The 72,089-nt window shown below is 36.0% G+C and overlaps 5 protein-coding genes and 1 pseudogene across 5 annotated transcripts; 4 read left to right on the forward strand and 2 right to left on the reverse strand.

Moving 5' to 3' along the window:
• The first annotated feature begins 712 nt into the window (after positions 1 to 712).
• On the forward strand, positions 713 to 13,906 carry LOC134265016 (lazarillo protein-like). The gene is made up of 4 exons (XM_062747254.1): positions 713 to 839; positions 1,284 to 1,378; positions 12,887 to 13,108; positions 13,772 to 13,906. Exons 1-4 carry the CDS (start codon positions 733 to 735, stop codon positions 13,867 to 13,869), a joined length of 522 nt encoding a protein of 173 aa, XP_062603238.1. The 5' UTR covers positions 713 to 732; the 3' UTR covers positions 13,870 to 13,906.
• Positions 13,907 to 19,767: 5,861 nt separating this feature from the next.
• LOC134265012 (uncharacterized) lies at positions 19,768 to 21,512 on the forward strand. The gene is given in 3 exon segments (XM_062747252.1): positions 19,768 to 20,449; positions 20,452 to 20,662; positions 20,777 to 21,512. Coding segments are annotated over 3 exon segments (1,350 nt in total). The 5' UTR covers positions 19,768 to 20,046.
• An 814-nt stretch (positions 21,513 to 22,326) lies between these two features.
• On the forward strand, positions 22,327 to 22,946 carry LOC134265032 (uncharacterized). The gene is made up of 3 exons (XM_062747281.1): positions 22,327 to 22,343; positions 22,457 to 22,556; positions 22,647 to 22,946. Exons 1-3 carry the CDS (start codon positions 22,327 to 22,329, stop codon positions 22,944 to 22,946), a joined length of 417 nt encoding a protein of 138 aa, XP_062603265.1.
• Positions 22,947 to 22,997: 51 nt separating this feature from the next.
• Positions 22,998 to 23,612, reverse strand: LOC134265014 (uncharacterized; annotated as a pseudogene).
• Positions 23,613 to 36,571: 12,959 nt separating this feature from the next.
• Positions 36,572 to 43,012, forward strand: LOC134265015 (retinol-binding protein 4-like). Its single transcript, XM_062747253.1, has 5 exons — positions 36,572 to 36,704; positions 37,152 to 37,282; positions 39,785 to 39,879; positions 40,602 to 40,823; positions 42,844 to 43,012. The coding sequence occupies exons 1-5, from the start codon at positions 36,579 to 36,581 to the stop codon at positions 42,939 to 42,941; spliced, it is 672 nt and encodes a 223-aa protein (XP_062603237.1). The 5' UTR covers positions 36,572 to 36,578; the 3' UTR covers positions 42,942 to 43,012.
• A 557-nt stretch (positions 43,013 to 43,569) lies between these two features.
• On the reverse strand, positions 43,570 to 49,195 carry LOC134265018 (calmodulin-beta-like). Its single transcript, XM_062747257.1, has 5 exons — positions 48,899 to 49,195; positions 48,638 to 48,668; positions 48,289 to 48,432; positions 46,207 to 46,449; positions 43,570 to 43,601 (listed from the first exon to the last, which is right to left on the reverse strand). The coding sequence occupies exons 1-5, from the start codon at positions 48,914 to 48,916 to the stop codon at positions 43,570 to 43,572; spliced, it is 468 nt and encodes a 155-aa protein (XP_062603241.1). The 5' UTR covers positions 48,917 to 49,195.
• Positions 49,196 to 72,089: the final 22,894 nt, after the last annotated feature.

The following is a 72,089-nucleotide window of genomic DNA, read 5'->3' on the forward strand; positions in this document are numbered from 1 at the left end:
AAATGACAAATAAAAAAAATTAATGCTGGATTTGTCTGCTCGTTCTGTTGTGTAAAATATATTGATACCTGTAACAGGAGAACTGTTTGCCTTTTAGCAGCAGCTATTGCATTGGTAAAAATTTTGTCACTCTGCTCTAAGTCCAATGGTTAGGCATACTTATTCTAATTATTTAAATAATTTATGCATATATTGTTACATTTCACTGATCAATAATATGTGGTACAATTTTACTTTTTCTGAAAATCTTATTTTTATATACATGTACATACAATGTATTGGGGGCTCAATAAAAAAAAAATCAAAAATCAAAAAAAAAATCAATAACATGTGGTACAATTTTACTTTTTCTGAAAATTTTATTTTTTTATACATACAATGTATTGGGGGCCAAATAAAAAAAAATTAAATAAATAAAAAAAAATCAATAACATGTGGTACAATTTTACTTTTTCTGAAAATTTTATTTTTATATACATACAATGTATTGGGGGCTCAATAAAAAAAAATTAAAAAAATCAAAAAAAAAAAAAAAAAAAAAAATCAATAACATGTGGTACAATTTTAGTTTTTCTGAAAATTTTATTTCTGTATACATACAATGTATTGGGGGTTAACAGCGGGTGCTACTGGATCGAGAGGACTAGTACAGGCACTTGATCCGACCTCTTATATTTTCATTTTATGAAAATCTGGTAAAAATTTCAGTATGTTGGTGTTTGGTACGAGATCATGATGTATTCAAAAACCCCTTTAGCAAAGAACAAAGAATGGCAAGACGTGACTCATACTTATTCCATTTCAAAAGGCAACAATATAAGTGTTGTAACAGCATACAGGTGAGAACTTTACCCTGGTAGTAAATTCCATAAACTTTTGGAGATTGAATAAAAGAGCATTATCAACACAAAACAGCCTTATGGAAAACTTCTTTCGGTTAAAGTACAGTAAGAAAATCGGATGCAAATTTTAGAAAACACATCCAAAAGCGCCCGCGTGGTCCAGTTAATAAAACGTTTGCTTTTTAGTAGTGGAGTAAGAAGTTGATACCCATGTCGCTGGGTTCGATTCCAACAAAATTAAGCCTTCGCGCCACAAGAGAGACTATAATAAATGAAAAAACAGCTCGTAAAACCACTGCTCTATATAATTGACTGAAATATTTCATTAAAAAAGGCGAAATCAAGGAAAATCTCTAACGAATCAACCGAGTTTTTTAATATTAGATATTTGTTATATAGCTTGTCTTTTACTGAAATGACTAATTTCTTTTTCATATCAAGAGATCCTCGGAGTTTGGGGACTTGTTCCACGTTCCAGTCAACATTGATCCCTACCAGAAGTCCTGGAAAGCTACTGTTCGATGAACAAAACACAAGTTGGTTACCTACATCATATTTAACCCCCCCCCCCTCTTCACCGTCATTGTTAACATTTACCCACACATTCCAACAGGGGGGTATGTTTCCAAGTTTATCGAAGTGGTGAAAGGCTTCTTGAAAGATACCAACAAACATGTACATAAATTCAACTGATACATCGCAACAAAATTCATATTAATACGGATTATAACTGACTAAATGGACATCTAAATGTTATCTCAATCTTTATTTACCTTAAGGAGGCTAGGGGGTCAACTAATTATTTTTTTATTAACCACCAGATATAACTTAAATTTTGGGATATGATATCTTAAGCTGTCAACTATCATTTGGCAAAGAAAAATTTCATAAATTTTAGCTTTGAAATTTGATCATTTTATAGTATCTTTATATGGAGCTCCTCTTCTAATGGAGATCAAAATAGTCTAAAAATGGCCACGACTACCCAGCATCTTTAATAAACATCTGAATCATATCTCATTTGATAAACATGAATTTCAAACAAACACATGTACATATGTAGAATCAATGTATTGTTGACTTGATAGTTAGAATATCACATTATATTATGATAAACTACCGGTTTGCACATCTGAAATATCTGCTGAATTCATGATCATGAACATCCTGTCGCCCGAGTGGCGCAGTGGTATGAACATCTGCTCTAGAGTCGCGGAGTTTAAAGGAGTTGATACTTACGTCGCAGGTTTGAATCCCACTGTTGGGCATTGAGACCGGTCGAGGCCATATAGACTGAACCAAACTTTTAAATGTTTACCTAACATTTTATAAGTTTTAAAGAACAAATGCATACGATAAATTATTTCCTTAATAATTATTGTTAATGATACATATTTCAAGGATGTAACTGATGTTGCGAAAATTTCAGGTAAATATCTCGTCAGAATTTTGGCAAAGTGTCCAGGAAATGATGTACCCTCAAAATGAAAATTCACATAAAATTATCTCTATGGAGTAAGACCACCATTAACTCTAATGACAGCAGGACTTCCTTTACTGTTGGATACGATGTACCCCTGAATAGGAAACTGACCCATCTGCTGCCACACCTACTGCCTAGATCTTTCCAAACCATTGAAATTGGAAGGGGGGGGGGGCTTTGATATTCCTTATAATAATCCCAAATGTGTTCAATGGGATTCAGGTACGGGGATTTGACAGTGCATCATCACAAAGAGGCCTTTTGGTCAATATCCTAGGATGTTTAGCATGTAAGTGCACCGCTTTAAGGATGATTAAGTTTGTTTGATATGATATTAGACTTCTACGAGCACCGATTTCTTATTATTGTCTTACGATAAAATTGTTTGTTTTCATGTTTCTAAAATTATTTCAGGACAATTTAACACTCTTTCAACCTAATGTGACGTAAAACCTTGGCCTCAGAGAAAGATCCAGATCACTTCCGGTTTGGTTAAATTTTGTCCAAATCTTTCAAATTGTGATAAATTGGCGGTGAAAATGACGTGCAGTCTGTAGATATATGTGTTTAGATGGGTTTTATACTGGTTGCAAATTTTTAAAAGTTATATCAAGGACAATTGAAAACTACAGTAAAAGTAAGTAAAACGCGGTGCAAGGATGATCCAGGTGTAATGAAATAGAATCATAATGGATTGAAATGCCTTTGAAATCGTCCAATAGAATCATTTGATAATTGCCCAATCAGCGCTTGATATTATAACCAATCAGAGTTCCAGAATCATCAACCAATCATTAGGAATTAGAATAAGGTATAAATATGGACGCTCAAGAAGATTTCGGTTACTGTAAACCATCTATTATTTTCGCGATTCGTCCGTTTAAAATCAATCCGCGACGATTAATTTCCGCGAGCGAGGAAACATTTTCTACAAATCCTTAGCAAAATGACTGGTTCGCGGCTATTAATATTCGCGAGTTAAAGGAGGTCGCGGAACTCGCGGATATTTCTCGCACGCGAATAAAAGTTGGTTTACAGTACTTGGTCGTTACTCATCATTTGAGTAACACCTCCTGGGCTAGATTCTTGGTCTGTGTCGGGAAACAACAGAATTGTTCGTTAGACCACTCAGCCCAGGAACCTAGTTCCTTAATAGTGTGTCTCAGTGACTATAGTGTCTTGATGACTTAAAATAGTGTCTTGGTGACTTTTGATAAAGGTGTCTCAGTGACTCTAAGGTAGTTGCAAACTGTGTCGGGAAACAACAGAATTGTTGGTTAAACCACTCAGTCTGCAACTACAGTGATATAACTTTATATTTGATACTTGATTATTAGTGATCCTTTTGTTATTGTTTGTTTTATAGTTAGTTTTCTAATCATTATCCAGATAGGACCTAGGAAAAATATATATAGTGAATTTAAGTCAGTTGTTTGCCATTGTTATTAAAGTTTGTTTTAATTCGATATAAACGTGATTCTTAGGAAGGAATCCTAAGCGGACCCAATAGATAATTATTTGTACTTTGGAAAAACGTTACAAATTTGGTGGCAGCGGTTTTAGGAATATTACGTTTATATATTTAGTATCATTTGTTAATCTATTATTTGTTTTCATTTCGTGGGTATATTGTAAAACATGGCTGACAAGGACATTACCGACATTGACAAAGAAATAACATTCATGGAGCAGAAGTTACAAGAGTTGAAAAATGACAGTTTAAGCATTCACAATGCTAGTTTAGCCAAGAATACAAGTGCTAATAAAACAAGTACGCCAGATGTTCAATCAGATACGAAATCAAAATATTTAGCTTTTGCATCAGGCATATTTTCAGATATAGACTTTCACGGTGATGTTAAACCGAAAAAGCATCCCATAGGAAAAGTTTCTTGGGAAGATGAAATGTTGTTTGGTACAAGTAGTGTTCCTTCCGATGAGGGCAAAAGACCTGGTTATTTAATGTCAACACCAGTCTCTGGAAGTGCAACAGAGTCAAACATTACTAATCGCCGAAAGGATCGTCGATTTAGTAGACAGGATGCAGAGACCAATATCATAACAGCAGTAGAGAAGAAACCACAGACCCATATAAAACCTGCAACATTTGATGGTACGGGATCCTGGTTAGATTACCGTTCCCATTTTGATGCATGCGCCATGTTCAAGAAGTGGACGGGACTAGAGAAAGGTTTATATTTAGCAGTTTCCTTAAGAGGACAGGCTCAAGGTGTACTGGGGAATTTGCCTAACACACACAAGCATGACTATGTCTTACTTGTGAATGCATTAGAGGAGAGATTTGCACCTTCGAATCAAAATGACTTGTATAGGACCCAACTGCGAGAACGCCAACAACGAGCAACGGAAACTTTACCAGAACTGGGACAATCAATAAGAAGACCCACAAGCTTGGCATACCCAACGGCACCAAGAGATGTGCAAGAAACACTGGCAAAGGAACAGTTTATTGATGCTCTCCTAGATTCTGATATGAGATTGAGAATTAAACAAGCAAGGCCATTAAACCTTAATGATGCTATTCGACATGCTGTCGAATTGGAAGCATTTGTTAAATCTGATCATAAAATGTTAGAAAAACAAACCCACTTACGACCAATGCAGTCAGAAAACACTGAGGGAAACAAGAAAGTCATAACAGATCAGATCAACACAAGTATATTGGTAGAGCTGAAGGATGAAATAAGAAAACTTCGTAAAGAAGTTAATGACATGAAAGCGAAGAATTCCTAGGATATTGTATACAAAAAGAAATCTGGAGCTACCAGCAATAGACGCTGCTATTTGTGTAGATCTCCAAATCATTTCCGATATGACTGTCCACAAGGTTATAGAACTCAACAAAACACAGCATCACAAAAGAAATATTCATATAGTACAAAGAAACATCCTGTACAAAACACATTCAAAAGCATCACGTCTTACAAAGCTCAAGTTGGGGTAAACCAGAATGACCCTGAGGCTGGAATGTACGTGAAAGCTACCATACAGGGAATTGAAGCGAATTTGCTTGTTGACACGGGAGCAACACTATCAGTACTGTCCAGTAAAGTTTACGAGGCTATACAAAACAAGCCAGTTTTGTACAAAACCGATCAAATAGTCTTTTCCGCATGTGGAACCGACTTAAATGTGAAAGGAAAAACTAGCATTTGCATAAATCTGGGTGAGAATTTTTATAGCCAAGATGTCATCGTAGCAGATTTTTCTCTTGATGGAGTATTTAGACTTGACTTTATGAAGAAATACAATTGTACAATAGACATAGTTAATGGGTATTTTAAGGTAAACGACAAAGTTTACAAAGTTGATTTCTTTGGCAAAATCGGTTGCTTTAGAATTAACTCGAAAGAGATGATTGTTGTTTCTGCCAGATGTGAGATAGTGACTTATTGTAAGGTCTCAATGCCGTCAAAATCCTACCACATGAAAGAAGTTTTAGGTATGGTAGAACCATCGTCGAAGTTCCTCAAATCAGGAAAAGCATCAATAGCAAGATCAGTTGGATATGTAAAAGATGGAGAAATACCAGTCCGAATGATGAATCCAGCCCATGAACACCAAACAGTGTATCCAGGAACATTTATTGCAAATATGAGTTCAGTTGACAATGTTTTTGAACCAACCTCTACTGTAAATAAGACATGCAAAGATCTGCCCTAAATGGTGGTGAAATACCTAAATTACAGAAGTTTCTGGCTAGGTATGCAGATATATTTGCGAGGTCAGACAGAGACTTGGGACATACTTCACTGGTCAAACACACGATTGATACCAAGGATGCACGCCCATTGAAAGAACCTCCCACAGGGTTTAAACTTAACGCTCGCCCACTCGCAAATTGCGAGTAAATTTTGGTGTGGGCTCATAGAATTTATAACTTGCTCGCCCACGTGGCGAATAAAAATTCTGCCAGGTCCGATTTCATTCCCAATAACCTTACTAAAAACAGACATTTTCCGCAGGTTCTTGATTTAAAACTACAGACAAATGAAATAAATCACAGCAGCATGGTCCTATTGTTCGTAAATATCCTTCATCTTTTCCATTTAAAGCACTACATTATTTGTGAAATCCCTAAAACGATCGTCTTTTCCCTAACCCGAATTTCCTCCATTCCTCTGTACATGGTTGATACGTGAGAGATATACAATTTTAATAACTCCCAACTTCATAATCACATGGATAGCAAGTGTTTTCACTTATTACAGATACGTTGTAGTTAAAATATTTAACCTAGAAAAATATTATTTATGTGTCATTGTCACTTCATCAGTTGAACTAGCAAATACATGCATGTACCAGGATTACATGAAGGGGCTACATATAGGCCAATCAAGTTACCATGTAAAAAATGGGTCGTAAAAGTGTTGATTAAATTCAATTTTATTTCCTTTGATTAAATATTTATATGACATTTAATTTTTTTAAAGCAAGAACTCCAATTTTAAATAAATGTATTATTATACATGTTTTTTTTTGTATCTACTTTTGTCCCAGTGTCTACAAAGGGTTTTTTTATCTTAGAGTCTGTGGGCTAACAAATTTAGCTGTGGGCTCCTTAATTTGAAATGTCAGGGGCCCACATGGCTCGTGGAAATTTCAGTTAAGTTTAAACCCTGTCCCAGAAGAATTCCACATCATTTACAGGATGAGATGAACAAGCAATTAGATGACATGCTTGACAGGAAAATCATAGAGAAATCGAATAGTCCATGGGCATCAGGAGTCGTTTTGGCCAAGAAGAAAAATGGTTCTTTGCGATTTTGTGTGGATTACAGGCGATTAAATGCAGTTACAGTCAAAGACGCCTACCCACTTCCACGCATCGACGACTCGTTAGACAGTCTTGCCGGAGCAAAGTGGTTCTCAACCCTCGACTTGTGCTCCGGGTATTGGCAAGTTAGCATGGATGACTCAGATAAACTAAAAACGGCATTTGCAACTAAACGTGGTTTATACCATTTTAATGTTATGCCGTTTGGCCTTTGCAATGCCCCGGCAACCTTCGAAAGCTAATGGAAACTGTTCTGAGTGGCTTGCAATGGCAAATATGTTTGGTGTACCTAGATGACATCATTGTTATCGGAACATCGTTTATCAACATGTTAGAAAACCTCACACATGTATTTGATAGATTGTCATCTGCTAACCTAAAACTGAAAGCAAGAAAGTGTCACTTGTTTCATAGGACTGTTGAATTTCTCGGACATGTGGTATCAGAGGAAGGAGTAAGCACAGATCCTTCAAAAATTTCTGCAGTACAAAATTTGTCTGTGCCTACAAATTTAACAGAGGTAAAAAGCTTTTTAGGTCTTTGCAGCTACTACAGACGTTTTATACACAACTTCGCAGCAAAGTCAAAGCCACTGAACAAATTGACTGAGAAGGGATCAAATATCAGATGGACAGATAATTGTCAAGCATCCTTTGACTCACTTCGAAATGCACTTATCTCCGCACCAATTCTTGCCCATCCTGACTTTACACAGTCATTTATTTTGGATACAGATGCTAGTGACGTAGCAATAGGGGCAGTTCTTTCACAGACACAAAACGGAGTAGAAAGAGTAATTGCTTTTGGAAGCAGAACCTTATCAAAAGCAGAACGGAAATATTGCGTCGCAAGGAAGGAGCTGTTGGCTGTTGTCTACTTTACAAAGTATTACAAGCACTACTTGTATGGCAAACAGTTTTTAGTCAGAACAGATCACAGTTCTTTGAAATGGCTAATGAACAGCAAGAATCCAGAAGGCCAGCTTGCTCGATGGTTTGAATCACTGAGCAATTTTCAAATGACCATTGAACACAGACCAGGGAATAAACATGCAAATGCCGATGCCCTAAGCCGTTTACCTTGCAGAAAAGCATGCTGTACATCTTCTGAAAATATAGTTAATGCTTTAAGTAGTGTTGCACCTCAGGAGAAGTTGTCTTTAAAAGCCAAACAAAACGATGACAGAGACATAAATCAACTGATCAAATGGGTTGAAAAAAGGTGTAAAGCCGGAGTCATCAGAGATTTCTGGTTATAGCTACTTCATTAAGTCTCTATGTTCTCAGTGGGATGCTCTGGTATTAGAAAATGGAATGCTCTTCCGAAAGAAAAAGCACGAAAATGACAAAGTTTCTTTGCAAGCTATTGTGCCATACAGTGAAAGACGAACAGTATTAGGACAGTTCCATGATGAAAGGACGTCTGCACATCTTGGGATAAAGAAAACACCGGCGAAGATAAAATCCAAATACTATTGGCCAGGATTGCAGAAGGATGTTAAATTGTACATTGCTGGTTGTGAAAAATGCCAAAGGCGAAAATCACCAAATACTACTAAACGTGCCCCGATGCAAGTTGTCACTTGCGGCGCACCAATGGAACGTATTGTTACAGATATATTAGGCGAACTTCCCATGTCCAATAATGGTAACCGATATATACTAGTCGTATCGGATAACATTACTAAATGGACAGAAAGTTTTCCTATGGCTAATATGGAAGCCGCAACTGTAGCTAAGGTGATAGCGGAAGAAGTCGTAGCCCGCTTTGGAGTGCCTGGAACTATTCACTCCGATCAAGGAGTCCAGTTTGAAAGCAATCTTTTTACAGAAATGTGCCGGCTTTTGAAAATAAAGAAAACACACACCACCACGTACCACCCCCAATCGAACGGGATGGTTGAAAGATTCAACAAAACTCTGGCTACCATGTTATCAGCCTATGTCAATGAGCACCATATGGATTGGGACGAACATCTCCCATACGTAATGATGGCATACAGAGCAGCAGTCCACAAATCAACTGGCGCAACTCCAAACAAAATGATGTTAGGTAGAGAGGTCGCTACACCTCTGGATATTGTATATGAGGTCCATTCTGATATTAAGAGAATACCGCAGAATAGATGGGGTTGGGAGTTACAAGAAAAACTAGTGCTTATTGTAACGGGGACCGTTACAGATGTTCCCCAAACGCTCCCCAACTCCCTTTTGGTGCCATATTACTTGTAAGCTTCATTAAATAAGCAAAAACATATGCATTTGAGACATTAACAACGCCAAGTTCATTCAAATTTTAGCATTGCACGTGTGCGCATGTTAATGCATGTGCACAATGACCATATCATCCTGTCTACACAATCTATATATTTTTTATATACAAAATATTAAAATATTTAATCCAAAAGTATTGAAAAACATGCTCATTCCAGTATATTTTTGATTTCACCCATTTCACGTGCACGCACGTGCATATATGAGCATGGTGACCATATCTTCTTATAGAAGTCCATTACATCTATCTATGTTCTAAATCCCAACCCGTTTGGTTGAAAACCAAGGGAGTTATAGCTGTTTAAAGTTTCAGCCAATCAGATTACAGCGCAAGTACACGCACGTGTATGCATGTGCATTGTGACCATACCTTCTTGTAAAAGTTCATTATGTCTGTCTATGTTCCAAATCCCATCCTGTTTGGTTGAAAACCAAGGGAGTTATAGCTATTTAAAGTTTAAGCCAATCAGATTGCAGCGCACGTGCATGCACGTGTTTTCATAATAATTGCTATATATCATGTTGTAAGACATCTTAATGCATGGCTATGTTCAAAAATTTCATAGGATTTCGTCGACAAACAAGTAAGATATAGAGACTTTAGTTTCAGCCAATCAGAGCGAAGTGCACGTGCATGCGCGTGAGATCTTGCTATTTTGATCATGTCATCATGTGTATAATACTATTATACATTCAAATTATGAGTTTCAAAGCATATAATCAAATCAAAGTACTCAGAAGTACTGAAAGCCAGGCTCATTTACAGGGTAATGAACAAAGACCGTGGTGACAGTTTAAAATCAAGTTCAGACGTTTAGAGGATATGTTACACACAAAAATATGGCATGTAAGGTATTAAAAAGTTTTAAAAATTAAATAAAATATAGCTAGAAATTAACAGCGTAAAATATTTATCACATGTATCGTTTCGGGGTTTTATATACAAACGGAAGTAAATAAACACCGATGCAGCAAGATTAATTAAGGTCAAACGACTATGCACTGATGTGTCCGCAGCGGGGAGTTTTGCATCAAGTCATTAATGATGTTCCCTGCATTTGTGTTAGCCAGATAGTACAACCTTTATTTATAGAATATGACGCAGACAGTGATACCTGATGAAAACCTTTCGCACCTTTTGAATTGCTTTGTAAAATATTAGTCAAAGGAGCCAGGAAAAATATTAAAAATATTAAACAATTTAATATTTTGATAAAAATATTCGATTTACTATTTCTTAAGGTGTTTGAATGGATTTTGTTTTCTCAACAGCGACTGGGCGTACGTACTATATTTTCACTCGTACACTCAATTTGGCGGTGAAGAAGCAGCATTTTCTGTTGCTCACCGTCGCAATAGCCGGGCATTGCTCTACGAGCAATGAGCCCGGCTAAAAATAGAAAAGTTACGGCCATATCTATTATATTGGTCATTTTACGTGTTGCACGTGCGCGCTCTTGCAAGCACGTGCGCGCAAAATGACCTTGATTCCGCAAATCTACATAACATGTCTACTAACCCTAAAAAGGTTTTACCTACTTCGGGTGAACAGTTTACAAGATCACTCGCGGACAAAAAAGTACCCAGGAAGAAGAAGAAAAATAATAATAAGAAACAGAGTAAAAACAATATGTTCCCCAACTTCGTTTGGGGAACATAATTAGAAGAAGCACATGCAGTTGTCAGGGAAATGACAAAAGAGAGTATAGAACGACAGAAGTAGTACCATGATAGAAAATTACACTGGCAGTCATTTAAGCCAGGTGAAAGAGTTTACGTTTACTTCCCAAAACGTAAGACTGGTACATCTCCCAAATTTACATCGTATTGGCAAGGACCATTTGAAATTATTGAGAAATGTTCCAATGTTACTTATAAAGTAAGCTGTGGATACAGGGGTACAAACCAAGTAATTCATACTGACAGAATACGGCCAATGAAAGACCAAATCTTAACATCAGAACCTTTGCAAGAGAATAACAATGCAGAAAATACAATGTCTGATTCCTTAGAAAACATTGCTGAAGATGCTGAGGAAACATATGAAAAGGAGAGTTTTCAGGCAGATGGCAAACGAAAGAGAAGCAGACCAGCCTACCTTAGTGATTACGTCTCTTTCTGAATATGTGAATAAAAATCAGTTGGGTAGGAAATACTACTACAGTTTTGAAGTTCAATGTTTTTAACCTTGTTATACTCTTGTTTACCTATGCGAGGACGCATATATTTTTCGAAGGCGTGGGTAATGTAATGAAATAGAATAATCATAGTGGATTGAAATGCCTTTGCAATAGAATCATTTGATAATTGACCAATCAGCGCTTGATATTATAACCAATCAGAGTTCCAGAATCATCAACCAATCATTAGGAATTACATGTAGAATAAGGTATAAATATGGACGCTCAAGAAGATTTCGGCTACTTGGTCTTTACTCATCGTTTGAGTAACACCTCCTGGGCTAGATTCTTGGGCTGTGTCGGGAAACAACAGAATTGTTCGTTAGACCACTCAGCTCAGGAACCTAGTTCCTTAATAGTGTGTCTCAGTGACTATAGTGTCTTGGTGACTTCAAATAGTGTCTTGGTGACTTTTAATAAAGGTGTCTCAGTGACTTTTAGGGTGTGTTTTTAGGTAGTTGCAAACTGTGTCGGGAAACAACAGAATTGTTGGTTAAACCACTCAGTCTGCAACTACAGTGATATAACTTTATATTTGATACTTGATTATTAGTGATTCTGTTGTTATAGTTTGTTTTATAGTTTGTTTTCTAATCATTATCCAGATAGGACCTAGGAAAAATATATATAGTGAATTTATGTCAGTTGTTTGCCATTGTTATTAAAGTTTGTTTTAATTCGATTTAAACGTGATTCTTAGGAAGGAATCCTAAGCGGACCCAATAGATAATTATTTGTACTTTGGAAAAACGTTACACAGGTTTCAACATTCCAACGGCTCTCCCTTCTTTCTCGATATTCATTTTGCCAATGTTTTGTGTCTTTTAGTGAACCCAGTTTTTAAAATTTAATAATGATAAAAAAAGATGCTAATTACATAAAACACGTCCTGCAAAGTACAGATTTATTGTTTTTAAGCTTCGTCACGGAACACTGGTTTTCATCGGTAATATTTGAATTTCTTTCAACATTTGTTGAGAAGACTGATTTGTTGTAATAATTTGAAAATATCATAATATTCTATCAAGTAGGATTCAAATAAATACAATTTTTAAAGTGAATACTTAAAAGTTTTGTTAAGTGTAAACCGAGTTCTCTTGTCTCAATATGTGCTGGCACAGTGCTGCTTAATGGCCCCGAGCCAAGCATAGATAAAATTTGCAGCTCTCCACTGGAAAGTTGTGGCATCTGCATCAGAGTGAAACATTCTTGAGTGGGGCGTAAAGACTATGCTACCTGTAAAATGATTTTTAATTAATTTTCAAAGTTGTTAATTTTGTGTACAATATTGAAATCTTTCACAATTACAGATGAGACGGTTAACTACTGGGTGATGAATACCGATTATGTGAATTATGCCTTAGTCTATGGCTTTAAGGATGAGAACACAAATGGAACTACAAAGGTAGCCAAGTCATGGGTTTGGAGCAGAAAGCCATCTTTAGCGCCATCCTTCTTAAAGAACATCAATACTCAGCTGCAAAACCTGTGCTTGAACAAGACTCCTGTTTCTCGTACTTTGCAAAAGAGAGGTTACTGTTTATTTGATTTCTTTACCTTCTTCATATATGTGTCACCACAAAGCCTACAGCATAAAATTGCATTCAACCCAAACAATTTTTTTCGCTGTTTTTCCCTCGAATTCACGAACCAGCGAAACAATTACATGTCTATTTATCGTCGAACATTAAAAATTTGATCTAATGATTTTTACAGTAATAATGCTAATGTTAGTAGTTTACCTTAAAATGCACCCGTAAACGAAGAGTCAGGGATATATTTTTTTTACCCTGTTCCTTTGTCCACCTCTCTGTTTGTCCGCAAAAATGGCGGCGTGTGATTATAACTTAGTGTTAAATTCTGGAAGGGACGATAAACGAGCATATAAATACGTGGAATACCCATGTCAAATATGAAACGTCTAAAGCCATCCGTTCCAAAGTTTTGACTTTGCAGACAAACAGACGGACGAATAGATCAAGAACAAGTGTATATATACCCGAATCTTCAATTGCGGGGGCGTAGAATAAAAGGAAATACAATGCAGTTTACCGTGTATAGGGTTCAAAAGACCAAGAAATAAACTTGGAGAATCGCTTCTGAAGCCCTCGATACTAGTATCATATTTGTATCTTGTCTAAGGTGGTACATGTATAAAATATTATAGTTTGAATAACGATATCTTTTGTTTGTAGGTTGTCTAAATTCTGCTGCATCTTCACTGAACGTACCTGCAAAACTCGTGGGATGTGGTGTAATTTTCATTTACCTCTTTAAATTTACACGATCATAATTTCTCTAGTGGAAATAAACTTAAAAGAATAAGAGTTCTAGGAAAACAATTTTCCAAAGTAACCCTATCAATATTCTTGTTAAACATTTAAAATGAAGATGTCTCTTTCATAATACCTATCATTTAGATTAGCGGTGTCACTAAAATAGGGTTTGTAATAAATTTATATGAATGGACCCGCTCCTGTGAACACACAAAGCATGTGAGAGTGGCGTAACTTGCATCAAGTTGTATTAAAACCAGCCAGAAATTGTAAATGGATTTTCAAAATTAAATATAAAATTCTACATGACAGTATTTATGTTGTCTTTAGAGATTAGGCCTGGGCACGCAAAACTTAGACGAGATCAAAAGTGAGCTCGTCTAAGTTTTATGGCCCCCACTCACCTTTTGATGACAGTCTCACTTAGATCAAAAGGGAGCTCGTGCAAGTTTTATGGCCCCTTGCCCAGGATTTTCAACTAACTATTGGAATTTTGTCACCAGCTGCGTAGCGCAGTGGTTAGAGGGTCTGCTCTAGAGTGGTGGAGAAGGGAACTAATCTTTACGTCTTGGGTTCGAATCCAATGCAGGAGATTGGTCTTTTAGATAAGACCGTTTAAAACTAATTAATCTAAATATATACCCTTTTGGAAAAAAAAAAATCAGATGAGTTTTGTATCCAAAGGCTTAAAAATTACACGTACCAAAAATATATGATGGAGAATTAATTCAAACAGAATAGACAAAACTTGAGAGATTTATTTCAATTTATACAAACGTAAACCTATGATTATTACTGTCTGTTTGTCATCATCTTGACGAATTCTGCAAAGAGAGAAAACATAAAATTAATAGATTTCTTTCTTTCTTGAACTAAATAACAGTTTCCTTTACTATGATATTTACTTGATCGCATCAGCTTTTAAAGATCAAATGGATAGATGATGGGTCGTAAAAAATCTTGTACCATAGCTGAACATCTATACACCACATTTTTTTGTTCGAAACTATGGTGCATTTTGAGCAAACCAACACTTTTCTGTGATCAATATACATGAATATATACCCCACCAATATCTAACTCCGCCTTCTTGTGGTCTAGTAAAGTTGACATTTTATAATGAATATTCATCGTTTATTGTATTTATTGAATACAACTCAAAACAAAATTTACAAAAATAAACACACACACCGTTGCACACACATCCGTTCTCTCAAAATAAAATATCTTTAATGAGATACTAATTCACAGAAAACAAGTACAAAAGTAAGTTCTCTCTCTCTCTCTCTGAAATTAACCGGTTTTTTTTTAAATAGTTATTTAAAAGAACACATACAAAAAGGAGAGTTTTTCTCTCAAAGTAACATTTTCACTGAAATGATTAATGAGTGTACACCTGGTTCGTGGTAATACCCCAGTTAAAATCCGCCGGTATTAAAGGTACAGTGGTTGAAAATTGGACCAGGAGCGTCTGTATCCATGGAGGGTGGCAGATCTAGGGAGGCAGATGTAGATATAGTGGAAGTTGCTTCCTCTGATTTTATCTTGATGCGTTTTGGCTCTGAGACGTTGGATACCTCCATTACCATTTCATCTGATGCTCTTTTATACTGTTGAACGGATTCTATCGAACGATGGCCCGTTCGGGCCATAATTTCTTTTTCCTCTATTCTCGCCTCATATAACGCGGTCGCACATGTACACTTCCCGGAGTGATTGGTATAATTACCCTCCAACCCGACTTCTTGACACATGGATTTCATCAAGGTTGACAGTCTGTAGAAGGTTGCGGTCGGATCACTGTCAAGACTAAGGATGAGACAAATATATTCCTTATACACCTTGTACAACTCATCATCACAGAACATATGCTTGATGATTTTTGGCGAAATATTCCCCTGGTTCAGACCACCTGAAATACCGGTATAATTGTAATGTGTTTTTTGGGTTCGACCACGGATGAAGTATAGACAAAGAATTTTCCTTTACGTTACTTGACGTATTTAGCTGATTAGATTAAATATAACACAATCAAAAATAATCAACAACACAATGATTTAAACTGAATTTCTATATTATTCTAATTTTCCTTAGCTTGTTATCTCCTAGTCTACGTACTAATTTAGCCCCTGGTTTGACACTATGTTTGAGCACTAGCTCCCAGACCTATAGTTTCAACACCGGGTTTCAAACACCCGTTTATATAATAGTTTTACTCTATTTTAGTTACCTGTAAGGATTTATGTAGCTCAAATGGTCCGTCTGCAGAACTTTGAGACACCGCAAATGAGCTAACACAAATACCTTACCTTGTCCGTAATACGTCCTTCCTCTTCTACTGCTTCTCAATAACTGAACACCGGGACTTGAATGAGCCCGCTTATATACTTTTCCAATACCTGCTGAGTCAGATCTTGATCTTCTGAATGTTTGAAACATTGACTGGACATAGGAGATAACTTTTGATTGCTAAGACTATTTTAAACCCTGATTATATAAATATTAACTCGATCAAAGGAATTTCACTACATAATCATCAAGTAAACATTAATCTGGTCTGCCAAAATACTAGTTTAAGATATTCATTCTAGAATCCCCCCCCCTATTTCCAGAAAAAAAGACACTTCGTGCTATTCCGGTTGATTCCTGTTTAAAATAGTATTTTTTAAATAAACAATGCACATAACTCTTTTAAAATTCACACTTAACAATAATGTATAATTCTGATAGACATTTTTGTTAAATATTTTTGCAGAAATTATAATCTTACCTTTGTAAGTTTTACTGATGCAACCTTTAAAAACATCATGAAGGTCAAACTGATCAATCGATAGGTTCCTATGTTCGTCGACGCCTCTTAAACGGGTTGGGACCAATCGCCTAAACGGGATATAATATCCCAAGTGGGCTATTAATACCTAAGTGAGCTATATGTAAATATCCTGCGCGGTATATACCACACGCTTTTTTCCTAACAGTGAAGACAGTTCGAATTTCCGATGTCTGCTACAGGTTTTACACCGGATGTTTTATGACATGTCTTACTTTTATTTCATCCCTAACTGAGAAATAAACGTATAATATGTTTTACGGTGTGACCGTTGGGGCGAGCGCAGTTGTACCATCAAAAACACTTGAGATCAACCACTTCGAACGTCAAGCCGCATGAGACATCTCGACTAGCTGTGACGTCATACGACGTCACAAAGCTCGTCGGAGCTTACGGAGACAGCCGAGCGTCTGTTTGAAACAATAGAACTAGTGCAATTTTTGTCGAAAAACATTGCAGAGTTATTTCTTGTTTCTTTGAAAGATTTCAACAAACTGAAAGTCTGATATATGCTTTACGTTATTATTTATTTATTTATTCGGCAATATTCGCGCAAAGGACATTGGGTAGTGCAGGAATTCTGGGAATGTTGCACAGAGAAATTTGGCTGACGTATGTACAGATTTCAATCCGAATTTCCTCTGTTCTTACACGTTAGTCTATTGAGCTCGCTTCGCGAGCGTCGCTTCGCGACGCTCGCTGCGCTCGCTATTATATGACAGGGCTACTATGTATAAATGATATACCTTTTCAAATTTTCTTTGCTTTGTTGATAATTGGAAAACTTTCACATTTTTTTTTCCATGTCGTGAAGCAAACCGCTTCTTCAGATGCCATCTTTAACGCAAAGAATTCTCGCGAGATCAAATCATCCAGTCAGAAAATAGCACAGGGGCCTGTAACATACTGTATTTGATTTTACGTAATCACTATATGTATACGATATATATAGTGATTACGTAAAATCAAAAACAGTATGTTACCGGCCCCTGTGGAAAATAGGTTTAATCTTTGATTTAGTGGTCTTTTCAAAATAACGTATGGAGGGCCATAAGAAGGAAAATTAAAATTTTGAAAAAACATTTTTGCTTCATTCATAACTTAATCATATATCATATTAAAGTATGTTTAAAAGTGTTTTATATGAATTAGGCCTAATACTCTACAATAGACATATGAAGTGAGTATGCAGCAAATCAGAGTATATATAGATATAATTTAAATAACTCATCGGTGAAGAACGATAACTGGTTGGTAAAGAACGCGAGAACAGCTGGGACCCGTGTTATTAGAAAAGAATTTACGACTAAGACCAAAATTTTAGTTGATTGTTAAATTTTGCAAAAATCAATTATTCTGTTGTTAAACTCCTAGAAAAAAAATATCACGTTAAAAATCTTTTTTAAAAGTTGAAAATTCCTTTTAAAATCAATGCACAATAAAAAGTTTTCAGCATTACATGTAATTAATTTTGGTATAGTTGTAAGTTCTTTTTGTAAAACGAGCCCCATCACTAACTAAAGTCTTTTTCATGCGCGGATCCATTTATTATGAAGGATATCTATGTTGTTTGCTGGGGGGATGGGTGTAACTATTTGCGACAATTCAACAATGTAAATTAAAACCAATTGGAATTTTGTAAGGGGGCACTCTAGATCCGAGCATGTTTTCTTAAGTAATGCCGCTCTCTGCGGTCAGTCTTCGCCCCCTTTTTTTCTCTGTCGTCAATTAATTTATTTCCTCTTTTTTCACAGAAAAGAAACGGTAAACCCAGCAAGGTGACAAACGTTGCGCTGGGGAAGAATAGGAGGGACGTGAAGGCGCTAGTTGGCAGCCAAAAGATCTCTCAGTCATTTTTTAAGAGGAAAAATACACTTTTGGAAAAAGTATAAAATTTAATGTTGTTGATTTATTTACATTATATGCATGTAAGACATGCATACTTTAGACAATTGACAATCATACACGATATGTGTACAATCCATATAAATCAAATTAAAATTTACATTTATATACAATTTAGAAAAGTATAAAACATTAATATTCAAGTATCACTGATGTAAAAATCTAATAATATATCATAATTTACTGATCAATTATATATTACATTATATCACAGACGTAAAGATAAAAATATGGTAGAGTACATTGAACACTTAATTCATCTCATAGCATTACCCTTTCCATGAAAACAGCAATAGGCAATCCTCGGCTGACTCCGCTACGTTCCATTCAAACCTCCGATGTGATAGATGGAGTAATACGCATGAAGTCGCTACATTTCTCCGCCGGAAATTGCCTTGTAACTCATTTCATATTTCGCTTTGCCTAAAGTTCTTCGAAAATGTTTCTTTATTTGGGTAATTCCTGATATTAATTACAACCATATGTTAGTAAAACAGAGTGCTCAGCATACAACAAAGTAACTCGGATTTCAAAAGTATAACATTTGAATGAAATTCAAATAAGATCACTTGACCGATTCAGCAAGATGGTAGAACACCTTTGACGTTCGAGGTTATGTGCGAGGTACGAGCCATCCAAGGAACTCTGAGTGTGAAATCAGATTAAAGAACACAGAGAATTACTCACTCTCTACCTGCAAATCCTTGTAAAATTTAACGATTTCATTTTTTTTTTCTTATTTTTCACACCAACCCATTTTGCATTTAAATCATCATCTTCTAGCTGAGCCAGCTTTTCATTAATAAGCTTTATCAACTCACTTTTAGATTTTTTTTTTCCATGTGATAAAAATCTTCTCTGTCCTCCGGAAAATAAAAATTGGAATGAATTTTTTTCTATCCTGCAATTTATGTACTACACAAAAGTCTAAGAACTCTGTCTTATTTTCAAAACACATACGATCAAAATGAATAAATTATTCGTCTAAGACTTTTCCTTGTAAAGTAGAGTGCTTCTTAGATTCAAAGGGGTCAGCCAAGTAGCCCGAAAGCTGAACACCTCAAACTCTATGTCATACATATACGCATAGTCTGGGTCCAGCTCACACAAGCAGAGTGCTGCGCAAACATTACTTCTGACCTACAAATCATAATTTAGTAATTTATATTATACGTTCATGTTAAATACTAAAATCTGATTGGTTTAGACGCAGTTAACAATCCGTTCTATTACCCTCAGCCTTAGCAACGCATGTGACAACGGGTAACACAACGGTAATGCCACATGCGTGGAAATTATGCGCGTACGGTTCGCCGTAGAATTCTCAACATGTCTGAAGAAGTCAGTTGTGCGTTTGAAGAGAAGCGATTATTATGACATTTTTAAAGCTTGCGCCCAAATACGACTGAATAAAATCAACAGACGATAGAAAGCCTGAAAGGTTCGACCAGAAATAAAAATGTTCGCGGATATAGAGGAGTCTGAAATAACAAAATTATTAGATGACAAAGATTCCGTAAGTACTAAGCGCACCATAAAACGATCCGTTAATCTTTTCCGCACCTTCCTGATGGAAAAAAGAGGAAGCGGGGAATTCGAAGGTCTCTCTAAAGAAGAACTCAATGAAAACCTAAGACTTTTTTATGTTTCCATTAGCACAAAAGCAGGAACTAGTCTAAAAGTTAGTTCTTTGAACAACATAAAATATGGCCTGTTTAAGTATTTGAAGGACACTTGCAAAATTGACGTGGACGGTCCAGAATTTAACGAGTCAAAACAAGTTTACAAGGCAGCCCTCACAGACATGAAAAAGAAGGGATTTGGATCCGTGGATCACAAACCACCAATTTCCACAGAGGACTTAAAAAACTGTAAGATAGTGAGAGTATTGTATTCAATGTTAATACACCATGTGGATTACAAAACAAAGTATGGTTTGATTTGATGTTCTACTTGTGCAGACGAGGTCGGGAGAACTTACGAAAAATGACCCAAAAAACGTTTGGAATTGATACTGATGCAACTGGGAGAGAATTTGTGTACCAGGCAATTGATGAAGCGGACAAAAATCATGGGTAAATATATTTTATCACTTTTTATAAAGGAAGGGGTAATGGTTTATTGTTATGGAATATTGAAACATTATGTATGTTGATTTTCATTATTGTTTCAAAAAAAATATTTTTTAGATCCAATGCAACACCCGACGAAACAATTGGAGAAGCAAGAATGTATGGACAACCTCAATCAGGAGATATGTGCCCAGTGAGTACATTTAAAAAGTATTTGTCAAAGTTACACAAGAAATTAAAAGCATTGTGGCAGCGTCCATTAGAGGCTTTTTCAGAAGAAAACGAAACATGGTACTGCAGATCTCCAGTAGGAAAGAACACTCTGGCTTGTCTTATGTCTGAAATTTTAAAGAAAGCTAACTTGTCCCGCCTATACACAAACCACTCTATACGCGCAACAGTTATAACGGCGATGGATGACGCCGGCATAGAGGCCAGATACATTTTGCGTGCTTCGGGGCACAAAAACGAATCATCAATTCGAAGCTATGCATGTCGTCTAAATGAGAACAAGAAAAGAGAAATGTCCGATTGCCTTAGCTCAGCTTTGGGAACTGTTACATGTAATAAGAACCTTGCTACTGAATCCCGTAGTGATCAAGAAAATTCGCTGGCTAATCTAACAGAAGAGGATCCGCTGGCTAATCTAACAGAAACGGATCTTGATGAAATTTTTAATAACTCCACATTTGAAGAAATTTCATCCAGCAATTACGTTACTTGTGAGAAACAAGAAATTAGCGTTTTGAGAGCTTTTGAAAGTTCTAACATTATCCCACAACTACCAGGAATTCAAATTTGTCCACATCTGAACAACTGTACTGTAAATTTCAATTTCTACAATCAAAAATGAAGAATTACTGAAGTCAAGTTGTTTTCAATATTTTATTCATTGTTGAACATTTTAATTTATTGTAGAACTACTTCAATTTATTGTTTACATAATTTTCAAAACATGAATTTGTTGTTGAAGTTTATATTTTTATCAATTATTAAAGAAATTTAAAAGTAGTACATTTAAGACATTCAGTATAATAAAATAAATGGTGCCTGTTTTGGAGGGTAACAGTTGAAATTGGCACCCCTCGGAAAGCCATTGTCAACCTCCGCTGACGCGTCGGTTGACAATGGTTTTCCTTGGGGTGCCAATTTCAACTGTTACCCTCCAAAACAGGCACCATTTATATATACACACATAAGTATAATCACTCTCCATAAGGCATACAAAAAAAAAGTTTGTTTGCAGTTGCCTACCCAACTGAAAATTTTTTCATCCATTATTATTTTGAGAACTTTTTTTGGAAGTTTCAAATTTTTAGGATAAAAACTTGTGTTAATCTTATTTTTTTCTTTCTATCGATAAGTTGCATAAAATAACGAAAATCTCTGATTTTTAATCCAACAAAAACTTCATAACTAAAATCTAAAAGAAAAAAAATCATACCTACCTACCGACCCACTCTAAAATTCATTGGGTGGCAACTGCAAACAAAGAATTTTTTAAGCTTCACCTAATAAAAAAAAGTTCAAGGTACTAGTGCATTTCAATAATCATAATATTTTTCTTCTAAAATATTCGTGGATCTATTCACCAATTTCTATAAGATCTAGAAGGGGGGGGGGGGGTAAAGAGGGGACCCCCCTTCCCCTTTGGAATTTGCATAGTTATGTTTATTTATAGCTTGTTTTATTTTTTTTCCACTTGAGTGGAACTCCCCTAGAAAAAATTCCTGGATCCGCGCCTGATAATCTATGAAATAATATATATATTACAAATTTCATTCTTTTGTAGGCGAGGGAAATTTCGGAAGCGACTGGGGCGGATTGTCTGCTATATCTGAAGAGTTCTGGTGGAACCAAGTATGTTTATAAGTCCCCATCAGTGGAGTTTGATAAGGTAAATTCATGAAAAATGACGTTTCAAATTTTAAACACGGATTAATAAACTTTATTTGCATATTTTATTAAAATATATGTACATTTTTAGGAAAATCTACGTCGCCCAGGTAAAGAGAAGGAAGAAGGAACAACCCAACCTACTGACAACGAGGAGACACCAGGACCATCCTTCTGCTTCTCACCAAAGAGGAAGACTTCTGCCCAAACACAAACAGCAGAGTCTTCCTTTTCCAGTGTAACTGACACTATCCTTTGCCGCAAATGCGGCGAAGGGAGGAAGGAGACTAAGGCCATGTGGGCTGTTCCCATGTTGTTAATCTTGGCAGGGTCAAACAGACCTGCAATACTGGGTACATGCTTTACGCATTGGAATCACCGTGACATCTAAGGCCCCCCTCAGCAGGATTGGGTGGAAATGCCCATTTCACATCGGCAGTGCAAAACCATCATCAAAAAATAAAAAATGAAATCTTTAACTTTTTTACTTTGTTATTTACCTTTTCCAATTTGTCTATACACCTACAGACATTAAGCCACTTGTTGTTCTCAGGCACCCCACTCGGTATCCACATTTTGGTTCTTCTGTTTTTGGTCTCTAGAATAAAATCACCCCCTTCCCCCTTTGACTCATTACCTGACACATATATACACTATAAGACTCATTGTCTTCAAGAAATTGTCTAACAGTGTCGGGACACTGAATTCGAAGAAATGAGTCTCTAATATATGTCTCCAAGTATATCGGCATGTTAAGGCCAAAGAAAAGGGGCGAAAACTTTGTTTTGCCAGCATTGATAGCCAGTGTATTGTTTCGCCTGACCCCAGCTCTGAAAACATGGAGGGCAAGGCAGTAAGTAAATACTACCATAAACTTATAATTAGGGTTTCGAACACCCAAGTACCACTTGTAAAAGCTAAGATATGAGGGAGGGATGATTCTCTTGTGTCCTTAATATACGTGGTCAGTAATTCTGAAGACATGATTGTGTTAAAGGAATTATTTACCATTGGCGCTCTTGCAGGAGGCCTGTGCCTTTGGACTTTGAAAACCCAAGAGTTTGTTGAAAATGTATTCATTCCATATTTAGTGTTCTTCCTAGGTTTATGTATTATCATTAGATAAACTTTAATAGAGTCGTTCTCTTACTGTACATCTGAATCAGCAATCGATAATATCCACACAATACGTTGTAATAAAGTTACAATTTGTTGCTGTGATGCACTTGTTGGGGTAGGCAAAACAGTGAAAAACAAATGAACTCTTGTTTTTGACTGATGAATAAAGATTTTGAAACTCAATCAAAGCACCCAATTACTACGTAGAACATTCAAACGCGTTTTTCATTAAGCTTTTAATGTAGCAGTACTTGTTTAATGAGATTAACTCACACTAAAACAAAACTGTACACAACACATTTCCGTTAGATACTTACTTCGACATGAACATTTGATCAAATTGTAAATGACTCCCTGAAGTCTTATATAGTTTACAATCTTGCCGCCTGTTAGCATTGACTGAACATTTGCATAATATAAAAGCAGAGAGCAAGAATCGTTTTACTTACGTTGTTCAAAGGGCCTTAATTTGAGTTATTAAACTTTGTAACAAACTCACATTATGCAAATTTCACAACCTACAATCAGTCCAAAGGAAAAAATGTATATATAGGCTGTTTCTGCAGGGTGGATGGTGGGGGAATATTTGCAATACAAGGAAACTAACTGTGCTTTCTGATAAAAAGTATCTTTGCACGTTGCACCTCTGCTGCATTACAATGCAATACCTTGCAAATTGACCAATCAAAATAAAAATAGTGAATATTGAAAATCCACACTATTTTTATTCCTAAATAAACCTTAACAAACCAGTAATTATGTCGAGATTAATATGATAACTGTATTTTTGATTTTGGGGGGTGGGTTGTGGGGGTAAATGACTACTTTAAGTACGAAGATAGAATTGTCTTGTTTGTCTGATAAGTAGATCTAGCTCGTTTGAAAATGATGCAGATACGCACTCTGATGACAGTACTTAGAGCTGAGTTCTCATCAAACAACAGTTACTTTTGCTGATCTTTAAATATCGAAAACTGTTTAGGTATACGCTAAATATCCAGAAGAAATATTGTGTTGAGTCAAGTTCTTTCAATTTGCAAGTTAATTAATTAAAAAAAAAAACATTGTAATGCTTGACCTACTGCCAATTTAAAACATACTTGCTCAATATTTATTCAAGTATTATATGAAAATTTGTTGAAAATGTATTCATTTCATATTTAGTGTTCTTCCTAGGTTTATGTTTTATCATTGGATAAACTTTAATGAGTTGTTCTCTTACTGTACATCTGAATAAGCAATCGATAATATCGACACAATACGTTATAATAAAGTTACAATTTGTTGCTGTGATGCACTTGTTGGGGTAGGCAAAACAGTGAAAAACAAACGAACTCTCTTGTTTGACTGATGGAATGCTATTACAATATACAAGTCGTCATATTATATAGAAAAAAATAACTTCAAATCTGTATCTAACACACCTACTAATGTGTTCGGAACCCTTTATTTTTCGGTGTTCTGCAATTTATAAAACCCGATGAGTTCAGAGTAGCTCTGGTAGTGGCTCTGGCGAGAGTTAGCGAGACTTCAGCGAGACAGGGTAAATTATTCACGGAAATGTGGCTAGGAAGTGACTGGCACGTGGAGGCATGGTAAACAGAAAAGTTATGTTGCGTTTCAGTTTTCACCACCCTAGAATCAGCTGATAATGTCAGTAGAAATGTACTTCAATCAATCTGGTTTTTTTTTTTTGTTTTTTTTTTTTACATTTATTCAGACTGAAATATATAAGTATTCTCTATAATACAATTTTCTGCAGTCATGAATTAAAATTTCTTATTGGACAAATATTTTGCATGGGAACCGGGACTATATTTTTTGGCGTCAGATTAGCAAATGTGGCACCAGCATGATTTTAACTGACCAATCAGCTAAATGAGTATTGCATTATGGGTTACTACGAATACTACAGGAATTTCACGCTTGATAAAAAGGAAAATCTTATGGTCAATGAAAGGTATTTTTAAAAATAGTATTTTCATGCTCATAATGACAAACAATTCATTTGTTAAGTAAACGGCGGAAGTCTAGGTTTCTGAAAGTCATACTGCAAAAGCAATTTGCGTCTGTATTAATTCCTTTGTTGTACTATCGGTGAATACAATTGCCAGTGAATTCCCTGGGCAAACACATGGTCACGAACGTAAACAAAGTTTTGTCCATTTAAATGCATAAGAGATGCTACTCTTTTTTCTTACCCTTGAAGCGCTGGTGTTCTGAACTAGACACAAACCATATATATAGCTACATTTTATAAAACATTTTTTTCCATTCATCAACATCTTTCATAGATTGACCTGAACTACGTGTTCGAAGTAAAATGTAAACATGTATTTGGTGTAAACGCTGCGATATTCATTCAACGATTGGTCAGTTGCTCGTGGTAAGATCCCTTGTGCGCATTTATAACAATAGCCATATAAGGCAAACAAAGGTTTGTCAGTGTAGATGATAATGCACACTTTTTACCAGCGAATCGGTCACTAGAGAGCTCTAATTTTCGCCGAAAAGTATAAGATAAATTGTTATTTTAACACCTCCTCCTTTAGCCAACCTTTTTCCTGTTGAAAATCGTGAAAGTCTTTCAGAAAGGTCTGGAAACATTTATTACAGGACATGTTATCTAAAGAAACACGCTATAGCAATATCATGTTTACTGCCAATTTTATTTATAAAACCGGTTCTACTCTATAACCTTTGAATAGATCAACCTAAACCACGTGTCTTGAATTTAAATCACAATAACATTAGTAGGGGTGTCTAAGCACTTTTAAAGAAATACCCGTAGTTTAATATCTCTCCAATAATTAAGAATATCCCTTAACCCCTCCCCCTAGACCTACAGTTTGCTTATATTGTTTACAGACCATTTAATATAGAGATGGATGCTCACACTTTGTACATGTAAATGCACAGTTGGTACACGACGCACCCAAGGCAGAGGAGGCTGGTTGTGATGGACACCAGACTCATATTGGGAAAAGAAATCTTTGTTTAATTCTTTATGTTGATTATTACTTACACACTGAATTGTCTACAGAGTACACGGCGGGCGTGATCGGTGTTTAATCAGAGGCGGATGCTTAAAGGTACTTGGACACAGATTTGAAGTTGATATTTTTTGTATATTTCCGTATAATATCACGAAGTATATATTTTAATAGCATTTTACACAAAAATTAATTAAAAATCTTATTTCATTTAAAAGCTATTAAAACTTTAAATTTTTTGGTGGGTTTGATTGACACATCCTTGCACTTTCACAAGTCTTAACTTTATTCTTAGTCCTTATGAAAAGTGGCAATCCTGGTGTGCATTAATGAAAAATATTAAAACTTAAATCAAGAAGAATAATTTTATTCAGAGTTGAAATGTTAGAAAGCAGAACTACTTCACAAGTATCGTCATTCCGTTGTGTACAGAGTTTTGCGAATCGATCACACTCGTGTTATGTAAACATGTTATTGTTTGGTGTTTACGATTCATCGGGTGCGTTAAATCGCCAAAGTCTGTTCACCACAACTGCACGGACTGACAATATATTGTGTGTTTGTTTTGCTTTAGAACAAGTCTACTCTGAATTTTCTGGATTATAGTATTAATATTTTTCATTAATACACATCAGGATTGCCACTTTTCCTAAGGATTAAGAATGAAGTTAAGATTTGTGAAAGTGCAAGGATGTGTCAATCAAACCCGCCAAAAAATTTTAAGTTTCAATAACTTTTAAATGAAATAAGATTTTTAATTAATTTTTGTGTGAAATGCTATTAAAATATATAAGTCGTAATATTATAGAGAAAATATTAATTTCAAATCTGTGTCCAAGTACCTTTAATCCTCGATGACACCTGATCCCATCTCTGTTGGGTTTAGTGGTCCGTGTTTGCCCTGCTCCCGGTTTGTTTTGTTTTAGTTGACTTTGTACCGTTCATGGTAGCTCAGTCGGTAGAGCAAGCCGTGACTTCAAATCTTGGATGCGACTTACCTATGTCAAGTAAAAAAAAAACAAGAGGCCCATGGGCCACATCGCTCACCTGAGCACTGTGGCTAGGAAAAGCAGAATTGGTTTATACTTGAAAAGGTTAAATCCAAAACTATTCCCAATACCAATCAAGGCTTTGCTATTCTGGAGAAGAAGATTTTTAAAGAATTTTCCTATACATTTCTATGTAAAACTTTGGTCGGTCATTTTGGCCCCGCCCTACCCCTGGGGGTCATTATTTGAACCAGAAGTCTCTGACGAGACTGAAGCTCTACTGGTTTGTACTTAAAGCAAAGGAAGAGAAAAGTTCTTAAGCAGTTGGGAATTGAAACTTTACCAGAACAATAAAAAAAAGAATAATGATCCTTGATTAAGTTTCTTTATGTTCTTAGTATAGTCTACTTGCAGGCCACATTATTACCGGCCGCCAGGAGGCGGTCGGTTATATGATATGAAAGTTTTAAGTCGCTGTGCGTTTCTGCGGAGTTAACAATGTAAATTAAATTATTCAACATCATATCTCCGGCGATTTAATATTAAACAAAGATTTCTAAATGTTTAGGAAAAAGCATGATAATCGTAAAATTCAATTTTATAAATAATGGGGTAAATATTTCATCCAATCCTGATTGACAAACTCTGATATAACGGAAGTGCGGAGAAAATTGGTAGGAGTGTTAGGCATAGTCTAACACAAAGACTGCGTTGTAAATCAACAATTTTACTTTCTCTTTTTAAAACAGGATCTGCTGTTTTAATTGGAAATGAAGTGTATATTTAAACTTTTCCTATGGATGTTTTTCAAAAATATGATGAAATATTGATTTCTTAAAAGCAAAGAATATTACGACATATTGGTCTAGGAGACTAGGATAGAGCGCGTTTTACAATGTGCCAAACATTTTCCCGCCACATATCAACACCAAAACAAAGAGATTGAAAGAGAAGAAATGTTGTGGTGGATCTTGAAGGAGTTGGGGGGGGGGGGGGGGGGGGGGGGTTAACAACCTCAAAGAGAGAGCGAGGAGCCCCACATGTTATATATTTGTTACGTTTTTATTAAGGTAAAACTATAGCTAAGTTTAAACTTTAGTTTTGTACTTTTAATGTAAAAACTACTTAAACAGCAAGTTGTACCAAACTGAGTGCAGAGACGCAGAGGCCTATGCATAGTTTATATTGCCTATACATGTAATATTGTACATGCATTATGCAATCGGCATTGTTGCATGCATTTTTTTTTCATATCACGAGGATATTTTAACAGATAAATATAAGAATTAAAAAAAAAAAAAAAAACAGCAAATTTCAGTTTTTGAAAAGAACTTCAACAGTTATATACAGTGGACCTTCAGATATCCAGACCCCAGATATCCGGATGCTTTAGTATCCGGACGATTTTTCGTCAGGACAGAATTTTTAAATGTTATATTTTCCTGTTTAATGGTGATTCAGGTATCCGTACGCTTCACATATCCGGACAGATTGATCAGGAACCAAAGCGTCCGGATAAATGAGGCTCCACTGTAAATTGGTTTGCGGCCGATTTTTGACGCTTGCGTCAACATGTTTCTTGTATTATATTCAGACTTAAACTGTATTTGGAGTAGCATTTTGGGAGTATTTAACAGAAACTTCTATTTTTAGTAATCAAAGCAATAATGTTCATCGAGGTCAAAAACTGATACATGTATATAGAATTTTGTATCTTAGTTTAGTCTACTTGTGTGCCAAGTTATATTGAAATCAGACCAAAACTGTAAGAGGAGTAGCATTTTGAAAGAATTTCACAGAAATTTCTATTTTTAGTAACCACAGCAACACCGTTAATCGAAATCAAAAACTGATACACAGAATTATGTATCTTAGTGTAGTCTACTTGTGTGCCAAGTTATATTGAAATCAGACCAAAACTGTAAGAGGAGTAGCATTTTGAAAGAATTTCACAGAAATTTCTATTTTTAGTAACCACAGCAACACCGTTCATCGAAATCAAAAACTGATATACAGAATTATGTATCTTAGTGTAGTCTACTTGTGTGCTAAGTTATATTGAAATCAGACTAAAACTGTAAGAGGAGAAGCATTTTGAAAGAATTTCACAGAAAATTCTATTTTTAGTAACCAGGGCAACACTTTTCATTGAAATCAAAAACTGATACATAGAATTATGTATCTTAGTGTAGTCTACTTGTGTGCCAAGTTATATTGAAATCAGACAAAAACTGTAGGAGGAGTAGCGTTTTAAAGGAATTTCACAGAAAATTCTATTTTTAGTAACCACGGTAACACCGTTAATCGAAATCAAAAACCGATACACAGAATTACATATCTTGTGTAGTCTACTTGTGTGCCAAGTTATATTGAAATCAGACCAAAACTGTAGGAGGAGTAGCATTTTGAAAGAATTTCACAGAAATTTCTATTTTTAGTAGCCACGGCAACACTGTTCATCGAAATCAAAAACCGATACACAGAATTATGTATCTTTGTGTAGTCTACTTGTGTGCCAAGTTATATTGAAATCAGACCAAAACTGTAGGAGGAGTAGCATTTTGAAAAATTGTTTACAGACAGACAGACAGACAGACGGACAGACAGACAGACGGACGGACGACGGACGCATTACTATCGCATAAGCTCTACTGGTCTCTGACCAGTAGAGCTAAAAAACTTGAATCTACACTACCTGAGGGTGTTGCTAAAACGCGGAACGGAAAACGGAACGGAAAACGGAACGGAACGGAAAACGGAAAGTATTATTTTGGATTAAATCACTAAAAATACATAAATCTACTCATAAACGATATATCTTATACATAGGGATGTCAAAATTGTCAATAATTGATATTCGAATATTCGATAGTAGTATTCGAATATATTCGAATATTCGATAAAATAAATACATCTTGCATTATAATATGTATATATCTTCACTTTTATGTCAAGCAATATATACGTTTTATGTCATTATTTTGGATTAATATTTCATGTAGAGTTTTCTAAATGCACTTTAATTATATTATTAAAATATTTTACATAATATATGAAGAGTTTATTTCCAAAATGTAATAAGAAAATTGTCCCTGAAAATTCAAAAGATTCTTTTAATAAGTTCAAGATTAATTTATCATCTTATCAAAGTGTACACTGATAACCCTACAGATTTATACCACACAGAACAATTATCTAATGGAGAAACATTAAAAGCAATTACTTTTAGCTAATTAATTTCCTGATAATGATTTTAAATGATGTATACATAAACAAAAATGTGTCCTTTCAACAATACAAACTAATTCTAAGTACTGGACACTGTTATACCTCTTATTAAATGATCAAATGAAGAATTATTAAATTTAATAGACACACTATTCACAACTTTAAGGTAATCCAAGAGGAGTGTCTTTTAATTTTGTTTTAAATAAAATCTTATTATTGGTCAACGATGAGAATTTGATTCAATTTCTGATAAAACTTCAGTTTTTGCCAGATTTTTTCTTTTTGATGCTTGTATACTTAAAATCCGAATATTCGAATCATGAATTTATATTCGAATATTAACTCATCGAATGAATATTCGAATATTCGAATATTCGTTGACATCCCGACTATACATATTCAATTCCCCACTATTAAATGCAAGTTGATTTATTCATGATCAGTCTCTTATTTACGAAAATCGCTGATATAGCATGCAGTCACCAAGAGTCGAATTTGAAAAAGGGGGGGGGGTAAACTTTCTTGAAATGTATTTGACAAGCAAACCCCCCCCCCCCCCAAAAAAAAAAATGACAAATGTTTGTTTCGGGAGGGGGGGTAAGTCCCAAGTCCAACATCTTTCAGTAAGTACTATGTTTTTTTTTTACACTAACTTACTACATTATATTGATTACATTAACAAAACAACGTTAACAACGCGAGGGTGTCAATGAACATTTCTATAGTAAAAAGATTATGACTGGAAAAAAAGGGGGGGATATTTAATATCTAGATGTCGAACCATGGAAAGAAAATTATGAAGATTACGTTTAAGGCAAACCTTTCCGGCAAGCTTGAATAAACACCTTTTATGTAACACTGGTTGTTAAAATTTAATAAATGGAGTCATCTTCTATAAACTAGTATTTAAATTCTGGATAAATAAATTTCGAAAATTTTCCTGTGGTAGGTTTAATGAAGCATCTTTACATTCAATGAAGTTAAAGTTTGTTTATATGCGATGTTTGTGTGTGGGGGATGGGGTGAGTTTCAATTTTTTTTTCGCTCATCGGAAAGGTCTGAGAAGTTGAAAAACGTCCGCTCCCCTTTTTGTGTCCAAAATACCGGTATATACAAGTTTTAATAAATTGATTTTTTAATGTGGCTCTGGTCCCCTACCCATACCCAAACTGTCCCTGCTCCTTTCAAGATTCCTGGATTTGCTACTACTTGCATAATCTGAATGACAAAACTAGTTATTTTTGTCTTTACAAACATTGGCGTCGGAAGGGGGGGGGGGATTAAGTGGAAGAGAAAAATAAATTCCAACGTACACAGAACTTGACAATCCAAAAAAGGAAAATATGTCCTTTGCCCAAACACAAATATCCTCTTTCGTGGGGAAGGGGGGGGGGGTGTTGAACTTCTTTCAAATTGTTTCCAGACACTACCACTTAACCTTCCTTGGCTTAATCTGCGAAGTTCCTGTTGAGAGTGGGGAGGGGGGGGATGGGGTGGGCTAAGCCTACATGTACGCTCCAATATCCATTGCCTATAACATTGCTACTTTTGCAAAAAACGAGGGTGGGGGTGGTAGTACTTTTTTCCGTCTCCCTATTTCAAGGAATACCTCTTTTAGATATGAACTTTCTTTTAAAAAAGAATTTGTTTGAAACGCTCAGATGAATACTCAGGAGTTTGAGTCTAGTTAATATGTATTTTATAGATCTTTCGATTGTACACCAGTTCTGAGCGGAGGGTGTGCATGATTCATGAATATATATATAATAGTTTACAATAAATTTTATTAGGTATGACTTTTGCATCAAGAATATTGCTTTTATATCTGATTTAAATATCGAATCTATGTTATTTGTTTGCATAAATTTTCCGTTTTCCGTTCCGTTCCGTTTTCCGTTCCGCGTTTTAGCAACACCCACTACCTGAGGATGCTTCCATATAAATATGATCAATTATGGCTTTGCTATTCTTGAGAAGAGGATTTTTAAAGAATTTTCCTATACATTTCTATGTAAAACTTTGGTCGGCCATTTTGGCCCCGCCCTACTCCTGGGGGTCATGATTTGAACAAACTTGAATCTACACTACCTGAGGATGCTTCCATATAAATATGATCAATTATGGCTTTGCTATTCTTGAGAAGAAGATTTTTAAAGAATTTTCCTATACGTTTCTATGTAAAACTTTGGTCGGCCATTTTGGCCCCGCCCTACCCCCAGGGGTCACGATTTGAACAAACTTGAATCTGCACTACCTGAGGATGTTTCCCCATAAGTTTCATCTTTCCTGGCACAGTGGTTCTTCAGAAGAAGATTTTTAAAACATGCCACCAAATTTTCATTAATTCCCAATTATCTACCCTTGAATGAGGGCGTGGCCCTTCATTTGAACAAATTTGAATCCCCTTTACCCAAGGATACTTTGTGGCAAGTTTGGTTGAAATTGGCACAGCGGTTCTTGAGAAGAAGTCGAAAATGTGAAAAGTTTACAGACTGACGGACGCCGGACAAAATGTGATCAGAAAAACTCACTTGAGCCTTCGGCTCAGGTGAGTTAAAAAAGGGTAGCAACTGTTCCTTCGCCATGCGATCGATACTTCGAATGCATGTTGTTTATCGTCCTTCTAGAGAATTTTCGGTGGAGGGCTGCAAATTTTGTCCTATACTGGGCACTTATGGCCATTGAGAAGTGAGGGGTTTTTTGGTGCCAGCACCTACTGCGACTAGAGACCTCGGTTTATATGGTTTTATCCGAAGGACCAGTCTCCAGGTCGAACCCGCGACGAAAGGATTAACTTCTTTCTTAAAGCAGACGTTCTAACCACTTCGCCACGCGGGTGACCTTGGTACTTTGAAGTCGAAGTTTCGGGTCTTTCGGGCAAGACCCCGTGTCACGGCAGCCATTGGCACGATAAAGATCCCTCACAGCTCAATGGCCCTTAGTGTCCAGTGAAGGTAAAAATTTGAAGCCGTTCACAGGTACATGTTGACGTCTCTATATGAGTGAAAAATTCTCGAATGGAACGTTAAACATACTTGTCAATCAATCAGTGGAGTTTGTAATTGAACACCGTTCGTTATCTCCATATTTCATCCTGCGTGGAAAGAGGAGAGGAGAGAGAGTGCATTCACAACAGGAAAGACGGAAAAGTTTGAAATAGAAGATCGAGAGGACTGAGAAAAATCGACGTAAATGCAATAAACTTCTATCAAGTGAAATTACCTAGTTGGGGATATAGTTTAAAGGTTGGTAAGTTGGTTCCCAGCCCCAATAAACTACTTTATATAATCTCACCACCGCCACACTGGATTTAAATCGAACATCCATACTATATCTTTACTATCCATCATCATCAAATACTAGTATACAATTAAATGACAGAAAACAGACTGAGGAAATATACAGAAAAACCACGGACAACTCCCATTGGAGAAAGAAAACTTCAACCCATTATTCTATCAGATGGTACGGGACACGACCTACGAAACCATGTATCAACTGAAGTAGAGAAACAAATTATCTGGCAATCGGAAAGTTGGACAAGGATTGAAGAAAGCATCAACTGGTTGAAAAGAAACATCGCAAAGCATATCACAAATCACGGAGACATCTGGTTATACCTTTGCAAAAACAAAAAAGTATACCAGTCTTAGAAACAACAGTGAAGACGAAATACGAAAAAAAAATCTCCAATAAATACAGAGAAATATCAGAAATTATCAAACAATACACAGGCTCGGAGCTAACCATCCTGAACACTCCCATTTATTCAATCTAAACATGGAATGAAGGGAAAGGACACAAGGACCCAGGCATATTTGAGAATCAAGACGTAGCCTCCGCAAATCAGATATACAACCTATAAAACTTTAAAAAGAACCACTGGGCCAGAAAAGCTGAAACTTACGTGGAAGTATCTTGGGGTAGTGTAGATTCTAAATTGTTCGAATCATGGCCCCCGGGGTAGGACGGGGTCACAATTGGGAAACTAAGTTTTTAAAGTTAAAATATATAGGAAAAAACTTTTTTAAAAAGTCTTCAGAATTACTGGGCCAGGAAACCTGATACTTATGTTAAAGCATCATGGGGAATGTAGTTTCTAAATTGTTTAAAACATGACCCCCGGGGGTAGGGCGAGGTCACAAAAGGGTATCCAAGTTTCGCATTGAAACATATAGGGGAAAAACTTAATTATTCTTCTCAAGGACCACTGGACTAGAAAAGCTGAAACTTTAAATGTGGAAGCATTCTAGGGTAGTTTAGATTTTAAATTGTCCAAATCAAGATTCCTGGGGGTAGGGTGGGGTCACAATAGGTATTACGGGGGGGGGGGAATCTGGTAAAGAACGGCATGGCTAAAGTTAGTCGGGTGAGCGATATGGCCCATGGGCCTCGTTACGATCTGGTATTGCGTAAAATAGTGTCATTTTGATACACTGTATTTAATGTTGATATTTGTTTTGCTTTGATGTTAAGTCTCTTTCGAAATTCTTTTACTTTTATGAAGACGCCATCACTTCCCGGTGGAGAGCTAAACATTATGTCCTATACTCGGCACTTGTGACCATTGAGCAGTGAGGGATCTTTTTCTTGCCAGCACCTACTGAGACACGGGACCTCGGTTTAAATAGTCTCATCAAAAGGACCAGTCTCCACGTCCACGATGGGATTGGAACCCGCGACATAAGGATCAACTCCCTACTTCGCAGCTTTCGAGCAGACGCTCTAACCACTGCGCCTCGATTTAATGTTGAATATACTCATATATTACTTCTTCAACTGTTTATAATAGAAATTTGATGTTCAACGTCCCTTCAAGAATCTTAAAATTATTCTTACGTAAGTCTGTTGTCGCCCTCATGGAGTCGTAGAGTAAATTGTTGATCCTTATGTCGCGGGTTCGACTGCGGGACGTGGAAACCAGTTCTTAGAATGGGACTGTATTTATAAACCAAGGTTCCGTATCGCAGTAGGAGCTAGTACTAAAAAAATCCCTCACTGCTCAAAGGTCCCGGGTGCCGGCCAAATGTAAATGTGCAACCCTCCACAGGCATTGGCAAGTGGTACCTTCTCCACATATGAGAAAAGTATCGTGAGGAACGTTAAACAACATTTTAACGTACTTCAGTCCATTGGTGTACAGCAAATCCTTTTGAAAATATCTCTACGAAAAAATACTAACATTTATTTTAAATAGCCCGCGTGGCGCTGTGGTTAGAGTGTCTACTCTACAGATGCGGAGTAAGGAGTTGATCCTCGGGTTCGAATCCACGGCAGGACGTAGAGACCGGGCCTATAAACGGAGGTCATGTGCCACTGCTCGCAGAAGATGTTAGCACAAAAAAACCCATGACTACTCAATGACCCTAAATGATGTGTAAAAGTATTTTCATACATGTTCGGGTTGTATCTTTGCTTCTCGTTTCTTTGTTCGCTGCCAGCAGTTTTCCAATGAGTTGAAATCAGTTGTTGATCAATTCTTAAACTGCAAATCATTTGCTTAAATATCTTAATGATGCAATCTTATCTTAAAAGCAAGTGATGGGAAGTGTTATCCATATGGGTGTATTATACAATAAAGATTATCATTGATATTATCAAAACAAAGATAGAAACATTATCTATAATCTTTTGTATGTCATTATGACCTAAGTAATCACAAGCTCGCACAACTGTACATTTTAACATCTCAAAATGGGCGGTTTCATTCGCAAATGGGCACTTGTCTTTTGCATTTTTAGTTTCGGTGCATATTATGCTTTCGGTATCAATTGCGATGTTTCAAACTTTCAAGTACAGCAAAACTTTGACCCAACCAAGGTACGTTTTTCTCGTATTAATAGTCTACATTTTATTTAGCTTAAAATTTCTGTTAATTATCAAAAGACAAACAAATTAATACTGGATTTGTCTGCTCCGTTTCGTTGTGGAAAATATATTGATATCTATAGCAGGAAAACTGTTTAAACAGCCTATTACATGTATGATTGGCAGCAGTTATTGCATTGGAAAAATTCTGTCACTCTACTCAAAGTCCAATTGTTAGGCATAGTAATCCATTTTATTTTAATACTTTATGCAGATGTAACATTTTACTGATCAATAACGTGTGATACAATTTCACTTTTTTTTTGAAAATTTTATTTCTATATGTACATATTAGAGGCCCACAGCGGGTGTTGACGGATCGAGAGGGATACTACTAGTCTACGCACTTGATACGACCATTTGCGTTTTCTTTTTATGAATATCTCGTAAAAATTTCAGTATGTTGGTGTTTGGTACGAGATCAGGATGTATTCAAAAACCCCTTTAGCAAAGAACAAAGAATGGCAAGATGTGACTCATACTTATTCCATTTCAAAAGGCAACAATATAAGTGTTATAACAACATACAGGTGAGAACTCTACCCTTGTAGTATATTCCCTATATACTTTTGGAAATTAAATAAAAAAGCATTATCAACTACACAAAGCTGCCTTACAGAGGTCTTCTTTAGGCTAAAAAGTAAGAAAATTGGATGAAAATTTTAGAAAACACAACCACAAGCCCCCTTGTGGTCTCGTAAATAAAGCGTTTGCTTTTTAGTCGAATCCAACTGCCTTACTTGGAGTTGGTCCTTCGGATGAGTCCAATTTAACCGAAATCTCGTTTCGCAGTAGATACTGGCAAGAAAGTCTGCTTAATGACCCAATGTGCCGAGCATAGGTTTAAATTTGTAGTCCTCCATCTGCTTGAGTGAAAGATTATCGCGAGAGACGTTAACAACAACCAATAGAAGCGCTGCAAACAGACGAAGTAGGTGGGGTTACTTGAAAAGCATAAAATTCATCTTTTCTTGTCCAGTGGTTCAACGAAGATACTGTCTAAGGATTGTTTTCCTATTTCAGTACAAAGCTTTATTAACCTTTTTTAACCCACTCTACTCTGGACAATGGGTCATGAACGCTACACTTAACAGAAGACGCTTTTAGAAATTATTTTCATCAATGCATTTCATATACTTGAGTATCTAGCTGTCTCCAAATCAGGATATTATTCTCCAACCTAGCCAAAATACGTCGGAGAAATTCATGCAGCATTAAGAGATATCAAAGTCTGTACCATAGACAAATACAAGAGGCCCAGGGGCCACAGCGCTCACCTGAGCACATCAGCTAGGAAAAAACACATATCAGATCAGAACTGAAAGTTAATTTAAGTTGGGGGGGGGGGGGGGCTTGAAATTTAACCCCCAAGGGGATCATAATTTGAAGAACTAGAATCTACATTATTGTTTCCATACAAATATTACTAATCCAGGCTTTGAAGTACTTGAAAAGAAGATTTAAAAAGGTTTCCCTATATATTTCTATGTAAAACTTTGGTCAGCCATTTTGGCCACACCCTTACCCCGGGGTCATGACTTGAACAAACTTGAATCTACACTACCTGAGGATGATACCACATGAGTTTCATTTTTCCTGGCCCAGTGGTTCTTGAGAAGAAGATTTTTAAAGATTTTCCCTATATATTCCTATGTAAAACTTTGATCGGCCATTTTGGCCCCGCCCTACCCCCGGGGGTCATGACTTGAACAAACTTGAATCTACACTACCTGAGGATGATTCCACATGAGTCTCATCTTTCCTGGCCCAGTGGTTCTTGAGAAGAAGATTTTTAAAGATTTTTCCTATATATTCCTATGTAAAACTTTGATAAACCATTTTCGCCCCGCCCTACCCCCGGGGGTCATGACTTGAACAAACTTGAATCTACTCTACCTGAGGATGATTCCACAAGTTTTATCTTTCCTGGCCCAGTATAGAAGATTTTTTAAAATTGTCAATAATTTTTCTCTAAATCATGATTATCTCCCCTTGGAAAATCGTGGCCCTTCATTTGAACAAACTTGAATCCCCTTCACCCAAGGATACTTTGTGCCAAGTTTGGTTGAAATTGGGCCAGTGGTTCTTGAGAAGAAGATGAAAATGTGAAAAGTTAACGACGACAACGCCAACGACAACGACGACGACAGACAACGGACAAATTTTGATCAGAAAAGCTCACTTGAGCCTTTGGCTCAGGTGAGCTAATAAATAACTAAATTATCTACATCCACGACTAGATTGAAAACATATTTGACAAATTCATTATCCGTTTTATAGAGAGACGGTCTCTGTCGTGGATGTCAACTCCTCGCCAAAAAGAGTCTTTGGTGATCGAACAAAAATAGACCTTCGTGCAACAAGAGAGACTAACAATTGAAATCAAAGTACTCAGAAGTACAGAGAGCCGGGCTCATTTACAGAGTAGAATGGATTTCTTACATGAATCACGTTTATATTCTGATGAAATTATTTTAAAACTATCAATATAAATGATAAGACACTGTTATCCGATTTTGTCAGAATTATAGAGAGACAAACAGGCCAGTCTGGGTTCCCTCTCCTGCTTTACCTCGTATTTGTAGAGAACTACGATAACACTGATTATCAAAAATCCTTACGCTAATGAACTATGTTCTTTGACTTGTGAAGTTTTCAAAGTCATTACTTCAAATGTTTATTTTATATAGATAAAACTTCATTTTATTTTTGTTGCTTTATTTAGCGTTTGTATTATCTCAAAAGCGGTTGAGAGCAAGAACTATATTTTCGCACATAACTTTAAAATGGCGACTATTGGGTTAACATCCTGCCTTGAACAGGATCATATAAGCCGGCAATTGCTCTTTGAGCAATAAGCCCGGCTAAAAACAGCTCATAAAGCTACCGCTCTATATCATTGACTGAACTATTTCAATAGAGGCGAAATCAGCGAAAATCCCACACGATTCAACCAATTCTTTATAAAATATTAGATGTTTGTTATATAGCTTATCATTTACTGAAATGACTGATTTCTTTTTTATATCAAGGAATCCTCAGACTTTGGGGACTTGTTCCAAGTTTCAGTCAACACTGATTCCTACTAGAAGTCCTGGAAAGCTACTGTTCGATGAACAAAACACAGGTTGGATACGTACATAATATTTACGCCCCCCCCCTCCCCTCCTTCACCGTCATTGTAATACAGCTAACCACACATTCAAACAGGGGTGTATGTTTCCAAAGTTAATAAAGAACGTGGTGAAAGGCTACAAGATACCAACAAACATGTACATGAAGTCAACTGATACATAGCAACAAAATTCATACATGCATCAAATTCACTAGCATATCCAATACCAAAAAACTGACTAAATGTACATCTAAATCTTATCTAACTTAATAAACTTCTAAATCTTTATTTAACTGAATTAATAAACATCTGAATCTTATATCAGTTGATAAACATCTGAATTTCAAGCAAACACATGCAGAATCAGTTTAATGTTGACTTAATAGGAAGAACATCACATTTATTAAACTACCGATTTGCACAAGTGAAAATACCTGGTATATCTGATGAATTCGTGATCATTCTATCGCCCGAGTCGCGCAATGGTAAGAGCATCTGCTCCAGAGTCGCGGAGCATTGAGACCGGTCGAGACGAGACGCAGTTGGCGCTGGCATGTTGCTGCTCAAGCACTGAGAGCGAAGAAAAGATTAAAATTTTCAGCTCTCCACTGCAAAGTTGAAGCGTCTAGATAAGAGTGAAACATTCTTGAGTGGGGCGTCAAGATTAGATTTTGTTATTATTTATTTAAAGTTGATAACTTAGTGTATAATATTAATATCCTTCACAATTACAGACGAGATGGTTAACTACTGGGTGATGAATACCGATTATGTGAATTATGCCTTAATCTATGGCTTTAAGGATGAGAACACAAATGGAACTGCAAAGGCAGCCAAGTCATGGGTTTGGAGCAGAAAGCCAACTTTAGCGCAATCCTTTTTACAAAACATCAATACTCAGCTGCAAAATTTGTGCTTGGACAAGACTCCTGTTCATCGTACTATGCAAAAGAAAGGTGACTTTTTATTTGATTTCTTTACCTTCTTCATTGTTTGTGTCACTAGCAAAGCCTACAGCAGAAAATTTAAGTCTACACATTTTCATGATCCGCGAAACAATTATATTCTTCGTCGAACATTAAACATCTTCCCTTATGATTTTTACAGTATTAATTCAAATGTTAGTAGTTCACCTTTTATGGTTTTAATGCCCCCGTAATCGAAGATTCGGGGATATTTAGTTTTTACCCTGTCCGTCTGTCCATCTGCTTTTCCGCTAAAAACTTTAACTTTGTCAGTAACTTTTGACTGGGTGGGATTATGGCTTTCATATTTCACAAGTGTATTCCCACCAAATTTGACCTCTTGACCTTGGTGCTTGACCCACTTTTACCAAAATAACTTGAACCTTGTCCATCATTTTTAAATAGTTGGTGCTAGGGCGTTCATGCTTCACATATGTGTTCACTCTGACAAGACCTTCAAATTGGTACATATAGTTTTGACCTAATAGTTTGACCCACTTAGTAAAAAAACTGATTGTACACACAAGTACTCTAAGTTGACATCAAAAAGATGTTCGAGTTTCTGATTGACAATATCATGTAGTTTTTGGAGACAATGTTTTCCAACAATCAATTGGAATTCCAATGGGTACCAATTGCGCCCCGTTATTAGCAGACCTGTTTTTGCATTCATATGAACCAGGATTTGTCCAAAATGTTGTACGTGTAAAGAAGAAAACATTTGCTGTGGCCTTCAACTCGACATTTAGATATATCGACGACGAATTGTCAATTAACAATGGTAATTTCCATTCTTATGCGAGTATGATATATCCCGGTGAGCTTGAGATAAAAGATAGAGTCTGACACATCTGTTTCAAACATTTGGATATTTTATTTGAAAAAGACGTTAATGATAATCTAACAACAATGCTATATGATAAACATGATGACTTTAACTATACAATCGTCAACTTCCCTTACTTACGCAGCAGTATACCTTCATCACCTGCATATTGAGTTTATACATCTCAGTTGATTCGATACGCAAGAATATGCTCTACGTACGAACAATTTCTAAAACGAGATAAATTTATGACAAACAAATTGATATATAAGAATATCAGCAATATCGTTTAGTCATCATTTCGTAAGATCTATGGTCGAAACAATGACCTTGTCAACAAATATAATTTATCATGGAGTCAAACGCTGGCTGATGTTTTACATACTAATTGTTAGTCCATTATTTAAACACTGAATTGATGACGGATTTTCCGTTATTTCCGATCGTGACAAGGAGCACATGGCGGGTGTGACCGGTCGGCAGGGGATGCTCATTACTTCATGGCACCTGATCCCACCTCTGATGTTTGGAGGTCCGTGTTTGCTCTGCTCCCTCTCTGTATTGTTTAATGGACTTTGGATCTTGAATAGTGTTCGTTATCTCCACATGTTTCATTTATTACCCTTGGTCAAATCTTTTTAACAATTAGTATTAGGGCTTTTATATTTCACAGGTGTATTGCTTGTGAAAATCTCTTGATACCAATAATGTTGAACTTGGAGTTTGAGTTGTGTTTGAGCATTTTGCTTCAAGACCACAAGTGTCGGGTACAAGTCTAAAATCTAAATAAACAGTCCTCACTGGAAGATGGCGGCGTCCGATTATAACCTAAAGTGACAAATTGCCGAAGGTACGTTAAACAATCAAATGAACACACGGAATACCCATGTAAAATATGAAAGGTCTAAGAACCATCCGTTCTGAAGTCGTGGTTTTACGGACAAACAGACGAATAGAGCAAAAACTACATTGTATACATCCACGAATCTTCGATTGCTGGGGTATAAAAAGTAAAATAAAAGGATATATACAATGCAGTTTACCGGGTATAGCGTTCAAAAGAGCAGAGAAATAAACTTGAAAAAACCTCTTCCGAAGCCTTTGCTATGATACTTTCTATATTTTGTTTAAGGTGGTACATTATATATAATATTAGTTTAAATAACACTTATCTTTTGTTTGTAGGTTGTCTAAATTCTGCTGCACCTTTACTGAACGTACCTGCAAAAGTCATGGGATGTGGTTTAATCTTCCTTTACCTCTTTAAATTTACAAGATCATAATTTCTCCTGTGGAAATAAATTTGCAAGAAGAAAAAATTATTTTCACAAGTACATGTAAACATATCTATACAGTTTGATATATTCTTGTTAAACATTTATAATGAAGATATCTCTTTAGATACTAGCCTTTATAATACCATATCATTTAGATTGGCGGTATCACTAAAAAGGATTAATAATAAAAATAATATGAATGGACCTGTTCTTGTGAAAACACCAACCATTTGCGTGTGGTGTAACTTGCATCAAGTTGTATCAAAACCAGCCAGAAATTGTAATTGGACTTTCAATATTAAATAAAAAGTTCTACACAAAAAAAAGTATTTCTACACACAAATACTTACAATAAAACGTTGGAAGTTCACCCTCAGTGGTTGAGCAACTGTATTTATTTACCTAGGTTCAAATCCATTGTGGGAGATTGCTCCTTCGGAAAAGACCTTATTAACGTTTACTAATAAATCAAGACATATATACATACTTGAAATAAGGTCAGTAGAGCTTTGTATCTATAGGCTTAACATTACATGTGCCAAAGAAAAATATATGTTGGCAATTAATTCAACAGAATAGCCAATCTTGAGATTTTTATTTCAAATTTTACAAACGAGTTGTTCTCCCATGGTTATTACTGCCTGTTTGTCATCATCTTGACGAATTCTGCAAACAGAAAACGTAAATAAACATACACGAGGGTTGTCCCAAAAAGTCGAAGACAGGGAAAACAGTTTACTTTCTCTTTGCTCAATTATATTTCTTTCCTTGTCATAGCAAAAAGTAACATTTTATGATCATGTATTTCAAGTTTCAGGATGATATAACATTTAATAGGAAAATTATGAAATTATGTGGCCCCGCCCTACCCCCAGGTGTCATGATTTGAACAAACTTGAATCTACACTACCTGAGGATGCTTCCATATAAGTTTCATCTTTCCTGGCACAGTGGTTCTTGAGAAGATTTTTAAAACATGCTTAACATTACATGTGGCCCCATTTCGACAAGAAAATGCTTTGTGGCAATATGTTGGACAATTAATTCAAAAGAATAGCCAATCTTGAGATTTTTATTTCAAATTTTACAAAAGAGTTGTTCCTTTACCTCTTTAAATTAAAAAGATCATAATTTCTCTTGTGGAAATAAATTTGTAAGAATAAGAAAAAATGAATTTTACAAGTACATGTAAACATATCTATACAGTTTGATATATTCTCGTTAAACATTTATAAGAAAATCTCGTAAATAAACATATACATGTATATATTAATGTAATATAATTACCATTTGCGTGTGGTATAATTTTGTATCAAAACCAGCCAGAAATTGTAATTGGACTTTCAGAGATACTACACACAAATCTTGAGTTTATATAAGCTCTTAAAGATCAAATGGATAAATTATGCGACTGCTCTGGAGTCGCGGAGTAGGGGAGCTGATCTTTACGTTCTGGGTTCAAATCCATTGTGGGAGATACGAAAGCGCTTCAAGACATATATTACTTGAAATAAGTAGAGCTTTGTATCTATAGGCTTAACAATACATGTGCCAAAGAAAAATATAGTAAATCACGGATTTTTATCAAATTTTTTGTTCTCCCATGGTTATTACTCTGTTTGCTGCATTCTGCAAACAGAAAACGTAAATAAACATATATTCTGTAATTAATTACCGATTTTTTCACTATGATATTGACTTGATTATATAGCCTTAAAGAAAAGGATAAATGCGTATTTGAAAACGGGCCACATAGTTTATCTCACTCTTGCTGCTCAGCACTGTGGGTAGTAAAAGAAAAAAATTGTTTCAGCATTGAAAAGGTTTAGTGGACCCGACGTAACCCTAAATGAAAGGGAGAGGGTAGATCTAGCAAAACTTGATTTGAACCAACATTACGGATGCTTACGTATTTCTTTTCCCTAAATTTTATTGAGGTGCAACCTAACCCCTGGGCTGGGTCATGATGTGAACAAATCTGAATCTGCCTGTGGAAGCTTCTATAGAAATATGACCAATCATGGCTTTGCTGTTCTCGAGAAAGACTTTTCGAAATGTTTCTTATATATTTCTATGTAAAACTTTGCATATCCATTATGGCCCCCACCCTACCCAGGGGGCCATGATCTACACAAATCTAAATCTTTAGTTAAAACTTCTTGATGGTGCTTCCACATAATATGACCAATCATGGCTTACTGTACTTGAGAAGAAGATTTTGAAAGATTTTCCCTACATATTGTTTTCATAAACTTTGACAATCTATTGTGGCCGCATCCTACCCCTGGGGTCATGATTTGAAGAAATTTGAATCTACAATACAGATTATGAACCTAATACTGTTTTTCTACTATATACAAATGCTTGTCCACGATGTTCTCCACGAGTTTCATATTTCCTGGCCCAGTGGTTCTTGAATGATTTTTTAAAAGAAGCCTTTTTTTCAATTATTTGTAATTATCTCCCATTGGAAGAGGACATGGTCCTTCATGAGAAAAAATAATCTACTGGTTGTCAATTATATTTTCAGCAAAAAGAGGTGATTTTAAATAAAAGGTATTCTCCAAGTTAGGAAAATAATCCTTTCTTTGGTTAATATGGAAAAAAAACGCTTTTTGCACGAACTGAAAATCATGCAGTGAATAAAAAATATTTATAACTCTTCAAGTTGTTTCTATCAGACAAAATATGAATCGGAACTAAACCGCGTGTTGCAGTTGTAAGAGTGTCTGCTCTCTCAAGTAGCAGGTTCGGATCCAACTGTAGGACGTGGAGACACGTCCTTCGTAGAAGATTATAAATATGGAGGTCACATGTCACAGAAGGTAATGGCAAGTGGTAGATTGAAAAATTCACATTAATTAAATTAAACATTAAAACCACAAAATAAAAGTTAGCTGAATGTTGATCTTGTTGTTCACAGAACATTAATTATGTAAAAAATTTACAATGTAGAGAGGTTGAGTGTTAGCTTTGAGACCCTACAATATTCTTCACTCATATTGGGACGCCATACAGTGCCTTTGTATGAAAGATTAACTTTAAAAGACCTGTTCGCGGAACTGCTGGCCATTTGGCACTGAGGGATCCTTCTGTGCTAGCATCTCTTCTGTTTAAATGATTTTATTCGAAGGATCAGTCTCTTACGCGGTTTCATCCGAAGGATTGGTTTCTAAGTCATGCATTCGGATAAGCGATGAACTCTTTTGTTCGCGACTCTAAAGCAAAACACTCTTATACCTCCACCACACAGGTGACTTATGTGAGATACCTTGGTAATTCACTTGGCCATCGCCATCTTCATCTGCCTCTTTCATCATGTTCTCCACCTCTTCCTCGCTCATTTTCTCCCCGAGATTCAACATCACCATTCGTAGTTCTGTTGTGCTGATGTGTCCATCGCCATCCCGATCAAACACTCGGAAAGCCTCTAACAAATCGTCATCTGTTTCCTCTTCTTTTTCCCTCTTTGACATCAGTAATAAAAATTCGGGAAAGTCAATGTCACCATTGCCTACGATAGTAAATTGAAAAATTGAAAAATTTCAATTTTACGCATACACGATTTTGAATACTTTATTAAGGCATGCAAATATCTGAAAAAACTTTTTATCACCTGAAAAAGCTTTTCTGATCACATTTTGTCCGTCGTCCGTCCGTCTGTCTGTCCGTCTGTAAACTTTTCACATTTTCGACTTCTTCTCAAGAACCACTGGGCCAATTTTGACCAAACTTGGTACAAAGCATTCTTGGGTAAAGGGGAATTTAAATTGTTAAAATAAAGGGCCAAGTCCCCTCACAAGGGGAGATAATCAAGAAAAGACAAAAATAGGGTGGGGTCATTAAAAATCTTCTTCTCAAGAACCACTGGGCCAGAAAAGCTGAAACTTATGTGGAAGCAGTGTAGATTCTAAATTGTTCAAATCATTACCGCCGGGGGAAGGGTGGGGCCACAATGGGGAATCAAAGTTTTACATAGAAATATATAGGAAAAAATCTTTGAAAATCTTCTTCTCAAGAACCACTGGGCCAGAAAACTGAACATTATGTGGAAGCATCCTGGTATAATGTAGATTTTAAAATATCTAAATCATGACCCCCGGGGGAAGGCGGGGCCACAATGGGGAATCAAAGTTTTACATGGAAATATATAAGAAAAATCTTTAAAAATCTTCTCAAAAACTTCTGGGCCATAAAAGCTGAAACTCATGTGGAAGCATCCTTTGGTAGTGTAGATTCTAAGTTGTTCAAATCATTACTCCCGGGGGAAGGGTGGGGCCACGATGGGGAATCAAAGTTTTACATAGAAATATATAGGAAAAAATCTTTGAAAATCTTCTTCTCAAGAACCACTGGGCCAGAAAAGCTGAACATTATGTGGAAGCATCCTGGTATAATGTAGATTTTAAAATATCTAAATCATGACCCCCGGGGGAAGGGCGGGGCCACAATGGGGAATCAAAGTTTTACATAGAAATATATAGGAAAAATCTTTGAAAATCTTCTTCTCAAGAACTACTGGGCCAGAAAAGCTGAAACTTATGTGGAAGCACCCTGGGGTAGTGTAGATTCTAAATTATTCAAATCATGACCCCTGGGGGAAAGGCGGGGCCACTATGGGGAATCAAAGTTTTACATAGAAATATATAGGAAAAATCTTTGAAAATCTTCTTCTCAAGAACCACTGGGCTAGAAAAGCTGAAACTCATGTGGAAGCATCCTGGGGTAGTGTAGATTCTAAATTGTTCAAATCATGACCCCGGGGGAAGGGCGGGGCCACAATGGGGAATCAAAGTTTTACATAGAAATATATAGGAAAAATTGAAAATTGTCAAGAACCACTGGGCCAGAAAAGCTGAAACTTATGTTCACATGGAAGGATCCTGGGGTAGTGTAGATTTCAAGATGTCTAAATTATGATCAGTGGGGTAGGGTGGGGATGCATTATGTATTACAAGGAGGAAATCTGGTAAAGAACAGAATGGTCAAAAAGCTTCTCAGGTGAGCGATGTGGCCCATGGGCCTCTTGTTTACCGATTCATATGTTCAAACACACACTTGAAGTTAAAAACACTAAAATGTTCAAAACTAAACAATTTTCAAAATAAATAGTTTAACTAAAATGACAATATTGTTATTATCATTATTATATTTTAGTTATTCTTATTTGAATTTGAAGTCCATCGTTTTTTTCGGTGGGAGGGATGGGGGGTTAAAGGTTCCGATCAGAGAAATCAAATTATTGAATTTTAAAATAGTAAAATATGTCTTAATAACCTTAAAACCTGTTAATAATTTCCTTTGACATAACAGGGTTGGGGTGTTTTCTTCATAGTTTGTATAAGGTTCTTACCGTCGGCATCCACTTCCGTGACGATTTCGTTAATTTCAGCGTCTGTGGGGTTTTGTCCCAGTCTTTTTAGTATTGTTATCAACTCCCCCGTCGTGATTGAGCCATTTCCGTCTTTGTCAAAAAGTTTGAATGCCTCTCTGTATTCTGGAATTAAAGCAATGAAATACCAGTCAGTAACCATTGTAACTGCTATCTCGCCAAGCGTGTCGCAAAATTTGCAAGTGCAGGAGTTTCAACTCTTCTTATTTTTTAAAGCTTATAAGTTGAATTATGCTTTTGTAATTAATAAAGATTTTCAATTATACATATCCTTTTTGTAAGAGAAAACGTGAACCATACTAGTGCTTACCTTCAATTTTATCTTCTGTTAAATTTTCTATCTATAAAGAAATCGGGAAAATCACAATGAAATTGATTAATCGTATATTTCTCACTGATATGTTTCCCGCGCGCACTTGGTAGCTATTTTTTTTTAAGAATAACCCTAACTTCCCGTTTGACAAGTCTAAATTCAAAGGGAGAAAAATAAATATAACACTACCCCACCCCAAGAAATTAAAAAAAATAATCTTTATGGTATTACATTTTCTAATCATATATAACACAGTACCTGGGATATCTTGTCCATGTTTCTGTCGATGACTTCTTAGTTGGACTGTATACGTTGCATTGAATCAGCAGCATACCTTCAGCCTGTGATACAACAAAAATTAACCATAAAACCGAATAGATAAATCATGGTGGACTTTACGTACATAATCCTGATCAAATTTATTCGTATTTGTTATGTTTATTTCTGGTTTCAATAACGTGATCTTTGTTGTTGTGCTATAAAAAGTGTTTGCGTAGTTAAATGTTTCAAATCCTTTTCTTTTTGCCCAGCATTGTATACGTCGAACAAATCGTAAATTGGGTGTATTGATGTATTGGCTTCTATCGACTCCGAGTGATTTATTAAGAGGGACCTTGGAAAAGTTGATAGTTTATTTTTCCACACCATTTTCCGAAGGTCTACTTCGATGTTAAACCTTATGCACCAGAATGAGATATAGAGATTTGTTCCTTGTTCTCCTTAAAAATTCCCTGTCTTTAAGATATTGATACACTTCAACCTAACTATCAAAAAAGTCTGAATAAAGACGTTCCGGACATTTTGGTTGCGTTTTATTCATCAGTGACTCAAATGCTGACTGACGTTTTTCATACTAATTGTTAGTACATTATTTATACACTGAATTTACGACGGATTTTCCCATTATTTCCCGATCATGACAAGGAGCACACGGCGAGTGTGACCAGTCGACAGGGGATGCTTAATCCTCCATGGCACCTGATCCCACCTCTGATGTTTTGGAGGTCCGTGTTTGCTCTGCTCCTGTTTTGTATTTTATGGATTTTTGATCTTGAATACTGTTCGCTATCTTCACAAGTTTCATTTATATAATTATGAAAAAAATCTTTCAAACTACCTATTGTAGTCACCTGCGTTGAACAATAAATAGAGGCATGCGCTATAGAGTCAAGGAAGGAGTTGGTCCTTCGGATGAAACTGAAAAACCGAGACATCCTATTCGCATAAGGTGCTGGCACGAAAAGACTTTTCACTGTTTATACATAGAACGTAAATTCCTCGTCTAATTAGCAAATATAAAAAGTTTCAACTAATTTTTACAATTAGTTTATTCAAGAAATTATGTTAAAGTTTGTTTTATAAAATATTTTGATCAGCACATATGACACTATGGGACGTGTAGAACCGGTGGGTCGGATTAAACCGCGTGTAACCCGAGGTCGCAGTAGATGCCAGCACGAATGACTGCATAAGACAGGTGACTACTGGATAGAGGCGACCTCTAAAACAAGTTTAACTGTATATTCAGCTTATCAAAAGCTTATCAAAGATAAATTATTTGAATATTATCTGAAATTAACGCTTCCATCACTGGTGTTTTGCTGTGTACCACATAACCACAAGTTTGACATGCTCCATCAATTTGGACAAGGGAATGGAGCTTTTGCATTTTTTGCACTCTTTAAATACCATTTCATCCTCCTTCAAAATTAAATAGGCATACTGTAGGAGTACTTTTTTCCGCGTGGTATTAATTTACGCTATGTACACGGTCACACATTTTCCGTGGAAATCTGTCCAAGCGGACTTAATATAAATGTAAGGCACATAATGACAGTCTAGGAAAACCGCGTAATTTTCTACTCGCAGATTCAACAGAAATTGAGATTCCGCGGAATTATGACTCCCTGGAAAAAAAGTATGTCTACAGTAATTTAGTTAATAAACCGTTAATTTCGAATGTAATGTAAATACGTGTAGTACTCCTGTACTAAAATCCTTGATCCTTTGGTTATAGGGAAAACATAAGATTCGTCTTGGTCTCAACAATATTCATTAATCATACAGCAATTCTCATTTCAACAGGTACAATAATAAATTTTGGTGGCGTCTACCACACAGGCTTTTAGTTCTATTATAAAAAAAGGGGAGTATAATAGCTATACTAGGATGATCCCCACCGTTATTAACAATTTAATAGGTATCCAGTGTGTTGGGAGATAATTGTGAATCATTTTCTCACCTGAAATCACAATGGTAAGGCTATATAAAGTTATGGTGAAAATATAGGCGGATCTTGGATTTACCGGTATATCTCTTTGAATATCACCGCCAGACAACTCGGCAAACTATCTGTTTACATCATGCGATCGGTCCCTATATATAACCTTCGGGAAAAGGTCACATGACAGGATTCAACCAATGACAACAACGTACGACAATGTATAAAATGATAATCGTGTCGTACAGTCAAACAAAGTTGTCGTGCAATATGGATTCTAAACAAACCCAGGAACTAACATGTGAAAAAACAAAATACCCGGTAACCAATAAATATGGATCCCAAAAGATGTGTCTATAATAAGTAAGTAAACAATTTACATCTGAAACTTGTAAATTTTACAAAAGTAAAATTGCTAAGTCGCAGTAGGCGCTGGCACGAAAAAGGTCCCTCACTGCTCAATGTTAAACAACATACAATCAACCTATTGATTCCTCCATCATTCCCTGGAACGCTCCGCCTCAGACACATGGTAGTAAAGTCCAGTTCAAGAAGCTTCTGGTCAGGTGTAAGTCAAATAAAGTTCTTTGGTGGCCAGGAAAAAGAGGTATTTCCACAAGTCACAGCTGCTTCAAGCTCCCTTTGACGTCTGGCTGGTGGAAGTAGTGGCATACAGCCAGTGGAAAGTAGCTTTGTGGCCCGTACTGCTAGTTGCAGTTGCAGAAAGGGTCCTCAGGGGATCTAGTGAGAGCAGATACAGGAACAGCAGTAGACTCAAGGGGGGGATAGCGACTTGAGTTTCCATCGGAACAGAGGCTGACATCTCGAAGGAAGCAGAGGTAGATGATGTAGGAGTAAGAGGAGAGAGTGGAAGATGGACTGTGGTCTAATAGCTATTCTTCTAATCTTATTTTCTTCCTCTCTGGTTCCTTAGCCTTGAATAGGCTGGGAGTTCTGGTGACTACAGTGCGGGCTGGGGATGGCATAGATTCAATATCAGAATCGGCAAACGACTCAACTTCTGGTCGATGCTTTTGTAATTTGGAGACTGCTTTAATAGACTTTTGTACAATACTCAGAGATGTAACAAAGTGATTATTTCATTGTTTTTGTAGATCCAATGGTTTAAGTTTGCCAAAGGTGGAGTAACAAGCTAAAATTTCAGCAAGGCTATTTTTAGCTCTACTGGTGAACCAGAAGAGCTTGTGCGATAGTAATGCGTCCGGCGTCCGTTTGCTATAAATAGAAATTTTTGTGAAATACTTTCAAATTGCTACTCCTTCTACAGTTTTGGTCTGAATTCAATATATATAATTTGGCACACAAATAGACTACACTAAGATACACAATTCTGTGAGTCTGTTTTTGATTCCAACTTTGAACTGTGTTGCCGTGGTCACTACAAATAGGAATTTCTTAGAAATACTTTCCAAATGCTACTCCTCCTACAGTTTTGATCTGATTTCAACATACAACTTGGCGCACTGTAAGTAGAATAAACTAAGATACATAATTCTGTGTATCGGTTTTTATTTCGATGAACGATCTTGCCTTGGATATTAAAATTAGAAATTTCTGTGAAATACTTTTCAAATGTTATCCTCCATCAATTTTGGTCTGATTTCAGTATAACATGGCACACACATAGACTAAACTAAGATACATATTTCTGTATATCGGTTTTTGATTTCAATGAACAGTGTTGCTGTGGTTCCTTAAAATTGATATTTCTGTAAAATACTTTGAAAAGGCTACTTCTCCCACAATTTTAGTCCGATTTCAATCAATATAACTTGGCACACATATAGACTATATTAAGATACATTATTCTGTGTATCGGTTTTGATTTTGATGAATGGTTTTGTCATGGTTACCAAAATTGAAAATTCTTTAAAATACTTCTAGAGTTGAAGTTCTATTGCAGTCTTGTCACATAAAAAGACTTTATAAAGTATCATTATTCATTCTATTTATTGCTGTTGTAAAGTTTCAAGTCCTAACTGCCAATTTTTTCTTCCTTTGCTATAAGTACAAACAGTAGAGCTACAGTTTCGACAGAGATTTCTGGTTCCTGAAAAGGCTAGCAATTCCCCTGGGTGTAGGAGCACACCGTCCTCCAGGCTAAGACAGTAAAAGTTCACCTCATCCGCTAGCACTGCTGTCAAGGCCTTATGCACCAACGAAATAGAGGTTTTGCTGAAGAGACCAGAAGAGCCATGGTTATACTCAGGAACAACAGATGAAAAGTTTGTGGCCTCCGACTCCTAGCCTTCCAACCACTCCTGCCTGGAACGCCTAAGGATAAAGGATATCTTCCTCGTCCAGTCAAGGAGGAGGGCTCTCAACTTCCCAGAAGCTCTTAAGTTTTTTTTGTGGGCTCCACCAATAATCTGTACAGAGATGCTTGACAGGAGATCCAAAAGCAGTTGGGCTCGAAGAAAAGATCCGCCACAGGGACATTAAGAGATGGAAGATACTCTTTGTGGCGCTTTAGGATGTGGTTCTTTAGATCGGTAGGCCTACTGAAAGTGTTCTCTCTCTTGAGATACAAAAAGGACACACAACTTTCATGGCACAGTGTGGTGCTGGCATCAGATGCTCCTTCAGGTTCCGCCTGCTGTTGAACTGCATATCGCATCTCTTTCATTAACTTCTATGTTGCACTGGAACATCCTGTGGATGGAAATGTTATTTTCTAATACAAGTTTGTTTGTTTTCTAGGTCATTATGGAATTAATGTACATCAAAGTAACACCATGACAACTACAGGACTTTTCAATAAGGGACAAAAATCTAGGCAGGTACAAATGGTAATATAGGTTTCTATTGGTATGAAGGGGAATACATGCAAGGTCTTGGGAAGGGGTTAAGATAGGTCATTTGTATAGGAGGGAAAATGGGCTATAGGGCTAAAACCTCTGGCAATAGTAGGTACAGTATAACCAAATTATCCCTAATGTAAGTTCAAATATATGGTATCAAGGGAGACTAAAACACTGACAAAAGAAAAACAATAAAAATGCAGCAGCACCTCTGCTGGCAACAACGTACAACTCCTAAATTATCTACACACAGGCAATGGTCACATCTTGAGATGCAGGGCCCTTGCATCTAGACGTCGACCCAGTGAGAGCCTTCGGCAGCACTTTCCTGCAAAGTTTGGACAAAAAACACTGGTTCTGATATCTCGACATCACTTAGTTGTTTTGGCCTTGGAATAACAACTTCAAGGGGCATCATTATGTTCCACCCAAACATTATCATGTTCGGTGAAATGTCTGGAATGACAAGTGGATCTATAAGCCACCATTAGTTGTGGTAATACTTCAACCCAATGTCTTTGATCTTTGTTTCAATACATTGTCAACATATTGACTACGGTTCTGTTGAATCTTTCAACTGCTCCATTAGCCAGTTGGTGATGGCACTTATTTTCTGAGGATCTGTGGCTACACCATTTTCTGATAAAATATGTCCTTTAATTAATTAAACTGGATTTCTTTTTGAAAAATGTGCATTTGGATGGTTTATACTTTAAATTTGTCTCTTAAACCTGTAAAAAAAATTATTTGGATGGTTTATACTTTAAATTTGTCTCTGAAACCTGAAAAAAAATCATTTGGATGGTTTATACTTTAAATTTGCCTCTGAAAGCCTTTAAAAAATTCGCTCAGGCCTCGCGGTCCTGATTGGTCCTTGATTGCTCTAAACCATTTTGCTCCTGCCAAAGAGTCAAAACACTCATCAACTCCCGGGAGAGGATAGACATCCTTAATGGTGACATCATTGAAACGTCTGTAGTCCACGCAAAATCTGATTTTACCATACTTTTTAACAAGTACTACATTGGAGGTCCTGGGACTGCTAGAACAATACCTCTGTCAATCTTCCCTTTCCATCTCTTTCTTTCTAATTGGTATTCTCCTCCCAGGATGTCTAATACGGATATTCAAATAAAATCAAAGGGTTTAACATTTCAAAGGCAGGATAAAAGATCATAAATTATGTTTTGCTCTGCTCTAACATATTGATTCTAAAACATGAAAATTATGTCCAAATATAATAAATACATGTATACAGTCCATACATATCTTTTGTGCATTCACTTCCATGAAATCTGGGGCTAATATGGGTTGGATACGTGTTTTCTAGGGAGACAATGGTAATTATTGTTAAGTTACTTAAAACAATGTGTACGTTGGACATTGCTAATTCGAACCAATCCTTCTTTATCCACGCAAGTTCAAGTATAGTTTTCCTCCGTGATTGAGGATGTAAATAATAGGAAAGACAACTCTTTCCCCCTTATTAAATAAATTGGATCTGCTCTACGTTCCTTGTCCTAATATATCATATGACACTTCATAAATTGAGAATTCATTTTAAAACTTTATATGAATTTGTTACTCTATTTATGAAACACTTCAGATTTTGGACAGTAAATTTTGGAATTATCAAGATGATATATAAACGAGACCCGGAAGTTACTATGTAATTTCTTTGTGTTGATTTAAAATAGTTGGTAGCTTTAAACAATGAGATGAATTTTAATTGGTTAAAATTTGCATAATACTTAAATCCGGATTTCATCTCGTATAGGGGCATCCCTTTATCTTCCGTGTGGAGTGATTTAGTGTTTTATTGCTCAATAACACAGCACATTACTCGTTGCAGAGCTTACGTGTCACTTCCTCTGAATAATGATGCTGCATAAGATTTCATGAACTGATAGTGTGTAGAGCGGAACTTATCATGCTGAACTTTCGACTCTCTTGATAGTCATTCCTAAGAACACATTGGACAGAAAGAGTGTATAAATTTGCGATGTACTTCAACTATATCGGTTTATCTTTAAGTGATGCAGATTATGTAAAAGATTCTAAACGTTGAAAAGCTTGATGATTATTTGAATTGATTTTTCTGATATTTTGAGTTTTGTTTAACATAAAAATTAAAAACAAAAAAATTTGCAAGCAAGTATGATTTGAATACCTAATATTAAAAAATATATTTAAATTCATTTTTAAAATTATTTCAATATACATGTACTAGTATACTAAGATGGCTTCTTGGAAAAGCGATCATAATACATGCAATAGATACGGGTATCAGTATCCTAGTCCTGTGGGACAATGTATTATCCATAAATCGGGGCAGTTTCTTACTTGTACCTTTTAATTTGTTGTGTGATAAAAATCTTTCCCTATCGATCATTTCTCGAGCGCGCACTGAATATTGATTACAGTTGATTAAGCAGATATGTTAACGGTATGACACCTGCATGCTCCTTTTTTGCTAAAAGGTAGACAGGGATCTGCGAGCTTGAGACTCGACAGGTGGAAATACGCAACACGGTTTTGCATCAGGCTCCGGTCTCTGTCTGTTCCGGCGAGGTTTAACATGTATATGCAAATTAATATGGACAAGAAACATTTTATGTGGCGCTGTGGGATTCACTAAGAAAGTAACGAACAAAATTATACATACTTCAGTAATTGATGAAGCAAGGACATACTTTATGATTTAATTAATCAAATTTTCAAATTAAAAATGTATATATTTTTTAATTTTGATTACTATAGGGAAGAGACGTAACAAAATACAGCATAAAACGATACAAACAATTTTTTTAATTCGGTTTTCAATAATATGATTAATGAAGAAAAAAATATAGTAGACGTTAAAAATACTGCACGGCATTGGCATTCAAAATTAACCGAACGTGGACGTGGATTTGTAAAAATCCAGAGCATTTTCCAGACGTCTCCATCCATATCTGGGTATATATACGAAGATGGGAACATTAGCATCATAAATGACATTTGTGTAAAAAAAATCATTGGTTCAAAGTGAAAAATATATATAATATGGTTTCCACAAATACAAAATTTCTGCATTTTTTTTTATTTTAAACACAAGGTGCCGAGTTGGCCCCAGTGGCAAACAAGTCTCCAGTCCAAAACTAGGGCCAAAAAATGTTTTTTCCTACCAAAAATGGTTTCCAGAGCACCTCTTATATTATAAATTGTCGGAGTATTATTACAGTAGCCCATCGTTTGGAAGGTGGTTGGTGGTGTCCTGTGGATGTGCGCTAAGATTTCGGAATTTTAATTTGCACCTTGGAGATCAAATGGGGGTTAAAAATCATGTTTTTCTATCAAAACCTGGTTCCAATAGATCCTCTTACATTTTATCGGTAGCCTACTCATCACTTCGAAGATGATGAGTGGTGTCCATTAGATGTGTAATAAGGTTTCGGAATTTTCATTACAACAAATCATAAGATACCCCATGTATCTCAAGTCCAAGTTATTTAAAGTATGATTTCTTAATTTGGTCTCATTTATTTACAAGTAATTTACAGAACTTAAGCGTAAAATGTGCATACATATTGTGAATATTACAACTCCTTTATTGTGTTTAAATAGATTGTTCCTCGTGACGTCACTTTAAAAATAAAGATTATGTTTTTCATTTTGATTCTGACGTTGCATCAATAAATATAAGGCAAAGAATTCAAATTGTTTCAACTAAAATCATGGGGAGATCTAGAATTCTTGGACAAGTTATGGCGGGATAAGCGATAGGGCTACCACAGTGTATACGAGTGCACCTTTGCCTAAAGGTGATGTGACAGACTTCCAACAAACTGTAGAATTCAAAGAAAAGCGACATTTCCTTTGATCAGAACCATCCCGATGTTTTACGGTAAAGGCATCATTTGCGCATTCATTTCATTCTTCGAATGAAAAGTCGCACAAATGTGCAAATGTCCATGCAAAGAAGATACTGAAGTGCAACAACAAGGCGACTGGGACTTGGGCCTCCGTCCTAAACCTTACTTTTATCAAGGCTTGGAGGGGAGGAGACGATCCCTCAGGTTACTATCCTCAATCTGTGATTTTAGAAACTTTGTCCATCTACGAAATTCCAACATTTTTTTTTGTAGTTTAAAATATATTTTATTATTCATAGAAATGGATTGAACAGCAGGCATAACTACCTATGATCGTTCTCTCCAACATTGTGACTTACCGAGTGCCCAGGCCTGTACGGACTGCATGGTTTTAAAAAATACACGGAGATCGTGGATTTCAATCCCATTTTCAATATGGAGTAAGTTTTCGGGGTTGTTGTTCACATTTTACCGAAGAGTAAAAATGAGGAATACACGCTCGTATTTTTACTGAAAAGTAGAAGGAAAGGATTTTCACAATCACGCAAGAGCACTTTGACGTATGAAAAGATTTAGTACCTTTTTCTCTCGGAAGAAGGATGGAGGGCTTTAAGCTCATAAACTCGTAAACGGAATAAAAGGAGTACAGCGACACTACTCGAGGAGTGGTAAATAAGATGGACATGATGGATGTAGAGTTAGAAAATATACAGTTCCATTTTTACCGAGATGAACTTATTTGGAAAAGAGTCGCCCGTGTGGTGCAGTGGTACGAGCGTCTACTCTAGAGTCTCGGAGTAATGATCTTTAACGTCGCAATTTGGAATCCACTGTAGGTAGTGGAGAACGGTCCTTCGGATCAGATCCTGTTAACCGAGGTCCAGTGTCACAGTAGGTACACATGTCTGGCAAGGAAAAGACCCCTCACTGCTCAATGGCTGTGAGTAGATATAAATTTGCAGCCTTCCATCGGCAAGTGGTGGCGTGGAGGTCGAGAGGGACGTTAAACAACAAATTATAAAAGTGGAGAACTTTAAAATGACAGCAAGACTTTTTTTCCACCAGTGAAAATATCCAAAACACCTAAAATTAACCGACCAATTATCTTTAGCGCTTATACAATTACACTCTAGGGAACCTAGATGGAAATTACCTGTTGTATCTTATGTAATAAGAATAATTTTTAAAAACGAGATGTTTGTAAAACACTTATGCCTCCTTCCCCAAATTGAAATTTTTCCAAGTCCAAGGGGCATAACTCTGACAAAAATGGTGCGATAGTACCCAAAACAGAACTTGGCCTAGGTATTTAGCTGATAAATCTGTATACCAAATTTCGTTTTAATATGTGCAACCTCTGCAAAGAAAATGAACGGAAGCTGCAAATAATTGGAATTTTTCTAAGCCCAAGGGACATAACTCTATCAAAAATGGTTCGATCAAACCCAAAACAGAACTTCACCTAGATATTCAGCTGATAATTCTGTATATCAAATTTCATTTCAATATGTGCAACCTCTGCGAAGAAAATGAACGGGAACTGCAAATAATTGGAATTTTTCTAAGTCCAAGGGGCATAACTCTGGAAAAAAGAGGCCCATGGGCCTTATAGGTCACCTGAGCATTATGCAACAACTTTCCAGCGATTTAATTTGATTAATGTTTTAAGCAAGATGCTATGGCATTCACAATCTTGAAAGAGGCACCATTTGATCATTATAACAATACACTTAGCAGTTGCTTAGTTTGTTTACTTAATACCCATAGGCAGGGTGGGGGAACAAAAAATGCATTTCAAGTAATCAGTAATATTCAGCAATAATCAGTAATGCCCCTTTCACACATGAACCCCTGACCCTTGGGCCTAGATCCACACATTGCACAATTTTTGAAAAGGCACCCTTGCTTTTCAAAAATATTTGATTAATACCAAGGAGCAGATCTCAAACAATTCATCTAGTTTCAGTATATAAGTACATCCCCCCCTATGGTACCCCTGACCCTGGGCCTTGAAATTCACAATTCTAGAAGATTAGGGTCCTTGCTCATCATAACTACATAGGTAGTTCATCTGCTTAATACCCAAGAGCAGAGAAGAAAATTTTAAAGATTTAATGTATTTTCACTATATAATCAATAGAGCCCCACCCTATCACTAGAACCCCTGACCCTAGGGCCATAAATTCAAAATTTTGGAAGAGGTATTCTTGCTCATCATAACTATGTACTTAGTTTATTTAATTCCTAGGAGCAGAAAAGAAATTTTTTCAAAGAATTCATGTATTTCCATTATATAATCAATAGAGCCCCACCCTTACACTAGAACCCCTGACCCTGGGGCCATAAATTTCACATTTTTGGTAGAGGCACTCGTGCTCATCATAACCATGCACTTAGTTAGTTTATTTAACACCCAGGAGCAGAGAAGAAGATTTTCAAAGAATTCATGAATTTTCACTATATAATCTATAGAGCCCCGCCCTAACACTAGAACCCCTGACCCTGGGGCCATAAATTTCACATTTTTGGTAGAGGCACTCTTGCTCATCATAACCATGCACTTAGTTAGTTTATTTAACACCCAGGAGCAGAGAAGAAGATTTTCAAAGAATTCATGAATTTTCACTATATAATCTATAGAGCCCCGCCCTAACACTAGAACCCCTGACCCTGGGGCCATAAATTTCACATTTTTGGTAGAGGCACTCTTGCTCATCATAACCATACACTTAGTTAGTTTATTTAACACCAAGGAGCAGAGAAGAAGATTTTCAAAGAATTCATGAATTTTCACTATATAATCTATAGAGCCCCGCCCTTACACTAGAACCCCTGACCCCTGGGCCATAAATTTCACAATTTGGTAGAGGCACTCTTGCTCATCATAACTATGCACTTAGTTAGTTTATTTAATACCCAGGAGCAGAGAAGAAGATTTTCAAAGAAATAATGCATTTTCACTAAATACTTATTTAGCCTCACCCTAGCACTAGAACCCCTGACCCCGGGGCCATAAATTTCACAATTTTGGTAGAGGCACTCTTGCTCATCATAACTATGCACTTAGTTAGTTTATTTAATACTCAGGAGCAGAGAAGAAGATTTTCAAAGAAATAATGCATTTTCACTATATACTTATTTAGCCCCACCCTAACACTAGAACCCCTGACCCCGGGGCCATAAATTTCATAATTTTGGTAGAGGCACTCTTGCTCATCATAACTATGCACTTAGTTAGTTTATTTAATACTTAGGAGCAGAGAAGAAGATTTTCAAAGAATTCATGAATTTTCACTATATGATCTATAGAGCCCCGCCCTAACACTAGAACCCCTGACCCTGGGGCCATAAAATTCACAATTTTGGTAGAGGCACTCTTGCTCATCATAACTATGCACTTAGTTAGTTTAGTTAATACCCAGGAGCAGAGAAGAAGATTTTCAAAGAAATAATGCATTTTCACTATATACTTATTTAGCCCCACCCTAGCACTAGAACCCCTGACCCCGGGGCCATAAATTTCACAATTTTGGTAGAGGCACTCTTGCTCATCATAACTATGCACTTAGTTAGTTTATTTAATACTCAGGAGCAGAGAAGAAGATTTTCAAAGAATTCATGAATTTTCACTATATAATCTATAGAGCCCCGCCCTAACACTAGAACCCCTGACCCCTGGGCCATAAAATTCACAATTTTGGTAGAGGCACTCTTGCTCATCATAACTATGCACTTAGTTAGTTTATTTAATACCCAGGAGCAGAGAAGAAGATTTTCAAAGAAATAATGCATTTTCACTATATACTTATTTAGCCCCACCCTAGCACTAGAACCCCTGACCCCGGGGCCATAAATTTCACAATTTTGGTAGAGGACTCAATGCTGATTACAATCATGCAAACAGTTTAACTGCTTGATGTCCAGGAGTAAAGAAGAAGATTTTTAAAGATTGCATTTATTTTTGTAGTTTTTGCCCCACCCCCCAGGCCCCAGGGGGGCAGGGACCATGAAATTCACAATTTTTGTTCCCCTTCACCCATAGATGCTTTGTGCCAAATTTGGTTGAAATTGGTTCAGTGGTTGCAGAGAAGAAGCTGAAAATGTTCAAATGTTAACGGACGACGGACGACGCACGACGCACGACGACGGACGAAAACAGATAGCAATAGGTCACCTGAGTTTACTCAGGTGACCTAAAAATGGCGAGATCGTACCCAAAACAAAACTTGACCTAGATATTCATCTGATTAATCTGCATATCAAATTTCATTTCAATTTGTACTACCTCTGCGAAGAAAATGAACGGAAACTGCAAATAATTGGCAGAAAATGAACGGAAACTGCAAATAATTGGAATTTTTCTAAGTCCAAGGGGCATAACCCTGATAAAAATTGCGAGATCGTACCCAAAACTAAACTTGACCTAGATATTCATCTGATTAATCTTGTATACAAAATTTCATTTCTGTATGCCAACGGTTCTAAAAAAATGGACGGAAACTAAATGGACCGATAAACAGCAGCAAAGCAATATGCCCTCCCGTCTTCGAATGGGGGCATAATAAAGGAAATGATATTTATTTTAAAACCAGAAGTCTCTGTCGAGACTGAAGCTCTACTGGTTTGTACTTATAGCAAAGGAAGAGAAAAGTACTTAAGCAGTTGGGAATTGAAACTTTTCTACAGCAATAAATAGAATAATGATCCTTGATTAAGTCTCTTTATGTTCTTAGTGTAGTCTACTTGCATGCCACATTATATTATAATCACACTAAAACTGTATTTGGAGTAGCATTTTGAGAGTATTTAACAGAAATTTCTATTTTTAGTAACCACGGCAACACCGTTCATTGAAGTGAAAAACTGATACATAGAATTATGTATCTTAGTGTAGTCTACTTGTGTGCCATGTTATATTGAAATCAGACTAAAACTGTAGGAGGAGTAGCATTTTGAAAGAATTTCACAAGAAATTTCTATTTTTAGTAACCACGGCAACACCGTTCATTGAAGTGAAAAACTGATACATAGAATTATGTATCTTAGTGTAGTCTACTTGTGTGCCATGTTATATTGAAATCAGACTAAAACTGTAGGAGGAGTAGCATTTTGAAAGAATTTCAGAAGAAATTTCTATTTTTAGTAACCACGTCAACACAATTCATCGAAATCAAAAACCAATACACAGAATTATGTATCTTAGTGTAGTCTACTTGTGTGCCATGTTATATTGAAATCAGACCAAAACTGTAGGAGGAGTAGCATTTTGAGAGAATTTCACAGAAATTTCTATTTTTAGTAACCACGGCAACACCGTTCATCGAAATCAAAAACCGATACACAGAATATTATGTATCTTAGTGTAGTCTACTTGCGTGCCAAGTTATATTGAAATCAGACCAAAACTGTAGGAGGAGTAGCATTTTGAAAGAATTTCACAGAAAATTCTATTTTTAGTAACCATGGCAACACCGTTCATCGAAATCAAAAACCGATATACAGAATTATGTATCTTAGTGTACTCTACTTGTGTGCCAAGTTATATTGAAATCAGACCAAAACTGTATGAGTAGCATTTTGAAAAATTGTTTACAGACGGACAGACAGACAGACAGACGGACGGACGACGGACGCATTACTATCGCATAAGCTCTTCTGGTCTCTGACCAGTAGAGCTAAAAACAACAGTATTTTAAGCATTCCAAATTATAAAAGTGCTGAACTTAACATGACAGCAAATATATGACATATATCCACCATGCAGTAAAACTACCTAGCGCATCTCGAATTAAACTGACCAGTTGTCGTATGCAAAAACACAATCCATGGTTTGGAACCTTTTCTCTACTGGTCAAAGACAAAACCCAAATTCAGTAGCAATGCCAAAAGTTTATAAGGATTTCTCTCGAGTTTAAACTCTAAAGGTAGAGGGAATAGATCAGAAAACATTTTATAGACATCTTAAAACTATTAACGCCCCATCTAGAAAATTGTTTATACATGGTATTAAAATGTATTACCCGTAATGTTTTCTGTTTGTATGTTAACGCCCCTCTCGAGAATTTTTCACTCATTTGGAGACGTCATTACGAAAGCCGGATAGGCTCATTTCTTAGATGATAAAATTTTTTGGAAAGCTGCAAATGAAAATTATGTTGTCCTATACTCGGCACTCAGGGTCATTGAAAACGGAGGGATCTTTAATATACCGTCTCATCTGGGTCCCGGTTTATACGGTCTCATCCGAAAGACCGGTATCCATGTCTCACAGTGGGATTCGAACCTGCAACGCAAGGATCAACTCCTTACTTCGCGACTTTAGAGCAGACGCTCTAACCATTACGCCACGCGGGCGACTACCCTAAATAAGATCACGTAGTATACTTTTGTATTGGGGAAAAAAATCTCCAATAAACGTACACCAGCACAATTAAAAAGTGGTGTTATCTAGTTTCTTCTAGCAAGAAAATGCAGAAAAAAATCTGTTGAATTACCAATAAAAATGTGTCCGTGTGTTTGTGCTTCCTCTTGCAATCAAGACCAGTAATGCGGATTTCGGTAGGAAATGTGCAAATGTCCTGCAGGTTCGGTAAAGGGACCTTGATACACTCATTCACTTATAGCTGGTGGATTTAGAATCCAGTAATTTTATTCCCTTTGGAGAATTTTTCACTCACAAGAAGACACTACCTTTTGGTGGAGGGCTGCAAATTTAAGGCCCATACTCAACACTCAGGGCCATTGATGGGGTTCTTTTTCGTGCCAGTACCTGCTGCGACACTAAACTGGCCTTGTATGTCTGTTATGCGGGACGAAATAGACAGGTATTACCAGTTTATTATGACACTAGGCATTAGTTTATATGATCTAAACTAAAAGACGAGGGCCCTTTTTACAAAAGGACTTCAGACCAGATTTAATTCTTCTTAAAACGTTTTAATTTACATTACATCGTAATAAAATTATAAACTTTTTAAAAGGAATCTGGTAAGATATTTTTACACAAACAATTTTAAAGAAAATTATTACTTTTGCAAAATTTTACAATCATCTAAAGATTTTCTTTTGTAACACGGGCCCCTGGTATCCTTGTCCTGCAGTAGGATTCGATCCCACGATGAAAGGATCAAGTCCTTCATTATTCTGCGATTCTAGAGCAACCGCAACTGCGTCAAGCGGGCGACTTGAATTGTATGTTGTGTATACGTCTGTGAAAAATTGCCCCAACTCCATTTCGTTCATTTATTGTGACCCCATCATGCTTGAGGATATTATTTGAATAAAAAAAGAAATTTCACTGCAGAGGTGTTCCTGTGTATCAATTTGGCCATGTTTAAGGATTTTGTTCTCTATGAAAAATTAACTCGTGTTGTAATCCCTTTCTAACCCCAAAGCTCAGGGAGCAAAGGTTCATTCTCTATAAGGCCATTTTCCGGCCTACGATAAAATCACTTTAAAATGTGATTTTATTTAACTATAATCATTCTAGTTCATGATTTTGATGTTTGTTTTTCAACATCGATCATCTAAGTCACGTGATTTAGAGATAAAAAATGGCTGTCAGGTAAAGACAAATTGAGGGTAGGTCTATTCAAATCAAGTTTTTATGCATGTATCTGAATGTAAATGATAAAAAAATTGTTTATTTATGTCGAAAATACATCAGACCTAAGTAATAAATTCGAGGATTTTTAAAATTTAAGGTTCAAGATACTTTTTATGACAAGAATTCCGATGCATCCACATTTTGCATATTTTGAACGTAAATCTTGACGAAATTCACACTGAATGGTGCTGAAAAAAGTTTGATTTGCAATTTATTGAAAAGAATTATAGTCTATATGATTATATTGTAATTGTATATCATTTCTATAGATGTGGTACTTATTTTACGCATAAAATAACCATGCTAGAAATGAGGTTTCTAAATTTCTAAAGAACTGTTAAAGTCAGGTTTCAAATGTTCAAAGCACTGAATGGATTTTGATTGTGATTAAATAAAACTGAAGTAGTAATTAAAAAAAAAATTCAAAATTGCAAAAAATAAAGAATTTACAGCATAAGAATATCAATGCAAGTACATTGACTATCCATATACATGTAAATACTGTAGACGTACTTTTTTCCACGGGGTCATAATTCCGCGGAATCTCAATTTCTGTTTTATCCGCGGGTAGAAAATTACGCGGGTTTTCTAGATTGTCACTGTATGCCTTACATCCATATTAAGTACGCTTAGATTAATTTCCGCGGAAAATTTGTGACCGCGTACATAGCGTAAATTAATACCACGCGGAAAAAGTACTTCTACAGTAGTCAATACATATAACTCAGAGCGGTTGCATTAAAATATACATCTCTAAGTAAAATGAAATAACGTCGTAAAATGGCTTTGCTTTTATTTAATTAGTTGTGTTGCACGATATATTCAATTAAAAATGCCATCTAAACTTTATGTATTTACATGAATAAAAGTTGAGACCCCCCCCCTTCCGTGTCTAACGGCACAACATAAAATGGAGCAGAATTTTAACTGTAAATCCTTCAACTATGCATATCAGATTCTGAAGTTTTCGTATATACTAGTACACGGACTTAAAAGCTCTACAACATCTCAGGTACAAATGGACCCTTAGGGTTTGATGCTCCTTTCCCACTCTTGAAACCTGTAGGTTAAATTCAGTCTCTTTCCCAGTGCAGCGTCAAAAACTTGTTTAGCACGGATAGTGACAGTTCCATAACTTTAGTCTTTAGCATTTAAAGTATGTGGATATTATCTTTTTTTTAAAAAAAAAGGCCCGTCCCGTATTGGGCGTTGGTTATTAATGCAACTATGCATTTATAAATGGATGATTTTTTTTATCTGGTTGAAAAATCCTTAAATGGGGTACAGCAACATTCAAATATTACATTTAGGAATCCCTCTCCTCTTTACTAGTTTATTTTCTAAGACAGGATTAATGTCATCGTAACTTATGTCGATGATATCGAAGAAGTGTGATGAATAAATTGTGTCCTCTCAATATTAAGACCCAGTTAAAATATTGATCACATGATACTCGCACGGAAGTGTCCATATAAACATTATGTGTGTACCCATAAAAAAGTCTATAACACAAATAATAAATGCATGTTATCGCTTCAACAAAGATTGCTTTCATCATTTCTACAACATATACAGTACTCATAAGGAAAAACAAAGAATATATGGAGTACCTATAACGAAATTCAAAGAAGTAGCATACATAGATATACTAAACTATCATTATAAATATAAGAAATAACTCATATTCACACCTTATATTCTGTAAAAAGTTTCTATTTCTTAATTTTTATCAGACATTTCAAAGAAATGTTTCCACTTGTAATTTCATGACATCCAGTCTTCTCAGTCCTTTGATTTTTTAGATTTTTAAGTAAAAAGTTCACTTTTTTTAGGTAACCTGAGTCACTCAGGTGACCTATTGCTATCCGTTTTCGTTCGTCGTCGTGCGTCGTGTGTCGTGTGTTAACATTTGAACATTTTCAGCTTCTTCTCTAAAACCACTGAAGCAATTGGAACCAAATTTGGTATACAGCATCTATGAGTTGAAGAAGAATTAAAATTGTGAATTTCAGGGTTCCTTCCCCCCCTGGGGCCTGAGGGGTGGGGCCAAAACTACTAAAATGAATGAAATCTTTAAAAATCTTCTTCTTTACTCCTGGACATCAAGCTGGCAAACTGTTAGCATAAATGTAATAAGCACTGAGTCCTCTACCAAAATTGTGAAATTCATGGCCCCAGGGTGATGGGCTCTAATGCTAGGGCGGGGCTATATAGATTATATAGTGAAAATACATTATTTCTTTGAAAATCTTCTTCTCTGCTCCTGGGTATTAAATAAACTAACTAAGCACATAGTTATCATGAGCAAGAGTGCCTCTACCAAAATTGTGAATTTCATGGCCCCAGGGTGAGGGGTTCTGGTGTTAGGGTGGGGCTCTATTGATTATACAGTGAAAATGCATTAAATCTTTGAAAATCTTTTTCTCTGCTCCTGGGTATTAAATAAACTAACTAAGTACATAGTTATGATGAGCAAGAGTGCCTCTACCAAAACTGTGAATTTCATGAACCCAGGGGCAGGGGTTCTGGTTTAGGGTGGGGCTCTGTTGATTATATAGTGAAAATGCCTTAATTCTTTGAAAATTTTCTTCTCTGCTCCTGTGTATAAAATAAATTGAGTATAATGTTATAATGCCTCAACCAAAATTTTTGAATTTCATGGCCCCTGTGTCAGAGGTTTTGTCATTTGGTGTAAGGGGGGGGGGGGCTCTTTTGATTATATAGTGAAAATACATTTTAAAATTCTTTGAAAATCGTTTCCTTTGTTCCCGAGTATTATGCATATGTTCCAAGTACATATATTTCTGATGAAGAAAGGTGCATCTAGCAAAAGGGTTAATTCCATGCCCCTGGGTTTGAGGTATCAGAGGGGGGATGGGGGTACATAGTCTGAAAATAAATTAATGCTTTGGAATCTGCTCATTGGTACTGGTATTAATAAACTATTTAAGATGAAATAAAATTTATGATAAAATTTCCAAAATTTTGAAATATGTGGCTTCATGGTCAGTGGTTCCTATAGGGTGGGGTGCACACCTGGTTATTAAGTGAAAGTGCATTTTCTATTTGTTACTATGATCTACCTCTGGGTATTAAGTAAATAGAGTAAGCGTGCTAAGTTTGTAATTATGATAAGCAATGGTGCCTCTTTCAAAATTGTGATTTCCTTGCCTTTGGTTTAAAACACGAACCAAATTCAATTGTTGGAAAGTTGTTACATGATATTCAGTTGAGCTATAAGGCCCGTGGGCCTCTTGTTTTAGTAAATATGCATGGCTGATATAAATCTCAGTAAACCAACAGAATATTGTACTCTAACCAAAAGTTTGTAAAAATAAATAATCTACATAATCTGATATCCTTCATTGTGAGTAGTAGCTTTTTCGGCAAATATCGTAAAAATGAAATGAAAAGTTTTTATTTAGGTGTCATAACCACCTTTAACCAAATTCATAATTTGGTAGTCTCTTTTTATTTTTATAAGAAATTTACATGCAAATTTTGGTGTTGGTTAAAGGTGGTTATGACATGCGTAGGAGTTATCTAACACAGCCACCCTCTTGAGTTTTCCCATTACTCTAATGCTAATACGGACCGTTAGTACCTTACTTTGTGAACCTATATCATTAAAAATACTATTGTATCATTAACCAACTAATATTTATCATTAAATTGGAACATAAGCCTAGTGATTCATGCAATTTTTAAGGGGAAAAATACTATCTGAAAATTTGAAGTCATTGTAGGCCGCAAAACGGCCTTATAGAGAATGATCCTTTGAAAATATTAAATGGGAAATTCATGTATAAGTACACTTTAATGAAGAAGTGCTAATGAAAAAGTGTTTATGTTTCAGTATAATCAATTCTTTTGAAACTTTATTACCATTAAGGTTTATGGGCAACTTGTTCTTTGCATTATAAAGGTTTATATTTTGTTTAACAATGTATTATGATTAAAGCTGTGCTATTTGATTGATTTGATTAAAAAGTTTCGACTCTTATAAACGTTTGGTTCTCTGTGCTTTAAAAGTTGCATTGATTTATAGTTCGCTTAGTCCAGAAGTTCTTCGCTTTACTTTCTATTACTTTTTTAAAAAACGTTTTATTAACAATGGCACCGTAATGTCGGCCCGGGTCTGCAATTACAACCGTGGGGTAAACAAAGGAGAAAGTTTACATATCCTCTAAACGCGTTAATCTAAGAAAATTAATATTGCCTTTTAAATTATAACAGGTATTATTCAAAATATTACATACTCCCAGGTAATTGATTATGGATGTTTATCTTGACAACAAAGAGACTGAGATTTTTGAAAAGGTACTGCTATCAGTACTGCTCTTCCTGTCGCCTGCATGCACATGACGCTGTGGTCGTCCGCTCTTGCATGCGGTGTAAGAAGTTAATCCTTACGTCGCGGGTTCGAATTCCACTGTGGGACGTAGAGGTGGCTCCAGTGTCGCTGTAAATGATGGCACGAAGAAAAGGATCCCACCCTGCTCAATGTTTGTGTCTATAAATCACTGATGCCCCCGGATAACAGCTTATAGCAAAACTAGGTTAAAGTTACTCAACTGCAGTGTCAAACCCAGGTAAAGTTCAAGAGACTCAAAAAATTTCACCCAAAAAGAAGTCTTGTATTGTCTGAATGGATATACCTGTGCAAAGTGTAAGCCACCAACTGTTCAAAAATATGGCTAAGGTTAAAATTATTTTAAAAAGTAGATAAAACTCCAAGGTAAAGGTCAACTTACCCGGTGCATAACAATGGCATAGGTTATAACTTCAAAGGGCATGACCAGGGTTAAAAGTTTTTTTTATTCTCCCAAAAGGGGGTCAGATTCCAAAGTGAGGAGTTTAAATATGTCTCTTCCCAAAGAAAGGTCTTATTACAAGGAAAACACATATAAAATATGAAATGCAAAGTTATAACCAATCAAAAGTAATGGACAAGGTTGCAGACTTTAAGGAAAGAGAGACGGACAGGACAAAAAATACATATCCCAATTTCTTCGATTTTACGTACGGGGATAAAAAAAACTTAAGAGCTCTAGCGAGTCCTGCAACTACTAGTAATCTTTGTGTATAACATAGGCATTGAAAATTGGGATTTAGCTTTTTTGTTGGTTTAGCCCCCCCCCCATCCTCCGCCATTCAATTAGCCCCCCCCCTTTTTAATTTGCTTCCGACGCCCATATACAACATTGTCATTTTTTAAAGCTGTTAGTTGTACTTATTATATTCATTTGCAGGGTATTGTGATCATCTAGGCAGGACACTTATTCCTCGTGGTATAACATGTGTGTTTTTGTTCGTACAACTACTTCATCAATGATCATGACATCAATACCCAAGCTTTCGAAATCCTTTGAATTGATCTGACGCGTATTACAGCTTAAAATGCTTACGTTAGTAGTTTTTAAGATGTTGATTTTTTCTTAAAAAACCTTTCGGCAGTCGCGATCGTTTCTTTCGTAAAATATTGTTAATTAAAGGGTCTCAGAACTGCTTAGGTAATTTTTTGTTCATACCTACTTAAAATCACACGTCATTGAAAGATTTGTTACGCAGCATCAACAACACAATAGTACAATAATACATTATGGTTTTCTATTTAGTATTCGGTTTTCATTAAAACAAAACTGACATGGTAGTGTGTTAAAAACACATTTGTATTCAAACATTACAACGAATTGAATGCTTTTGAAAGAAACAAATTCGCAATAGGAAGAAATACTAGCAGACCTAACCTCCATCTTATAAGTGGGTCAGACTTTATCAAATAGAACAAAATCAATATATGTAACACGCTGCAATCGCCAATTAATTAATGAAAGAATTACCTATTTTACCTACAAAAAAAAGACTGCTTGTTTTGGGAATAAGGAACTAAGATACTAGTACTATTAATTTGGTTGACATAATTCGCTATTCTATAAACATCTTTCATGTACCTAAGTCGCCTACAGGCATTGTTATGTGTGTTAATTTTTCTTGCAGAGTATATGCTTATTGCACGAGAAGACAATGATATCCTTACAAACAGAGATACATTTCATGTTCTTTTATATGTTCCACCAACCTCTTTACACCTCACAAAATATATTAATAGCAGAATAAGAGAAACTTTTTCTCGTTGTTCTTTAAAGTACATTGCCTTGTGGTCATCATCGCATCTGATAATTTAAAAGAGAAACGGTGCGGTGAACAATCCATTGTTTACAATTTTTTTGTAAAGTTACAAATTGCAGGAATACGGAACCGGTTCATATTTGGGAAGCGTTATTTTTCATATACGGATTCTTCAATGAATTTTTATGGAAATTTTACATCTCAAAGAATCTGGGTGGATTAGGCGAGTCATATGCCTACGCAAGGGCAGGTAAAATATCGATTAAATAAAGCTTGCAAATTTCACTTTTTATTAAATTTGGAAGTTATTAATTATAACCATATGCATACAGTAAAGATAAAACTTGAATCAAGTTACTTACAAATTGATTGTAATTAACTCGCCAAAATGGTAATACGCTTTAGTAACCGTAAAAATGATAGAAATGGAATGTTAAAACTGTGTTTTTTATATTTGTACCATTTTTTTGTAAACAAATATTCAAAGGCCATGGAAGGATGTATCTCTCACCTTTTTCAAAAAAATGGTACAAAGACCCACTCTATATAAAAAAGTTAATTTACCTACTTAAATTTCGCAACATATTCTCAAAAACTCTATGTCCAGTTGTGCGTTTGCTACATACAGAACTGTTTGCTATTTAAAGGGAAATGTCTGTGCGACTTCGTGGCTCAGTAGTCATAGCGGCGGTGTTGAAACACCCAGTTATTTGTCGCGAGTGCTCGAATCACGATTTTTTAAAGTTCAGGTTGAAATATAGATAAATTTATTTTTTATTTTATATTTAAAACAGAATGAAAAGATAAGATGATG

The sequence above is a fragment of the Saccostrea cucullata genome, unplaced genomic scaffold, assembly GCF_032062105.1.
Source record: "Saccostrea cucullata isolate Sc308-1 unplaced genomic scaffold, CSIRO_AGI_Scuc_v1 ctg357, whole genome shotgun sequence".
Lineage (NCBI taxonomy): Eukaryota > Metazoa > Mollusca > Bivalvia > Ostreida > Ostreidae > Saccostrea > Saccostrea cuccullata.

Excerpts from the sequence above, each read along its gene's own strand:
- LOC134265032 (XM_062747281.1), top strand. Across the intron at positions 22,557-22,646 it reads CATCAGTGGAGTTTGATAAG|GAAAATCTACGTCGCCCAGG; the intron begins GTAAATTCATGA and ends GTACATTTTTAG.
- LOC134265018 (XM_062747257.1), bottom strand. Across the intron at positions 48,433-48,637 it reads AACAGAAGATAAAATTGAAG|AATACAGAGAGGCATTCAAA; the intron begins GTAAGCACTAGT and ends CTTTAATTCCAG. Across the intron at positions 46,450-48,288 it reads CACGGAAGTGGATGCCGACG|GCAATGGTGACATTGACTTT; the intron begins GTAAGAACCTTA and ends TTACTATCGTAG.
- LOC134265015 (XM_062747253.1), top strand. The coding sequence starts at position 36,579 with ATGGGCGGTTTCATTCGCAAATGGGCACTTGTCTTTTGCATTTTTAGT. Across the intron at positions 36,705-37,151 it reads AAAACTTTGACCCAACCAAG|TATGTTGGTGTTTGGTACGA; the intron begins GTACGTTTTTCT and ends TAAAAATTTCAG. Across the intron at positions 37,283-39,784 it reads AGTGTTATAACAACATACAG|GAATCCTCAGACTTTGGGGA; the intron begins GTGAGAACTCTA and ends TTTTATATCAAG.
- LOC134265016 (XM_062747254.1), top strand. The coding sequence starts at position 733 with ATGATGTATTCAAAAACCCCTTTAGCAAAGAACAAAGAATGGCAAGAC. Across the intron at positions 840-1,283 it reads AGTGTTGTAACAGCATACAG|AGATCCTCGGAGTTTGGGGA; the intron begins GTGAGAACTTTA and ends TTTCATATCAAG. Across the intron at positions 13,109-13,771 it reads TCGTACTTTGCAAAAGAGAG|GTTGTCTAAATTCTGCTGCA; the intron begins GTTACTGTTTAT and ends TTTTGTTTGTAG.